We start from the raw sequence: 72,089 nt of genomic DNA on the forward strand, positions 1-72,089 counted from the left end.
GTGCTTTCACTTTAGATATGACGGAACATTTTGTATAACGTTAATATATTTTGCTGTCTCATCTGATTTCATACACCATAAGCGTTTGTTTGCTTATTTATTTCGCAACCTAATATATAAATAGTTTCAGTTGTTCAGAACATCTCTTCAGCTGTTAAATGACTCCAGAGTTGATTTTGTGTTTGTGAAGATCCATATTACTCATAGGACTTGCATAGTCATTCTTTACAGATGATACCAAGACCATATGTCTACTTTTATTTTAAAAAAGGAATCTTATCCCTGCTGAAAAAAACAGCATATGCTGGTTAGGTAGGTTTTGGTGCTGGGATGCTGGTTTTAGCTGGTTTATGCTGGTCCTTTGCTGGTTTATGCTGGTCATGTTGCTGGTCAAGGACCAGCATAAACCAGCAAAGGACCAGCATAAACCAGCAAATGGCCAGCATAAACCAGCTAAAACCAGCATCCCAGCACCAAAACCTACCTAACCAGCATATGCTGTTTTTTCCAGCAGGGAACAAGTCGTATCTGACTAAAAATGACTAAAATGTTTTAAAAATGGATTATGGCACAGAAGTTATGTAAATAATATACATTACCTAATAATATAGAACTATCGAATACGTGAGGCAAAGATAGGCTAATAATCAGGCAGGCTATGCCACAAAACACATCCAGCTAGTTAACATGTCAATTAGTTACATTACACTATCATTAATTCGTATTATTGGCAACACTAACATTACACAAAGTCGTTTATGAAAGTTTATGAAACGAATTAGAAGAATAAACACCCACCTGTGTAAAGTGTTCGCAGCCTCAAAAAGAATCAGCTGCGGTTTTTCTCAGATTATTTTCGTCCACAGCTAAACATGTAAAACGTATCAGAGCTGAGTTTTAGAAGTTCACTCGCAGTTCGCTCTTAGTACACGAGAGTAAAGTGTGTGAACTTGTAGTGGGAGGATCTCAGTGGGAGCGTGAGTGGGAGAAGTTATGAGCGTCATAGGAAAGGGAATCAAAAACAACAAGTTTATTCGTACGAAAATCTCGACTATTTTAGGATAATGTCGATATTTTCATGCGTACAGTAAATTCATTACAAGACGAGAGCTCAGTAAGTAGGAAGAATGTGATTTATACAGGTCTTGTCAGCGTTGACTGGAGATATCAGTATGGATTTAACGTTAGATTAACTCTTATAAGTGATGAGAATAGGCAACTACAGTCATATTACTAGATGGAAGCATTATCGTATCAGACAAAATATGCAAAAAACAAACAGTCAAGGGAGGGGGACTTTATACAATGACTGTTCAGTGGAAAGCAACGAGCCCTTTCTGTGGAATTCCTTCCCGGGTCTGCGTTGGCAACTTTTTTCAACGGAAAGGGTTCTAATTTGAAAAAAATAAAATCTTCAAGAAATACCAAACAACTTGAGAAATGCGTCAAGGAAATTGAGGTTTATTTTATCACGTAGGCATCCCTTTCATTAGATTCTCAAGGCCCATAGCTAATGCCCCCAAAACACATTAAATTATACATTTTAAAGAAACATTATAAGTATGTACAACAGTTTTAGACGTTTTTCCCTTCAGGAAAAATATAAATAACACTTCTTGCAACAGTCTCTGCAATTTCATTATTAAATGGTGCTTACATTTCATACAGTGCCCTGCAAAATCATGAGTGCACTTTAAGAAGAAGAAGAAGGAAAAAAAAAAATCACTGAAAGGTGCAGTTAGTTTTAGTTCGATGAACATATGTACATTTCAAATATACGCATTTCCTTTACACTCTTAGCAATAATGGTGATGGAGAAAACAACCCCTTTAAAATACTTGGAACTTGTTCCACAACTCTGCAATAATTGCCGCTTGTTATCATTTCTAAAACTTCATAAAAACACCAGTACATTTTTTATTAAATCCAAAATTCTTTTAAAAACAACTTGACAATGGCTTCCGGTTATGAGTTGCACACAACCCCTAGTGAAAAAAAAATGAAGCAAGAAAATGATAAAACATGATTTAACACTCTGGCATTCTGGGATATTTTCACAACACAACACTCTGAAGCTGAAATAATTTTTAAACGCTTCAGAAAATATTAGAGGTGGATTCCAGATTTATTTTGTTTAGAAAATGTCCAGCTAGTATATTATGCAATAAAAAAGGACCATATTTCTTTCTTTTTTTCTATTCATTATACTGCAGATAGGGGTTAGAATGCACATGCACTTAAAAGTTTCCCCAGAAACCTAAAAGGAAATACTGTAACAACAATTAGTATTATTGCTGGCCATATTAGACTCAGTTTTTAGATTAGAATAATAATGGAAGTTGAAACCTGATGCTTAATTTAAAAGCCAAGGCAGGCAAAGGCAGATTTATTAGTTTCTATAATAAATAAAAAAAAAATTAAAAAGAAAAAAGGGCAAAATTCATTAATTCTTAAAGTTAGGGTTAAAGCTAATACAAATAAGGCAAAAAATAAAGCTGCCTAAATCTTCAATAACAAGTCATTTGTGCATACAGAATTATCAGGCACATTGCATAGAAATAATTCATCAAATCTCAAACTTATACTTACAAAGTGGGGGTGTAACTATTAGTATTTTTTCCTTTTTATGCAATGTTAACTAGATTTATCCTAACCCTGAAGACATTTTATTAATCTCTTATTAAACCAAAATGGGTATGCGCAATACTAAGAATTGCTGTTATAAATATTGACAATGATTAAGCATAGTAGTTTATGGATGCCAGGCAGTTAAATTTGAGCAGAACATGTCAAAAGTTTACATACACCTTGCAGAATCTGCAAAATGTTAATTATTTTACCAAAATAAGAGGGATCATACAAAATGCATGTTATTAAGAGACGTTTATATATAGTCCAAAAGAGAATAGTTGAATTTATAAAAATGACCCCCTTCAAAAGTTTACATACACTTGATTCTTAAAACTGTTGCTACCTGAATGATTCACAGCTGTGTGTGTTTTTTTTAGTGGTATTCTTTTGTTTTCCAGCAATTTTGTGTATTTAAACCCTTTCCAACAATGATTTTGATCATATGCAACTATTACAGTGAGTTTAAACACTCACTGATGCTTCAAAAAGAAAAACAATGCATTAAGAGCCAGGGGTGTAAACTTTTGAACAGAATGAGGATGTGTATTTTTCTCATTTTGCCTAAATATCTTTTTCTTTTTTTTTTTTCATTTAGTACTTACATTTGAAAGCTACAAAATATACTAACATGTTTCCCAGAGGACAAAATAAGTTGAATTTACCCTGATCTTCAAATTCCAAAAGTCTTCAACCCCCGGCTCTGATGCATCAGGGAATGTTTGAAACCTTCTGTAATAGTTGCATATGAGTCCCTCAGCCTCAATGTGAAAAGATGGATCTCAAAATCATACAGTCATTGTTAGAAAGAAAAAAAAAAAATTCTGAAAAAAAGCAAGCAGCTTAACTGTTCAGGACAACCATCTCATGTCCAACTTTCACGAAACAACAACTAAAAAATTCAGGCAACAACAGTATTAAGAAACAACTGTATGTAAACTTTTGAACAGGGTCATTTTTATAAAATCAACTATTATTTTCTCTCGTGGAATATGTAAACATCTTTTATGTAAATATTCTGGTCCGTACTAAATAAAAAATAGCACGCATTTTGTATGATCTCTCTTATTTTGATAAAATGATTAAACAATTTGCAGATTCTGCAAGGTCAGAAAGCTCTCGGATTTCATTAAAATATCTTAATTTGTGTTCTAAAGATCAACAAAGGTCTTACGGGTTTGAAACGACATGAGAATGAGTAATTAATGACAGAATTTCATTAATTTTTGTGATGAACTCTTTAAGGATCAGTCTCAATCATGTCTTGTCAGTTTAACCTTAACTTCTGAGTCTGACCCAATATGTTCTTGTCAGTTTTTTGCACATCCAGGTTAAGAAAGGCATTATTAGCAATCCGAAAGAGAGAATAAAGTAAAGTACAAAGGTGTTTCTCATACACAAATATTGTTAAACATGTTTGGCGAGTTTTGTTTTTTATTAATGCTTCAATAATTAATGGTTTTCTCAATGGGTTCACTAAAATTACCTAAATGACTAAAAACAGAAAAGAGCTTAAAACTGCAAAACAGCAGTGATGAAATGCACTTTAACTTCCTCTTTTGAAGCCCACTGTCTACACGTACACCAAACATAAATAACACACAGCCAGTTTTATCCTGACTAATGGGCTAAAATAAAGTGAAAGGGACAGAGGAGCTGCTTGGACCAAACAATAAATAAGTGAATAAATAAATAAATATCTTACTGATGCTTTTTTTGGATGACGTTTCACATGTCAGTTAACAAAGTTACACAATAATACAATACAGTCACTATTGCATGATTGTGTAACAACATCATCGAATACACGTACATACATTTACTCAGGGATCGCTATGTGCTACGTCAAGATAAAAATCAATTCGATTAAGCAGAAAAGATTTATGACTCAGGTACAAAAAGAAACTAAAAACTGGCAGTTGCTAATTATTATTATTACTTAATGATGATTGTCTTACAAAGCAAATCACACCTGGACTAAGAGTGTTTGCTCAGCCTGGTTGCGAAAGCCATTTCATGCTTAAACAGAGTCATCCAAAAAAAAAAAAACAGCTGGAATGTTGTAGTGTTGAGGGATCTGCTCAGGAAAAAAAATGCTTTTGTTACGTGCAATCATACGCCAAGGCCCTTACAAAAGGACAAAATTGACTGAACGGAACTGACAGAAGTTTAACTCCCTTGAATGATTTTGCTCACTTGTATTTGAAATACAATTTGCATTGACTCACTGTTCAAATATTTGGATGTTTCACTTTCCGTTCAATGCGTTACAGTTGACATTTGACATTTACAAGCATTTGGTTGCAACATCCACCGTAGATGTCTACAGAGCGTCTGTGTAGAGTATATTTGTTCAGGTAAAAAGAGTTTGTTCTCTTAACGTACCGCTTCTCCTTCTTCCAGGTGACTTTCTCAATCCTCCCACGTCTGTTCCATAGATCTAGTCTCTTATTCTCTTATTGCGTTCATCTTAGGCCAAGAAAAAGATGAACAACTTCAGCAAGGAAGAGAATAGTCAGGAAAACACCTAGAGGATCACGACTCCGATGGAAGATCTACTGTGGTAGATTTCTTGGGCATTGACAGAATGCTCTCAGCCTCCTCATACATCTACAAATAAAAAAATATTATGACATGTATGCTTAGTAATGAAATGAAAGTGTTAAAAACAATCATTATTGTGCAATTCTGTTCATTTATACAAGTGGCATAGAAATTTAAACTCTTAAACCAGAATAAACATCAATATCACCAATGAAAAAGTATTTTTACACAGAAAATCTGGGTTTTGGAACCTTTTCCCCTTACTTGTGCAAATCACAAAACACAGTTTAGTTGTAGAAAAACTAGGGTTGCACAAAATGTTCGGCAACCGTAATTATTCAGCCGAAAGTAGCAAAGAAAAAACATATTTCTAAAATTTCGCAAGCGAAAAGGCTGAATAAATTACACCGAACAATGACGTGACGCGATCAAATAGAAGCGCGCACAAATGCAGCAAACATGTCAGCAGTGTAGAAGCATTTAAAACACCCTGAGAAAGACGCAAAAATCATTACAAGCACCGACAGCACGAGACTGTTTAGTATCACATCGCCTGTCTTCCATGAGAAGAGAAAGGGGTGGTTGTTTGCTGGTTACTGTATGATAACTGAAATCCCGAAATAGCCTTAAACCATAGTAAATAAACTGCAGATTTATGTTGTCTAATAAATTCTGACAGTGCTGCACAAGCTTGTTAGCAAGGGTTCAAAGTCCAAAGCGTGAGGGAAATCTGCGCTGAAACAACGTAATGAGAATCATTCATAAATCGGCTGCTGTCAGCAAAAAGTAGTACTGAGGTCTTCTTGCGGGTTTCCGCCAAAATAAGAGTCTACATTCATAAATGTTAGTATTGTAATTTTACTGTTCTGTAAAATAAAATAAAATAAAAAAAGACAAAAATAATGATAACAATCATTACAACAGCTCTATTAATACATTTATTATTATTCTCCTTTGCTCAGCAAGGCTGCATTTATTTGTTCATTAAAAACACGTGCCTGATTTAAGAAGGGGGTCTTAAAAATGGCCAAAGAATATTATTTAACTTATTAATTTTAAGTTAAATTGTGCTTTGTTGGTAGGCTATAATGTCTACTAGAGTGTTAAATTGTTGTTTTGTAATTTATTTTTTTCTTTGAAAAGCAAGACAAAACTGTAAAAAGCAAATATTGGCTATTTATTTTATGCAATGGTTAGAAAAACTGGCAAAACACATGGCGGAAAAACACAAAAAAAACATGTTTGGTAATCGGCCTTCGGCTCAGTGCGGAATTTTGTTCGACTTTGGCCAAGAATTTTCATTTCAGTGCATCCCTGAGAAAAACAGTTCTGTTTGGACTGTTTGGCTAATGTGAGAAAAGTTTCATATTACCGGAATGAACTGAACATCTTGAAAGAGCTCCTGAATGAAGCGTCGTGAAGCCAGTCTGAACATGCAGTGAGCCAACAGGTATGAAACTTCGGAATACAGGCAGATGTCATCAAATGCATAAGGAAACTTTTCCTTGATTCTGCAAGGCAACAAGTTACAATAAAAGAAAACTGAAAGACAAAACCTCTCTCTACTAAGCTTCATTTCCCCAGAAAGATTTCACTTTATACTGCCTCCAAAAAATCTAATTAAATTAATTTTCAGCTTACAGTTACAGCAATATTTAGTGAAACCTTAGTTGAGAAATTATTACTGAGATATTTCACCCAAAAATGAAAATTCTGTCATTAATTACTCACTCTCATATCGTTCCAAATCTTTAAGACCTTTGTTCATCTTCGGAACACAAATAAAGATATTTTTGATGAAGTCCAAGAGTTGTGTTGCATTAACAGCAAAGCAACTGACACATTCAAGGACCAGAAAGGTAGTAAGGACATTTTTAATATAGTCCATGTGACATCAGTGGTTCAACCTTGATGTTATGAAACTACTGTTTTTTCTTCCCTGTCAGTTCCGAAGCTGAACGAAGGTCTTACAGGTTTGGAACAACATGAGGGTGAGTAATTAATGACAGATTTGTCATTTTTGGGTAAACTATCTCTTTAAATTGAAACTGTTGTGAATGAATTATCTCTTTACGTGAGGAGTCCAGTTTCATTCCCTTTTGTTCCCACTGAGGAACTCAGGTTGATGACAAGCCGGAGCACCTCCTTCCTCAGAAGAACACGGCAGGCTGGAGCATCCTCTGGAATGTTTTTCACCCCTGGCAGAAAGACAGCATGCACAGTCAAACGATTAACAATTAACCTGCTTGAGATTTACCTGAATTTTTCAATCAGAGGAATTCCTCACCAAGAACAAGCTCTGTGCTGCGTGTGCTGCCACCAGAGCCCTGAGAGACAGCGTCACTGCAGCCAGACACTCCTGAGTACTTCGACTGAGGCATAACTTCCAGGTTGTGTAAGGACTGATTGCACCATTCTGAGAATGGAGCTTCGGGATAGTCTAAAACAGGGTTGCAAGTGCATAAGAACATGAGGAAACTCAAATTAACTTATGATGTTCTAACAGTGCCTTGCGAAAGTATTCATACTCCTTCATTTTTATTTTTTACATTTTGTTATGTTGCTGCCTTATGTTAAACTGCTTTAAATTACTTTTTTACACTCCATACACCATAATGACAAAGCAAAAACAGAATTGTCACAACAAAAAATAAAAAAGTACATTGCAGTACTTGGCTGAAGCGTCTTTACAGCCTCAAGTCTTTTTGGGTTTGATGCAACAAGCTTTGCACATCTGCATTTGGCAATAATCTGCCATTCTTCGCCTCACCTCTTCACCTCTCAAGCTCTGTCAGGTTGGATGAGGGCAGATGCGCATTTTTAGGTTTCTCCAGAAATGTTTAATTGGGTTCAAGCCTAGGCTCTGTCTGGGCCACTCAAGGACATTCACAGAGTTGTCTATAAGCCATTCTTGCTGTGTGCTTAGGGCCATTGTCCTGTTGGAATGTAAACCTTCTGCCCAGTGTGAGGTTCTGAATGCTCTGGACTGGGTTTTCATTAAGGCTATCTCAAAATGTTGTTGCATTGAGCTTTATTTTTTACTCTGATGAGTCCCTCAGTTCCTCCCACTGAAAAACAACCTCAGAGCATGAGGCTGCTCCAAGCACACTTTACTTCTGGAATGGTACTCTGTAGGTGATAAACAGTACCTGCTTTCCTTCAAACATGATGCTTGGAATTAAGGTTCATCAGACCACAGAATCTTGTTTCTCACAGTCTGAGGGTCCTTTAGGTGCTTCTTTGCATATGATTCCAAATTCCTAGTGTGTTTTCATGTCTTCACTGAGGAGAAGATTTTTCACCTCAGGGCTTGGTTTTGAAGAAGTATTTTATTCATCAAAATATGTATTTATCAAGTATAATCAATATGACTTTAACCATTTAAGTATCAAGTCATTCTACCATTTTAATCATGTATTGCCTGGGTGTAAAGAAGCCTACAAAAGCATTGCATAAAACCCGGGAAAGTGCAGACATGCACTGTATGCTGAAGCTGCACATCCTGTTTTGACACTAGATAATGAATATAAAGGAAAGAAAAGGAAAGGACGTGTGGCCAAGTATGGTAACCCATACTCGGAATTTGTGCTCAGCATTTAATTAGGAAATGTATTGAACATGCCTTGAGGAAAAACTGTATAAAATAGGGTGCAAACACGGATTCGGGAGTTTGCTCTGCAGAGTTCTCTCGGCCCTGTTGTCTCTGACAACAAAGTCTAGCTTTTGGCATCCAAACCCAAGACCCAAGAATGTTTCTTCAAATGGGAAAGAGGGAAAGCACTACAGTTTTTGTTCTGATATGCATTTCCAGCTGTTAGTTAGACCTTTTATTTCAAAATCATACCCATTCAATTAAATTTGCCAAATGTTAACTTCACTCGAAGCATAGGTACATCTACAAGCAATATGAATGCTCCTGAGCTAAATATCAACTGTCTCAGATAAGGGTATGAATACTTATGCTATGGAATCATTCAAGTTTTTTATTTGTAATAAATTTGCAAAGATGTTAAAAACTTGCTTTTGCAGGTTTGAGTAAAATATTGCATGCATTCTTACAGGTTTTTAGGGACATCTGGTCAAAGTGATACCCAGTATTGATTTAGATAAACTAACAGCTTACCTGTGCGGTTTTGTGTGGGAGTGTTTAAATTGCAGCCAAGCACGTATAGCCCTGCACAGTAAAGGCAGTTCTCCTCATTGTGCTCCTGTAGGCCGGTCTCTTCCGTGCCTAGCTGCTGGTGCTGGTCTAACCGGCTCACTGCAATCAGCTCTGTGATACTGAGCTGAGATCGCAGAACGGAATGCCTGGATCCGTCACTGGAACCTGAGAAAAGAAAAGCACTCAGTTACTGAAACAGTAGCGAGAACCTAATGCTATGGCAATAGTATACAAAGCTGATTAAACAACATAACCATTCCCATTTTTACCATCCGAATCTCCTGAGAAGAACTTTGCTGATCGGTCCTCAGACGGTGGACTTGTCCTCTTCTGGAAGTAAGGTATGTCTTTAATCTAGATAGCAAACAAATACAATAAAGTCAAGTTTAATATTTCAAATTTAGAAGGTATTTTTGTAATGTCCGTTTACACTTGGTACTGACATGCTTTTTGGTTGAACCACTGATGTCACATGGACTATTTAAACAATGTCCTTAATACCTTTCTTGGCCTTGAACATGGTAGTTGCATTGCTGTCTATTCAAGGTCAGAAAGCTCTCGGATTTCATCAAATATCTTAAGTTGTGTTCCAAAGATGAACAAAGGTCTTACGGGTTTGACATGAGTGTGAGTAATTAATAACAGAAATATCATTTTTGGGTGAACTATTCTGAACTGGGATCAGATCACCAGAGATGGATGTTAGGACCAGGTATAAACAGGATAATTGAGTAGTTAGTAACCTGGAACATGCTGTTGATGTTCATTGGCAGTGCAAGGCCAATGTAGTCATCAGAGTTGCCATATGTGGCGCAGGACACCATAGAACGCACTGAGGAGGAACGCTGCAGGGAGGTTTGGCTGATTGGGCTCAGAAGATCCTCCTTATCCAGAGATGCAAAACTCAAAGCTTTGAGGAACCTGTATTCATAGAGAAAGGGAAAAAAAATCAGAGAGAAGAATTTGGAAGGAGGACAACATTGGGAAGGAGAGAAAATGGGAGGTTTGGATATTTTGAAAACTACTTGTGCTGATATTGGATTACTGTTTTGCTAGCAGATGATTGGTGGGTTTGTCAATGTGGGAACAGGCTGGTGAAGCTTTTTCACATTTCAGAATGAGCAGCTTTGTCATTAGCTGCATCATGCAAGTACTGTAGGTCAAAAACCTCTACATGCTTACTGGATCAAATGCGGGAATCAGTTGGTTCACATCAGCAAACTACTTGAAGGAATTCTGTGACGATGGAGACGGGGCGCAGGTTAGAAAGTCTTATTTAGAACTACATACAATCAATGAGGAATGAGGAGAGTTTACTTTGTCCTACTGTGGGGAGGTCATTTGAAGGGCTGAGGAGTCATGGTTGTAGAGAATCAGGTTAAGGTATGGGCTGTGGGAGCGCTAATGAGAAATGAAAAAGGGGGGGTTCGAAGTACGACGAAATAGAAGCCAAGGAGGCCAGGGTTTTTGAATTGTAAAAATGTACTGAAGTGGATGTTCGAATTGAAAGAGGGGATTGTAAGCCCTAGGGACGGTCCACGCACCGTGGCAGCAAAGATCTGCGATGGGGCCTGCTCGAACCTTGGCCCAGACATCTGAAGCGCTTTTTAGTATACCTGAGAGGGACCATCAGAAACAGACCACATTATTTCCAAAGGGAGCAGTGCTTCCCAAATGGCTTTTGGGGTAACACTAATGGGGAACTCTAGTGCTCATTTCTTGTCTGATTAACATTGATATTTCTAGAATTTATGGTTTTATGATCTTTTCAGGCTGACACACATCACAAAAAGGAACAATACCAAAGGAAGTCTAAAGAAGAATGACTTCCTCTATATTGTCTTAACTCCTAATGACTCCTCTGAGAAATTTTTATTGAGTCAAGACATCTTGAAACCTTCGGAGCCAAACAATAATGGTGGTGGGGCCCTATGATTTCCACGATGTGGAAAACACAGATGGAGTCATGGAATCAAGTCATAAAAATGGAATTTACTGTATAATGCGGAATGTCACGGTATTAGCTAAGTTTTATGTCTGTGAATGTTAAGCCGCAAAAATACTAACTAAATATGAATCCTATTTGTTCTGCATGTCACTGTGTGAATGAATGGCCGCTGTTTCGATGCGGAAAACGCAGACGGAATCAAGTCATAAAAACGGAATTTACTGTATAACACTGAATGTCATGGATTTTGCTGAATTTTGGATAAATAAATGATGTCTGTGAATATTAATCACAATGTTCTGCATGTTTAGTTTGGTTTGCTACACAAATACTGAAACGTGTGTGATGCTCGCTGTGTTTTCAGCTTCTGTCGCCTCAATATATGAGTACATAAACACATAAGTATAATCTCTAGAACTGTTCCAAGAGTCTGTACCATTTCTTGTGAGAAACACTATCGTCATAAGATATACAAACAGAAACTTAAAGGTCTTCACAGCAACTGTCAAAATAAAAGTTCAGTTTAACTTGAATAAATTTTGACAGAATTATATTACTTAATGATGGTGCTACTACTACTACTAATAAAATTATTATTAAAACATTATTTTTAAGGAATATTTGCCGAAAAAAAATTATTTGAAAAATGTATTTCTAACAAAATAAATAAATAAATAAATAAAATCAATTAATTATATAGTTTTTATATATTATTAAAAATCTAACTAAACCAATATGTATTTCAAAAAATGAATGGAAAACAGAATTTAGAAAAAATAAAACTGAGAACTGAGAAAACTGAGAACTGAAAATTAAAACGTATTTCAGGGCCTTAACTATTTTTGTTAAACCTTTAAAAAAAACTGCTGTTAAATTGTGTACGTTTCATGATTTCAATTAATTAGACATGCTTTTTGATTCATTTTTCTTAATTTAACCATTAAAACAGAGTCTAGAAAAATTAAAACAGAAAAAACGGAATTCAGAAAAATTCAAATGGAAAAAAAATAAAATTGAATTTGGAAAAAATAAAACAGATTTCATAGGGCCCTACTGTGGATGCATTCTGTGAATGGTGTGTGATATAACTGGTGTAAAGTGTACAATGTTGCTATGAAAGAAAGTAAAAAAAGGGTGGCGTAATGACAGAAAAAGGAAAGAGTTTTGCACCATCTGCTGGTCCATCTGCTTTACCTGCGTGGTGTGAGTCTGGAGTCCAGGCTGCCAGTTTTCATAGTGATGGCATCAGTGAAGAGCACGTCTTTAGCAGGCGAGGCGAGTGCCTCGCTATGGGAAAGGGAAGGATGAATGCGTTGCTGCTGCAGTCGTTTGAGGGTAGCGTATCCCAATGCGTCCCGAGGGCTGGTATACATGAAGCTACAGTCCGTCAGGCTTGAAATGGTCGTGACAGAGGGCGATTTAAGGGACTGAGCCCTGCGTGGCAAAGTATGAGAGGAACCTGGTGGCATCAGCAGTACGGAGTTAGATTTGGACAGGGGCAGGTGGTTGGACTGGGGCGTGAGAGAATTAAGTGTTTTGACAGTTTGAGTGCTAATAACCGTATTGAGACTAACACAGTCTGTGTCGATGGTGGAAGAATCCACACCTCCCACCGTCTCTCGGGATGGGCTGGAGCTCATAGAGCTGATGCCACTGGTGGTTGTGTCTGTGTTAAAACTCTGGCTGCGACTTTTAAACTGAGCCCCGGACCCAGAGGTTGAGCCATCACCGGCTAGTCTTTCCCGACTGGTCTGCTCTCGTTGGGTGTCTCCAACCCCTGAGCTCCGTTCGGCAGCTTTGTTCTCTCCAATACTAGATGTGCTGCCTTGAGTTTCGGAAGTCTTGCTGCCTACAAAAGAGGTATCTAGACTAACGCTTGGGCTTTTCGGCAGATGTCCGTCAGTAAATACTGGACTGAAGACATCTCCCTGAACTGGAGAGAATATAGAGGGCTCTGTAACTGTGCGTATCCGCCTTAGGCCTCCTAACGTAGGCTCACCATGGAGTTTACTGCTGCTACCAGTGCCTTTGGGATCACTAGTACTGCGGAGTTTCTTTCCAGAGAGAGAAATGAGGAAGCGGTTTCGGACAAGTCGACTGGAGGCCAATATGGTGAAGGGACTGCGGTCCTTTAGGAGTTTAGGTCTGAAGTACAGTGGCTGGTCCTCTGAAAGCTCAGGGCTTTCTAACTTGTCATCATCCATGATGTACATGCCTGAAAAGGAATGCATTTTAGGCAATTTTATTTATAGATTTACCACAAGATGAAATGTACATAGTATCTGCATTAGTACAGTGTGTGGTTTGTTTTAAAAGGGTCATGAACTGAGAACCCTAAATTCCCAAGAGGTCATTGTACTATAAAAACATCCTTTAAGTTTCTAAAAACAGCTTATATTAAAGCCAGTCCAGAAGATAAAACAATAGTTGAATTTATAAAAATGACTCTTTTCAAAAGTTTACGTACACTTGATTCTTAATACTATGTTATCTAAATGATCCACAGTGTTTTTTTGTTTAGTGTTTAGTTGTTCATGAGTCTTTTGTTTGCCCGCTGTTGTTCAGAAAAATCCTTCAGGTCCCACAAAGTCTTTGGCTTTTAGCATTTTTGTGTATTTGAGCCCTTTCCAACAATGACTATATGATTTAGAGATCCATCTTTTCACACTGAGGGACTCATATGCAACTATTACAGAAGGTTCAAATGCTCACTAATGTTCCAGAAGAAGCACTTAAAGCTGGGGGGTGTTAACTTTTGAACAGAATAAAGATATGTACATTTTTCTTATTTTGCCTAAATATACTGCCATTCAGAAGCCACAAAGGATACTTGCATGTTTCCCAGAAGACAAAATAAGTTCAAGTAAACTTCAAAAGTAAACTTTTGACCTCAACTGTAAGAGAGGCGAAGGTCTATGCAAAAACCAAACAAATAAGATTGTTCTGAATACAACAACGCACTGTGCAGTGCATAGTAGTGGAAAAACTGGTCTTTGCATTGCCTCCCTTCTGATTCCAGTGCTAGTAAAGAGTGGATGAACTTTATTTTTATTAAAGTTCCAGGCCGCATCAGTGAGAACTTGGACCTTTGTTTACTTAATTTTACCACTGATTCGTTTACAATCAAGGCACAGTTCGACGTGGGATTTTCAGAAAGACTGAAACTAAAAGAAGATGTTGTGCCAGCTATGAATCCAACAGTAATGCCGCACACTAAAACTTGTGAGTAACTGTTTTTATTATGTGGTCACTATTAGTCTATTACAGATCGTTTGATATGTATTAATTATTCATACGTTTTCAGAGAAGTTCATAGTTTACTCACCACTTTGTCAAAGATGGTCTTTCTTTCTACAGTTGTAAAGAAATTTTGTTTCTTTTTTAGGAAAATATTTCAGGATTCCTCTCCATACAGTGGACTTCAGTGGTGCCAGTGAGTTTGAACTTACAAAATGTCATTAAAATGCAGCTTCAAAGAGCTCTAAACTATCCCAGCAGAGGAAGAAGAGTCTTATTTAGCGAAACAATTGGTTATTTTCTAAAAAAAAAAAAAAAAAAAAAAAAGACAATTTATATACTTTTTAACCTCAAATGCTCATCTTGTCTAGCTCTGCGTGAACTTCTGGTCTAAGACAATTCGCCACGTCTATTCGAACAGAGCGTTCTGATGAGTTGAGATAAAAACAGGACAGAAAATAGCCTGTTAGTTCTAAATTATAATTTTTGTTGACATAATAATCTTGATAACAATATAATGGGAACTCAGAGAACAGTACAAAATAATAAAAAAAGGCAGTTCATGACCTTTTTAAAGTCTGTGCCAAGAACAACTCAACCTTTTCCCCTTTCCCAGATTCTAACACCAGTCAGGATTACTGACTGCTTAGTCATCTAAAACCAGTCAGTGGGTTGATGATGACACATTACTTTAAGTCATGTCTAAAGCACAACTCTGTATAAATGTAAACCCAACTATTGCATTAACCAAGAAAGATACCCTTTATAGCTAAATTTGGCTCGTCAAGAAGTGCAATTGAAAACAAAGTTCTAATTTGTTGACACTTATAAGTCTGGAAATGGCTTTAAACATAACTATTTGAAGTGAATCACTTCAACATTCAAAGGACCATTTCTAAATAGATAACATTTCACATCACTCACATTCAGTCTAGGCCAGATAAATTCTGACTAAAAGAGTCTACAAGAGTCTCGTCTTATTCGATATCAAATGCATGTGAAAGAAATTACACAACGCAGTTACACAACCCTAATACAAAAACAGGAAGGAAAAAGCATCTCTAAATTTCGTAGAAACAAAGATCGCAAAGCATTTGTGCTATATGCCATACTGTTTTAATACATTAAAGGATCAGTTCACTTCCAAAATAAACTATTTCTGATAATTTACTCATCCCCATGTCACCCAAGATGTTCATGTCTTTCTTTCTTCAGTCAAAAAGAAAGGTTTTTGAGGGAAACATTCCAGGATTTTTCTCCATTATAATGGACTTCAATGGTGACCAATAAGTTGAAGGTCCAAATTGCCATTTCAAAGCAGCTTCAAAAAGCTCTACATGATCCCAGACAAGGAAAAGGGTCTTATCTAGCAAAACGATTGATAATTTTCTAAAAAGTATAAAAATGTATATATTTTTAACCACAAATGTTCATCTTGCACTGGCTCTGCGAAGCACGACTTAACGCCTTAAGTAATCACATTGGAAACGTCACATGCAGTTAGTTCTTCGTCTGTGTTCCTTCTCAAAAAGGAAGGGTAGGGTGAAAAACTCTCCTTATTTTCCTAACTTATTTTCTCCTCCAACTTCAAAATCGTCCGACATTGTTTTACCTTTTTTTGTAAAGAGCGTTTGACTTTCTATGGACATTCACTTTGACTACGTAATGCATGAGGTTGAGCTAGTGCCAGATGATCATTTGTGATTAAAGTATATCATTATGTAATTTTTTTGGGAAGTTAAGACCCTTATTCCTTGGCTGGGATCGTGTAGAGGCCTTTGAAGCTGCATTGAAACTGCAATTTGGACTTTCAAACCATTGGCTTCCATTGATGTTCACTATATGGAGACAAAAACAAAACAATTTCCTGAAAAAAAAAAACTGAAAAAAGAAAGACATGAAAATCTTGGATGACACAGGGATGAGTAAAAATGAAACTAATCCTTTAAATAAATAATCTTAATATACAGTAGTTGAAATAAAGACTGAATATTTAAAAATGAAACACCTTCACAGCATTAAAAGCCCATCTTCTAAGATAATAATATAAGCAAATAGGAAGCCCATCTGAAAATTGGTAAGACCTCCACCCTAAACCACAGTGTTATATTAAGGGCCATTAGTCATGAATGAGTGGATGGGAGCGGCACTCACTAGGTTGAGTGGAGTCACTCTCGCTGTTGTGTCGGGAGCTGGTGGATTCAGAGTTCAGGCTGAGGGTGCTGGGCACTGAGGACAGGTGGATGAGGGGTTGCTGTTGTTGTCGCTGCTGCTGCTGCTGGTTCTGGTTCTGCTCCACCTCATCTGGCACCACAGGCCAAAGCTGTCTGCGATTGTGCTTAACTGCATCCCAACCATGCAGTTTGAGAAGCTCACAACCCTGCTTAGTTTTAGAAATGAGTCCCAGAACATAAAGACATGTCCTGAGAGTGGGGGAAGGAAAGGAAAAAAATTGATTAAGCCAACACAAAGACTAGAATGTGTAAAAACGAAAGAATGCAAGATTGCCAAATAGTCAGGGAGGAGGTATGACACAATTCAGAGTGATGCAAACCCAGAAAAAAATGTTTTCTGAGAAAATCATTTTGAAACTGCGGAAGTGTCAGGAGAGGGGTTCACCGTTAACTTTCCATTTACCTCATGTCTAGTCACCCAGTTGGGTAAGCTGTGCAATATCTCTGCGCAATGGTGACCAGTCTTATTTTTGTTATTTTACAACTGGAACCATGCATTTTCTTAAAAAGAAAAAAGAAGCATTGGCTATTTTCATATGGCCCTATGAAAATCTGTTTTATTTTTTTTTTCCAAATTCCAATTTTCCGGATTCCTTTTTTTTTTTTTCAGTTTTAATTTTTCTAGACTGTTTTAATGGTTAATTTAAAAAATACTAAACAAAACATTACTAAATAATTGAAAATCATAAAATTTACACAATTTAACAACAATTTATTAAAAGTTTAACAAAAATTTAATTAAGGCCCTATGAAATAAGTTTCATTTTATTCATTTTTTCTCAAATTCAGTTTCTGGATTTTATTTTAATGGTTTTATTACATTTCACCTAACATTTTAGAAAACTTGTAATACAATTTTTTACTCAATTTACTCAATTTTGTAATCAATGGATGGATGGATGGATAATTGGGTAAGGTAAAAACTATTAGTTAATTTTTTACCCTATTCACCTGCAGTGTTTCGCCTTAAGTAATATTTTATGAAATCGGTTTTATTTTTTCCCAAATTCTGTTTTATTTCTTCCAAATTCCTTTTTAAGTTTTCTGGAATCCTTTTTTATTTTTTATTTTTTTTTTCAGTTTTAATTTTTCTAGACAGTTATAATGTTTAATTAAAAAAATACCAAACAAAACATTTCTAAACAATTGAAAATCATGAAAATTTAACAACAACTTATTAAAAGTTTAACAAAAATTTAATTAAGGCCCTATGAAATAAGTTTCATTTTATTCAAATTCAGTTTCTGGATTCTATTTTAATGGTTTCATTAAAATCAAAAGCATATCTAATTAGTTTATAAGAATTTTAATTATTAAAAAAAAAAATATTTATTCTTTTTTCCCCAGAAATACTGGGTTTTTACATTTTTCTGGTAAATAAATTCTGGTAAATATTTTATTCCTTACAAAATTATGTTTTAGGAATAATTTCATTGGCAGTAGTACTATCAATACATTGAGTAATATTTTCTGTCACAATTTATTCAAGTTAAATCAAACTTTTATTTTGACAGGTTGCTAAAAAGACCTTAAAGTTCCTGTTTGTATATAATATGATGATAGTTTCTCTCAAAAGAAACTGTAAAAGTGACTCTCGTCGCATTTTGATCTATGTGAACTGACCTACTTTTGATTTATTTATCCAAATTTTTGCAAATTCCGTGACGTTTTGCATTATACAATAAATTCCATTTTCATGACTGGATTCTTCGATTCCATCTGCGTTTTCTGCTTTGTGGAAATCATAGGGCCCTACATTATAATTTCAGATATCTTTTCTTTACTGTTATTTTTCTGAGCAATTAGTTACAGTAAACAAAATGAATTTCTTTTAAGGTATTTTGAGCTTTTTGAAAGCACCCATGTCAGAACTAACCCACTACCCACCTGAATCCTAATTTGTGCATTTGATTTAAATGGCATATCTAAATTTTGCCATTATATGCAGCCAAGTTGAACCTGTAATCAAGAGCACATACCCCCTAATAGACAGAACCTCACAGTCATGGGCAAGAGCGACGATATCTGGAATTACATTCTCTTCCTGTAGCAAGTTCAGTCCCCAGTTAGATGTGCCAATGTTTCCCTTGAAGCAAGCAGAGTAATGAGTTTATACTTTCAATAATATTACTAATGCTACAGATAATTATTACCACAAAGGCAGCAGAGAAAGACTACATGTCTCACAAGACAAATTCTAAAATTAGGAAGTGGTTGACACAGGAAGTGTCCTCATAAACCATGCTCATATTGTAATACCTATGCCATTATATACATTTGTGTCCTCATAAACCATGAACCCACAAACATGCAGCAGCTCACCAGGGCCCAAAGAGCAGCTTTAAGCTGTTTAATGCCATCCCATTTGTCCAACACTGGGCAGCGCACCGTGTAGCTCAGGTCTGAAACTACATTCTACAAAAAAAAAATAAAATAAATAAAGGCATTATATGAAGAAATGCAGAAATGCATCACCATCAGGATCTGCCATTAATGCCTGGACCACAAAACCAGTCTTAAGTAGCACAGGTATATTTGTAGCAATAGCCAAAAATACATTGTATGGGTCAAAATTATAGATTTTTCTCTTATATTAAGTAAAGATCATGTTCCATGAAGACATTTTGTAAATTTCCTACCATAAATATATAAAAACTTAATTTTTGATAAGTAATGCGCATTGCTAAGAACTTCATTTGGACAATTTTAAATGCAATTTTCTTAATATTTTGACTTTTTTGCAGCCTCAGATTCCAGATTTTCAAACAATTGTATCTCGGCCAAATATTGTCCTATCCTGACAAACCATACATCAATGGAACATTTACTTATTCAGCTTTTTTCATATATAAATCTAAAATAAAAAAAATGACCCCTATGACTGCTTTGGTGATCCAGGGTCACAAATGATTTTAAAACATACCTGAGCTTCCAGCAAATGACAGCCTGTCTTATCATGTACAAGTTGCCCATACAAATGCACAGGAAGAAAAACATTTGGTCTTTGTAACCTGTAGGAACAGATTTTAGATGCTGAAAAAGTTCTGGATGACTTTCTTCCAAATCATAATACAGGCATAATACAAAGTTTCCAAAGAAAACCTTTGGTTGCTCCGTCGCACGTAGTTATCCCCATCCACTGGTTTACGGTAAGTAGTGAGCGCTTCATTTAGCTGTTCCTCTATGAGGTCCACATACTTGAGATTGTATTCCTACAAGGAAACAAAGATAATTGGACAGAAAGGGTATGGTAAGCCCAAGTTTGCAAACTTTATACTAGTTCATGTACTACAGCCAAATGTGACCCTGGACCACAAAACCAGTCATAAGTAGCACAAGTATATTTGTAGCAATAGCCAACAATACAATTTCTTTTAAGCCAAAATTCATCCATGAAGATATTTTGTACATTTCCTACCATAAATATATCAAAACTTAATTTTTGATTTGTAATATGTCAATGGAATCAATGGAAAGCTTATTTATTCAGCTTTCAGATGTATAAATCACAATTATTTATTTTTTTTTAATTGAGCCTTATGACTGGTTTTGTGGTCCGGGGTCACAAATAATAAATACAAACATGTGCAGAACATCTTTTATTATAAAACAATTGAACACACTTTTAACAGTGCAGAATAACAATAAACATAAATTACCTTCTGCCACTTCTCTAGTTGTTTAGTGACGTATCCCCTTTCATTTAGATAGGAGAACCCCTTTGGAATGGACAAAAACCTGGAAATGGATGCCACATTATCAGATGAAAATGAGATGTTTCTTATGCAAAACAGACTCTTTTTAAATTCACTGTTAGTCAGTTAAACACAATTCATAGACAAGATGTTCATGTTCAGGTCTTTCGTTTTTCAGTCGAAAAGAAATTAAGGTTTTTGAGGAAAACATTCCAGGATTTTTCTCCATATAGTGGACTTTTAAGGTGGCCAATGGGTTGAAGGTCCTAATTGCAGTTTCAATGCAGCTTCAAAGAGCTCTACACAATCCTAGCCGAGGAATAAGGGTCTTACCTAGTGAAATAATTGGTCATTTTAAAAAAGCAAAAAACAAAAACAAATGTATATACTTTTATCTGCAATTTGGACCTTCAACCCTGTTGGCTCCCATTGAAGTCCACTATATGGAGAAAAATCCTGGAATGTTTTCCTCAAAAACCTAAACTTCTTTTTATTTGACTGAAGAAAGAAACACATGAGCATCTTGGGTGACATGGGGTGAGTAAATTATTAGGAAATCTTTATTCTGGAAGTGAACTTCTACTTTAATCTCAAATATTAACTAAACTTTTCAGGCAATTTTTTCAAAAAGTCTGCTTGTGTGATCTCAATGCTCAGTCATTGCGCTTACAATGTTACAAAATATTTCTATTTCAAACAAATGCTGTTCTTTTAAATGCTACATGTATCAAGGAATCCTGTTTTGATAATAAGAAATCGAGCACAAAATCAGCATATTAGAATGATTTCTGAAGGATCACATGACACTGAAGACGTAATGCCTGCTGAATATTTTGCCTCTGTGGAAGAAATATGTACAGTAGTGCACCTTCAAACGGAGTAGCTATATAGGGAATATCTGAACTTTACCTCAGCAGCAACATCACACCCTTGTCTCCCAGATGAGTTAGTGCTGGCTTCATCTGAATCAGAGCATGTAAATTTGCCTAAGATGACATGATCATAAAAAAAAAGCAGTCATGTAATTAGACATGTATTCACAAGCAACGATATAACTGTCAAATATTAGTACTCTGAGAAGGATTTTGCCCTAGATGCTAGTGGTTTACAGATCATCATAACAGATTCCTGGAACACAGCTACCCTGGAACAGCACAGTTAATTCACAGATGCCTCCAAAATCAACACAACTTTCTGCCAAGTTAAACTCTTCAGTGTCAATAACACCCCCCCCCCCCCCCCCCCTTTTGCCCTTATGTGTTAATTAACTTCACCTTATCTTCACAGGCCTCATCCAGTATGTCCAAAGCCTCCACTGAGACAGCCTTGTTGCGGTCGTGTAGCTGAGTCACCAGCAGTTCAATACCCCAGTTGCTAAAGAACTCCACATTAGCTCGAAGTAGCACCCGCAGATGCTTGGTGGCATACAGCCTGCAGTTCTGTGCCAAAATAACATTTGAGAATTACATTACAGATCTATTCATAGGGGAATGCTTTTACTTGTATGGCACCAAGGTAAACACACTCAAAGGGTCAAGGGCTAGTAGGTCTGTTTCTTACGTCAGTGGCAGCAGTGAGGATCTTCGAGAGGATGACTCGTGCTAAGCCATCCCGGCTGTAGTCCAGTGTGGAAACGATCAGCTTCAGAATATGGTCCTGGTTCTTCAGGGAGCACAGGTTCAGCAGGCTGTCGAAACAATGAGGAAAAAAGAATAATATTGGAAGATACTAATATATTGTGTATCTCTATATCTTCCTAGACTAACCATTGGAAGACGCTGCACTTCTCAAGCATCTTAACACCCTGCGGGTGGGCAGAGAGAGTGCCGAGGAAGAGGAAGTAGTGCTGGCTGAGAGTGGTGAGGAGGCCGTTGCTCTGTAGACTACGGTCTGGTTTCAGGCCAGAGGATGAAGACAGCCACTGGACAATGTCCTTCACTAGGTCCTCTAGATACACCTGTCCATCCTGAAAAGACAGGAAAATAGCTCAAAATTAAAAATTCTATCATCTATCATGTCATTCTGTTGAAACTCAGACGGAGAACTTGGAAGGAAGAAAGGTATATCCAACTTTTTATTCCCGTAAGAGCGGATGCAGCCATTTGTACACTTTATGGGTTTGGCTTCCGATTTTATTCGCATCCAGCCTTTTTAGTTGTACACAACGGCTCATTTTGCTGCTTGATATTGTAAACTGGTGTCTTACCATGTGACCAAGGGCCACAAAACCAGTCATAAAGGTTTTTTTTTTAATTAAGATTTATACATTAAATAAATCTAAATAGGCGTTGCATTGTTGTATGGTTTGTTAGGATAGGACAATATTTGGATAGAAGATAGAACTATTACAAAAACATGGAATCTAATGTGGCCTTTAAAGAAAATCGCCTTTAAAGTTGTCCAAATACTAATTAAAAATTAAGTTTTGATATGTTTATAGTAGAAAACATACAAAATATCTTAATGGAACATGATCTTTACTTAATATCCTAATGGTTTTTGGCATAAAAGGAATAATTTTGACCCATACAATGTATTTTTGGCTGTTGCTACAAATATACCCATGCTACTTAAGACTGGTTTTGTGGTCCAGGGTCACATATTATTTTAATGTATTATCTTAATTATGAACATACTTTTTTGTAGTGCAAACATTTTTATCATTTACTGCATTTACTGGTTGTTATTCTTCTCGTTATTTTCCTATAGCGGAAAATGAACCGGAAGTCTCACCCATAGGCTTACTTTCGAGTTGAAGAAAAATGTTTATAGGTTTGGAGCAACATGACAGTGAGTATATAATAGGCGATAAATAAAAGGCTTAGTTTTTTGACATCTTTTCTTCTCACCTCATCTGACTCCAGCAGGAACTCAATGAACTGACAGCCCACCACCGTTAATTGCCTAGCCTTGCTGTGGTCCAGCTCCAGGCTAGCGTACAGCTTGCTGCTAGGCTTGTAGAAGAACAGCAGCCTTCGCACAAACCTGAGAAAGAAAGTGTAGGATTTACAGCAATGAATGGGTGACAAAAAGTATTATGAAGATTTCTAAGAATAGGGAACCGAACTCTGCTTACTTATGCATCTGTTCCTCTTTGTTGTTCCGAAGGCTGGAATTTGGCCACTGAAACACAATTAATAAAATCAATTAGAGAAGATACCACATTGCACATTACAAAAATGTGATTGGTTTGGAATTTCATTTCAGTGTAAAAAAAGTTTTCTATGTTTTAAAATGTAATTTATTCCTGTGATCAAAGCTCAGTCAAAGTAAAGTCTTCAGTGTCATGTGATCTTTCAGAAATCATTCTAATATGTCTACCGGTATATCGCCCACCCCTAATTGACACAAGGAAGAAAATGGTGCTTCTCAAGCTATTTTTCTTTTAAAAAAAACACAATAATTGAATCCAAAATCTCATACCTTGAGTATGGTACTGATCAGAACCCAGTTCCATTCCAAATTCTGTTTATGATTGAGAATCTGACTGTCTCTGAGGTTCATCATCAGGGCGTCCTCAGTGTCCTAAATAAAAAAAACAACGAAAATGCAGATCACATCCAAGCTGAGACATCCAAGAAATGCTTTCCTCCAGTTACCAACACGTACCTTAATGACAAAAATGTCCCTCTGGGGCCTTAGGTGCTGATCCCGACAGTAATGAGCAGCCAGCGATTTGCGAATAATGAGGTCCAAGTAAAGACTATTGGGTTTGGGGCCTTGTTTCTTCTTCTCATGAAATCGCTTTAAGTAATTGACCGCAGCACTTGCCCGTCTACGAAAGACAATCGAACACAGCTCCATCAAATCACAGAAATAATAATCACATAGCTTTGACACTGGGCTATTTGTGTTGCCGGCTATGTAGGACAAGACAGAAACTCACAGTCTTTTCTCCTGAGGAATGTCAAAAGAAGCAGCCATGTTCATAAGAGTGGGCAGGCAGTGCAGATGGTGACTATGGGAGTGGGGAAGAATGGTGTTGGCCTTGAAATAAAACAAAGATCATTTACAGTCATATGAGATATAGTACGAGATTAAGATGTATTTTCTGTAGCAGTAATCCGAGTATAATACCATATGCAGGAGTTCTCCTAAGAGGATGGTTGCACGCACTGAAACACTATCATCACTGCTAGTGATCACTTCAACCAAGCCCTGAAAATAAACAAGATTACAGCTTCAGAAGTCTTGTTATATAAAGTCACATAGACTACTTTCAGGATATTTTGCCCCTTTTAGAGCTTGACAGTCTTTTATTGAATGGAAAAGAGCAGTATGAACTTCAAAATCCTTTTGTGGGCCATGTAAGAATGATATAAGTTTGAAACAACACAAAGATGACTACAAAATCACTATATTACCTCTAAAAGTCCACTGTGGATGAACACACAAAGTAGCAAGGCGAGATAGTTATCCATCAAATCTGGTCTGGGTGGACAAAGAACACAAACACGTCATGACTTTGAAGCTTTGAAGGCTGATCTGCCAAGGCTTCATTACTTAGCTCAGTTTCAGGGCTAATTAAACCCAGCAAATTCTCTTACCTGGACCGTGCCCTATGTGGAAGAATTATTTTGGCTTCTGAGGCTACAAAGCCATCTGACAATCTCCAGCTGTCCTGAAACCTACTAGGGTCTGGAAAGGAGACACAGGAAATTGTTCCTGTCAATGTGAGTTGACTTCTGATGTGGTGGATGTCTGGAAATGAATATGTTAATCAGTGCAAGCAGACAGCGGTCGCACTCACCCACACTTAGAAGAGCTTCTATAAAATCTTGTGTCACCACGGGAACAGGGAGTCTGAATATATCATACATCACCTCCAGCAGACCTCGCTGAGAAGAGAGTGACAAAGTGTGATGAAGTACCTCATAATGAGTCTTGAGCACTGAGTCAGTAATCACTGCAGTTAATATGTACATCTCATTGTATATTAGTTGTTTATATATAAAATCTCATTATTTTGTATTTAGTTCTAAAAATACTAAAGCTTTTTTGTAAATATTAGGTTAAAGGGATAGTTAAAGGTTCAAATGCTCAATGATGCTTCAGAAGGAAACAATGCATTAGGAGCCGGGGGTGAAAACTTTTGGAATTTGAAGATCATGGTAAATTTAACTTATTTTGTCTTCTGGGAAACATGTAAGTATCTTCTGTAGCTTCTGAAGGACAGTACTAAATGAAAAAAATATGATGTTTAGGCAAAATAAGAAAAAAAATCATTCCGTTCAAAAGTATTCACCCCCGGCTATTAATGCATATAGATTTTTATTTTTTTTTTTCCCTTCTGGAGCATCAGTGAGCATTTGAACCTTCTGTAATAGTTGCATATGTGTCCCTCAGTTGTCCTCAGTGTGAAAAGATGGATCTCAAAATCATACAGTCATTGTTGGAAACAGTTCAAATACACAAAAATGCTGAAAAACCAAAGAATTTGTGGGAGTTTAACTGTTCAGGACAAACAAGGGACTTATGAACAACTATCACTAAAAGAACAGCTGTGGATCATTCAGGTAACAACAGTATTATGAGTCAAGTGTATGTAAACTTTTGAACAGGGTCATTTTCATAAATTCAACTATTATTTTTTCTTATGGGCTATATGTAAATGTTTTTTATGTGAAATATTTCATTCAGGTCAGTACTAAATAGAAAATAACATGCATTTTGTATGATCCCTCTTATTTTGGTCAAATAATTTACATTTTTGACCTCAAATCTGCAGTAATTCAATAATAAAACTGTAAAACTTGCATCATACCCTCACTTCCATATTTGGTATACACAGCAGACCAATGAGAGACTGAATTCCAGAGTTGCCTGATTTGCAGAGATTAATGATGCCTGGAGGTAGAGTGGGACAAAACAACAGGTTCGGTCTGAGCAACAATAATCACCTACTGCAATGAAGTGCAGTCATGTGGAAATTCCATTAAAAAGACGCATGATGAATTACAATATTCATGCACACAAACAAATGCATCATCTTAAGATATGCAGTTACACAATCAACCTTAATAAAGTATTGATTGAAATCTGGGCCTACAAGGGTTCCAAAGAAATCCTCAGTTTTCCACAGAATTTAAGAGGCATTGAGTGTTAGAAAATGTGAAAAGACACTCAAATACACTGAGATATGCTTACCTGACCAAGAGCGAAGGGAAGCAACAATTGACATCTTACTGGCCAGAAATCGAGCCTCCCTGTCTTCTCTGCGGAGAGAAATACCACACATCTATACATGCAGCCAATAAAAGTTGCATGCTTGTGTCACCAATGGCAAATTCTACTTTGAAAGACTTTAAAGCAGCACACTCACTTGAGCTGACCCTCTGCTGTATCTGGATTGTGTCTGTAGTGAAAGTCTGTGTAAGGTGCCAGGATTTGCTGAAAAAAGGGTAAGCTTTACTAAACGCCTTGTAAAACAGCTTTTAACAAATGTACAAAAACATATAGATGTCATTTAATAATATAAAACGTAAGATTAAATTAAAGACAAACTAACAAGTAACATAACTACTAAAGGAATAATAAAATAAAATAGCAGTAATATTATTCAATACACAATAATATCAATAATAAAATAAAAAAAAACATTTTTGAAGTTTTGAGTTTTTGTTCACGCTTTATAGGCTTTTGGGTATATTTGGACAGGCCTGTTTTCTAAACGACCCTGTTACAGCTTCACAAAACGTAAATTTCACCATTTTTTCATAATTATTGACCTAGAGAGTCCAGAGAATTGTACTACAGTGGTTTTTTCCAGACCGAGCGAAAAACCTAGGACTAGTTCGCCAAAGTAGGTTTCACACAACATGCAATCATTTACTTTACGCCCGTGCGATACAATATCACCCTCCAGTGGCCGATTTCTTTCAAAATTCTCACAGACCATTAGGGCCTTGAGTAAAACAGGCCCACGGAGTTTTGTTCCAATCGGCCTCCGTTAACCTTGTTGCAAATGTCCAAATGTACTTTGGACCAAGACGTGCGTACTGATTTTCATGTTGATACGGCAAGCGGTTGGACATTTTTGTGTTTTTTCCCTCCTGTAGCACCACCAAGTGGCCAGCCTCTGCAACTTTTTTCATGTGACCTCAGATTCAGTTCTTACATACAAGGTGCAAGTTTGACACATTTCTCATTTCGTTCAAAAGTTATAGCCGTTTTAGTAAGAGCAGCCCTGCTCCTTTCGAAAGTTTTGGCATCCCTTTGCCACAGAGAGTCAAAAGTTCACCTGCTTTTTGGATAATTATTGATATTCACTCTCCAGAGAATCTTTCTACACTGGTTTGGTCCCAAAAATTTAGCCGGGTGATGGACAAATCCAAGGCTTATTTTGTCCGGTGTGAGCCAAGGATTCAGACAACATAAGACACTTGAGCCTGCAATGAACGGTTTAGGAGTTTAGGAGTACTTTTGATTGCTGTAGTGCCTCCATCAGGCCGACTGGGACAAGACTTGGTGACATTGTGGACAGTGTGAATACTACCATCACTCCAAGTTTCAAGTCTCTACGGTTTCTCTACAGTTTTATGTGGAGATTGCTGATCCTTGGCCACTCTAACAATAACAATAGGGTTTCTGTGCTACACTCTTGAAACCCTCACAACTGTGGAAAAACGAAAAAATATCCATACCTCAAGCTCTACATCACAGCGAACGTACTGCCGTGTATGTGGGTGATTGAGCAGGTGCAGGATGGTGGTCATCAGAGCCTCATTGATGCGACTGAGCTGACAGTCGATTACATTCTTCAGGATGGTGCTGAGACCACCCCTCTTGGCCACAATCTCAGGGTTCTCCAGTGCTGGTTAGGGTTAGGGTTCATGGACATTCATGAGCTCAACATACACATTCACGGTTTGATATGTTACTGTTCTCTGATCAATGTGCAAACTTACCAAGTTCACAGATAATGGCGATGCAGGCACGAACCATACGGTCCCGCTCCTGCGGTCCATCTTTGCCCACAGCAATGAGGGAGTTTGTGATTGAGCTTGGGAAGAGCAGGGCGTTCACAGTGATCATCTGGAAAATCAGTGTGAAAAAGTTAAGACATTTCCATTCAAGACAATAAAAACACTAAACATTCTTAAAGGGGACATTGGATACCCATTTTCCACAGTCGGTATGATTTCTTTACAGTGCTCATGAAATGTCTGCAAAATACTTGATTATAAATTCCTTAATGGTTGTGTACAGTAGTTAACATTTGAACTAGATCAAAAAAGATCATCAAAGTTGTTCTATAACAAGAATGGGTATTGTTTTGGTTTTAGGACAACTTTGATGAAAGGTTTTGATCCACTTCAAATGTTGACTACTGTAAATCAACAGCCTTGTTAACTCGTCAAAAACAGCTCTGTTTAAGATATCAAACGACTAAAAATTGAGACTGTTTACGTTTTTTGGGGAATTTTTATCATTGTAGGGAGGTTGTGTACACACACTGCTAAGACACATTTATATGCAAACACTGTGTAAATACGAATTTTGCATCCAATGTCCCCTTTAAAGAAACAGGCCAATGTAGATTGTAAGAATATAATGGTTTATTGTTTAGTTCATATTTTTTTGGGTGCAACATGTAATAGAATGAGATTCTACTAAGCAGCGCAGATACATGCAAAATAAACTATAACATTAAATTAAATTAAAGCTAGAGGTATAAAGAATAAATTAAAAATAATAATTATTTATCATACTTTATGATAATGAAATGAAATAGTGTCCAAGACAAAATAAAATAAATTAAAATAAAATCTATTAAATTAAATTAAAAAGTAATAATTCTGGGGCCAACTTTTATCATACTTTTTGTTCAAAGTACATAGGTTGGTAAATGGAATATTGTGTCCATGACAAATTAAATTAAATTATGTAGGTTGGTAAATGGATTATTGTGTGCAAAATAAAATAAAACAATTAAATTAAATTTTAAATTATATTTAGAAATATAAAGATTAAATTTATGTTTGTTTTTTAACAACACTTCTGTCCTTCTTTCATTATATATCGAACAAAACAAAACAGCAGGAAGTGTTCACATCTCACCTTTCTCACCAGTCTGAGTGCTTGTGTGCGTTCCACCTCATTACTCTGCTGGATGTCAATGCACCTACAGGTCAAAAGGTCACATTAGACAACATTATTTAGACCAGTCAACATTAGCAGTCAATTAAGTTGAGTGTTACCTAAATGCATTCTGATTTATTAATTTTCCATTTCGAGATCTGACTTGCTGGGTGTTTAGACAGGACAGAGAGTTAGAGAAAAATCTACAGGCTAAGAATAAGAAAAACAGCTCCAGGATGATACAGAGGAAGTAGTACATCCTTACAGTACCACCACTTTAAAATGACCTTAACTTAACTTGACTATCTTTTCACATCTCTCTCTCTCACTCTCTCTCTCTCACTCTCTCTCTCTCACTCTCACACACACACACACACACACACGACACACACACACACACGACACACACACACACACACACACGACACACACACACACGACACACACACACACACACACACACACACACACACACACACACACACACACAGAATGAGATACTAACAAGAGATGATCCACAACTCACCATGAATTAACATCAAGTTTTGTTTCTGATGGAAACAGTTAGTCCTTATCAGGGGCGTCGCTGGGAAATCTGGGCCCTGTGCACTGACTTAGCTAAGGGACCCACCGATTCGCGACCGCGTTACTACGTTTCCCTTGGGGGTGTTCGCGATCGCTATCAGTGATGCGCGGGTCACTGTATAAACAATCTGAACCCGACCGACATTTTGAACTACCCTGCAACTTGGACCGCAAAAAAGAATATTGCTTCCTGAACCGCATGTTTAATATTTGCGACTGACACCAGCGATATGCGGCTATGCGGTGGAGATGCGTTCACTGTCAAACATCATTCGGCATTAATTAGGTAATTTTGTCAAAAGAAATGTTCTTGATTACAAGAAAAATACAGATTGTTCTTCTTGTGATTTATTTAGTCTTTCCTTTATACAGATTTAAATAGTTTCGTTTTCGAAGTACTCTAAATTATGTCAGTGATTCTCCGATGTTAAATATGATCAAGAATTATTTTATTTCGACCTACAGTGTAATAAAAGTTATGAAAAAGATTAGCCTATAACGCTAATTATATATAGACTACAAGCTAATTCCTTTTTTCTTAACTTTTAACTTCTAAAAATGATCAAGAATATTAAATCAACTTAATAGGCTAGGTTAACAAATTTTCTTATACATACATAACAAATGCACTTCAAAACAAAGTTTTCATTTATAAATTCAGGAATCACGAATATGACAAAATAATATTATTTTATGTATATTAATTGTATAGCTAGTTGTATGAAATGAATAAGGAAATAATAGTGCCTTGAATTTATTAAGTAATGTTTAATTTCGTTCGTTTAGCTCTCTGGAAATGTAAAGAAAAAAATACAGTTTTTACTTGGAATTTGTTTTTAATCCCTGGTTTTAAACAAGAATATACGTGAGATCATTTATATGTTATTGCTTGAATAAAAATTAAAAATAGTGCTAGAAATTTTATAATTAAGGAAATTAAACAGACCTAGGCATTTGAAAAGACACAGTGAACACATTTATTAGGAATACCATTTTCTTAACAATTAAGATGCTGCATGTGTTTATCCAGTCTAATCGAAGTGTGCATCTCTCCCCTGACTTTCCAAACAAAAAATCCCACCCCCTTTCAGAAAATACATGAAACTGACATTACTGAGTTATATGCGTTTAAAAGTAGCCTATTAAAATGGTACAATGGCATTGCTCGGTTCAACGTGTTGGGAAATCGGCCATTTTGACCCCCGCATCAGCATTTATTCAACAGTTAATAACGCTCAACATTCAAAAGGTAAATATTATTCAGCCAATAAAGTGTAGGTCTATGTATTTCATAGAAAACTGTGTCTAGTACTATATAAATTACAAAGGTTTAATTACTCGTAACCTTACCCGCGGGTGACCGCAGGCTCCCGCTCATTTTGGATCAACCCGCGCATCATTGATCGCTATACTACGTTAGGGGGCCTCGCCAGGCATTTACATTAGTTAACAACATTTATTGTGATCTTAAAATTTTATTTAAAGGAAAATAAAATTTCACTCCTCAGGGGCCCTCCCCCCACTTGGGGCCCTGGTAATTTAGTCCCCCTTTTCAGCCAACTACGACGCCCCTGGTCCTTATCCCACAATCCCTAGCTCTGACTTGAACTAAACTATTGAAATGACTGGCCTGCCTACAGAGCTATGAAAAATGTCATACAGACCTGGAAATCAGGTAATCCACCTGGAGCCGCAGCACTTTCTGAAGGATATTACTGTCCCGGATGAGGTAGCGGAGAGCACGCAAACCAGCGGCCCGCACCTCCTTAGCCTCATTGAGCAGCGCCAACCTAAGGCTGTGAAAGAAACAGAAAAGACAACTTGAGACTGCATTTAAATATCATTTAAGTAATAACACATATTTAAGAGTAAGACAAGGTCATTCACTGAGAAATAATGTTACATATATTTTTCCGCTCAGGAAGAAGACAAGATAAGTCATATCAGAAGTGGACAAAGTCAATTCATTTAAATAAAAAAATTATGACAACAAATCTAATCATTTTTAAATAAAATCATTTTGTACAAATGATAATATTTCGAAACACTTTTACAATTTAAACTCTTAATTCTTTTCTAATAAAATATCTTTTTAAAACATTATGCAAACATTAAGCTGAATTTTTAGCACTGCGGTGTCACATGAGCCTTCAGAAATCTTTCTAATATGCTGATTTGGTACTTAAACATTTCTTACTACCAATGTTGAAAACAGCTGTGCTGCTTAATATTTTTGTAAAAACTGTGATGGATTTTTTTTTTTTCAGGATTTTTTTGATAAATATAAAAGCATCTACAAAAATGTACGCATCTTTACTAATAGTAGTAATTTCTTTCAAAAAAATAAAAAAAAAAATTCCATCTTTTCACACTGACAGTTGAGGGACTATTACAGAAGGTCCAAACGCTCACTGATGCTCCAGAAGGAAAAAACATCCATTAAGAGCTAGGGGATGAAAACTTTTGGAATTTGAAGATCAGGGTAAATTATTTTGTCTTCTGGGAAACGTAACATCTTCTGTAGCCTCTGAAGGGCAGTACTAAATTAAACAAAGATGATATTTAGGAAAAATAAGAAAAACGTACACATTCTGTTCACTCCATTCTGTTCAAAAGTTTTCACCCCTGGCTCTAAATCAGAGAGCATCAGTGAGCGTTTGTACCTTCTGTAATAGCTGCATATGACTCCCTCAGTTGTCCTCAGTGTGAAAAGATGGATCGCAAAAATACAGTCGTTGGAAAGGGTTCAAATAGACAAATGCTGAAAAACCAAAGAATTGGTGGGACCTGAAGGATTTTTCTAAAGAACAGCAGGTAGTTTAACTGTTCAGGACAAACAAGGCACTCATGAACAACTATCACTAAAAAAACAGCTGTGGATCATTTAGGTAACACCACAGTGTATGTAACATCTTTTATGTGAAATATCTTATTCAGGTCAGTGCCTGAATAAAAAACAAAAACAACATGAATTTTACATGATCTCTCTTATTTTGGTAAAATAATTAACATTTTGCAGATTCTAAAATGGAGAAATTAACTTTTGACCTCAACTGTAGAAGCTCAAAACACCTCTGATTCAACTTTAATGTAATGCTTTTTTTTTGCTCTATGACTCACCATATGATAATTTCTTCATAGGTAAAGCCGAACTTTTCCTCGGAGTGCCCGACACTGCAGAGCAGCTGTGTTGGAGACATAAACAAGCACTTATTTATTTTACTTGGCAACAAATAGAGACATTGATGACTCTACTTGTATTCAAATACTCAAAGTATTGCTGGAACACTGCAGGGTATTTCACACAGAGCAAAAACACGCCCAAGTTGAATGAGTTAGAGGGTATATTTTCTCATCCTCAGGTGATTCACAGCATGGTTGGCTTGACGAAACCTGTTAGACTGAAAGGGCTCATGATCGTCGACTGAAATATGACAATATGCCGTGAGCTGAAGCAGTAAACTTGAACAGAGATTTCTAATAAATGATATCAAAAATGTTGAGAAAATTGGACTCTACAAAATAATATCCTCAACGTCACACTTTCAGTCTTGAATTGGTTCTGTGGCAGCTGCTTGCAAGACCATAAAAAGATCACATTTGTGCTGAACTGCAAAACTGATCCAGATACAGCATTTCAGTACTTTGAGAACATCAGAGCTTGGGTTAATTCCTCTGCTCAGATGCTTTTATTTTAGGCCAGATTCTGTAAGTGTGGGGCAGAAAAGCCCTCAGGCATCGACTGACGGAAACCATAAAGTACTCTGTTTACTCCATTTTACCAAACACCGGTAAGTAATCACATGCAGGACTCCCGTGTTGCAATACCAAACAGATGTACCAGATTGAGCAGGCTGCTGTGCATTAGGGATTTTCAACTAGTTTTTTCCAACAACCGACATTGGATGGAAGTTAAATATGTATATATTAAAATGCTTTGATATTTTCAGCAGCTTTTTTTGTACATAAAAATGTTGTGTCTGAACCTAATTAATCAGGGGACTTCGACTTCACCTAAAAATGAAAAATCTGTTATCATTTACTCACCCTTATGTCGTTCCAAACATCTATACTACCAGTCAAAAGTTTTTGAACTGTAAGATTTTTTATATTGTTTAAAGTCGTCTCTTCTGCTTACCAAACCTTAATTTATTTGGTCCAAAGTACAGCAAAAACAGGAAAATTATGAAATATATTTACTATTTAAAACAAGTGCTTTCTATTTGAATATATTTTAAAATGTAATTTATTCCAGTGATTTCAAAGCTAATTTTTTTGCATCATTACTCCAGTCACATGCTCCTTCAGAAATCATTCTAATATTTTCATTTGCTGCTCAAAAAAGTATTATTATTATTATTATTACGTTTAAAACAGCTGAGTATACTTTTTTCAAGTTTCGTTGATGAATAGAAAGTTCAGAACAACAGCTTTTATCTGAAATAGAATCAATTTGATTTGATCAATTTAAAGCATCCTTACTAAATAAAAGTATAAATTATACTGACTTTAAGCTTTATATTTCAGATAAATGCTGATCTTTGGATCTTTCTGTTCATCAAAGTATCCTAAAAAGTACTCAACTGTTTTAAACACTGATAATAATACTAACAAATGTTTCTTAAACAGCAAATCAGCATAGTAGAATGATTTCTGAAGGATCATGTGACACTGGAGACTGAAGTAATGATGCTGAAAATTCAGCTTTGATCACAGGAATAAATTACATTTTAAAATATTCAAATAGAAAGCAGTTATTTATATATTAAATAGTACAAATATTTCACAATATTACTATTTCTGCTGTATTTTGGATCAAATAAATACAGGCTTGATGAGCAGAAGGGACTTCTAAACCATTAAAAACCTTACTGTTCAAAAACTTTTGTCTGGTAGCGAACAAGTTTCTTTTTTCTGTGTAAAATAAAAGAAGATTTTTTTTAAAGAATGTTGTTAACTAAATAGTTTCGGTTTCCATTGATTCCCACTGTATTGTCTATACTAGGCAAGTCAATGGAAGGCAAAATTGTTTAGTTACCAACATTCTTCTTTCGTGTTCCACACAACTCTCTTACGGGTTTGGAACAATATGAGGTTCAGTAAATGACGACAGATCCCTTATCCCTTACTGAAAGTGCACAAAACATTTAGACGACCTCAAAACTAGTCATATGTGTATCCCTTCAGGGCTTGTCCTACAATATCAAAATAAGACAACGTTCTGACAAGTTGGGATTTAGGCAGCTAACAACAATGATCCCAGCATTCACTCTTGAGATGACAAACCTTGATAAAGTTGTTCAGGTGGCCAAGTTTGCGCATATTTGAGACACCCTGCTGTTTGGCCACATTCTGGAGAATCTCTCGCATGTTCTCGGTGGGGTCTGGAAGAAAAGATGATTGAAGAGTTGAAAATGGATGAGAACATAGAGACATTATGTTCTGCCTGTAACAGCGTGACATAAGTTACCGCACCACTTTCATTATTGGTGTGCTAGCTACAACCACAAGATGTAGAGAAGTGCTTTATGGGATAAAATCATCAACGCAGATCATTAAAATTAGTAAGCACACAAAAGCAGAGTGTTTTTACTAGACGCAGTGGGACTTCATGACATCATCTCACTTAACAAATTCTCATAAATAACACCCTGGGCTCAGTTTGGTAAGGACGTCTTAGCAGGCATCAAACCAGTGATAAATGTCTAACAGTGAATCATCAACAGCACAGAGATGACATCTCAACACAAATATGTACAAAATTTATGGAAAACCAGTTCCAGCTCAGACTAAATTACAGGCAAACCATAGTAACAATTTGGATATATATCATATTCCAGTAATGTAATATAATCATTTTAATGAAATTGTCAAATGTCTAAATAGAAACCCTGGAAACCATTCAGTGCAAGTCTGTGAGAATAAAATATTATTTTCAACCAAGATAAAATAAAATAAAGGCTGGGGAAGTGGTCTTTGCTCCAGCAGTTGATGTCCTCTCATATTAATAAAGTAGTACAATAAAACAAACATTAGTGTTTTATATTGTGCAAAATCAGCTTACATTAAATACAGACACTCAAAGACACTACAAACACTGCACTCTTTATGAGTTATTTTGCCCAGCAGTTAGACAGGATACATGTTCAGTCACCTGTACCAAGACAAAACAAAATCCCCATATATTCCACAGACTCCCTGTTGCCTTATATACTGGAACCAAAACAGTGAAACTCAGATCTTGTCTAAATACAGGTAGTCTGCCATTTAAAGGTTTGGGTCAATACGATTTTTTAAACTGTAACACTGAACACTGGAGAAATGGCTACTGAAGAATCAAAAGTACTTGTAAGTTGTAATAATATTTCACAATATTATCGTTTTGCTGTATTTTGTATCACTTAGTTGAGGTCAAAGGTTTACAGAATCTGCAAAATGTTAATTATTTGACCAAAATAAGAGGGATCATACAAAATGCATGTTATTTTTTACTTAGTACTGACCTGAGTAAGACTTTTCACATAAAAGATGTTTACATATAGTCCACAAAAGAAAATAATAGTTAAATTTACAAAAATTACCCTGTTCAAAAGTTTACATACACTTGATTCTTAATACTGTGTTCTTACCTGAATGATCCACAGCTGTGTTTTTGGTTTTGGTTCTGGTTCATGAGTCCCTTGTTTGTCCTGAACAGTTAAACTGCCTGCTGTTCTTCAGAAAAATCCTTAAGGTCCCACAAATTCTGTTATTATTTTTTTCTAGCATTTTTGTGTATTTGAACTCTTTCCAACAATGACTGTGTCATTCTGAGATCCATCTTTTCACACTGAGGACAACTCATGTGCAACTATTACATAAGGTTCAAAAGCTCACTGATGTTTTAGAACAGCGGTTCTCAATTCCAGTCCTTGCGCCCCACCGCTCTGCATATTTTTTGTGTTTCACGTATCGCTTCAGACGTTTGTTCTATTCCAACGTTACTGCCCTTCCAAGTGGACATCACAGGATATTCCGCCATAATTCATTAGTTTGAAGCGAGAGTATGTGTTCCATTTGAAGGTCATTAAAGCGTTCAAGACGTAAATTTTAAATGTATTTATTTACAGATGCATTTATGTCACACTTCTCTAGTAAGTTTCCTCTGTGTGTGAAGACGCTGCATGCGGTGGCGTAGCGCAAATATGTGAATCAATGAAGAGTATTAAACAGATTTCCCCCACTCAGGGAGTAGGGAGCAATGAACACTGTGCAGGGACCATGTCAATCGGAACACAGTTCCTGCACGGAGTTCACTTCTAACGAGCTGCTTATTTGAATCAGGTGTGTTAACTAAGAGAGACATGCAAAATATGCAGAGCGGTGGGGCGCGAGGACTGGAATTGAGAACCGCTGCTTTAGAAGGAAAAACAAAGCATTAAGAGCCAGGGGTGAAAACTTTTGAACAGAGTGAAGATGTGTACATTTTTCTTATTTTGCCTAAATATCATATTTTTTCATGTAGCACTGCCCTTTAGAAGCTATCTGTAGCAGCTGGCAGTTTAACCGTTCAAGACAAACAAAAGACGCATGCACAACTATCACTAAACAAAAAAAATATATAAATAAATAAAGTTCAACAATTATTTTCTCTTGCAGACTATAAGTAAACGTATTTTATGTAAAATATCTGCTTCAGGTCAGTACTAAATAAACAATAACATGCATTTGTACAAGCTTTTATTTTGGTAAAATAATTAACATTTTACAGATTCTGCAAAGTGTATGTAAACTTTTGACCCCAACTGTAAATGCAGAGTTAATCAGCATAAGAGATTTATTTAAAATCAAAAAAAAAAAAAAAAAAAATCTTACATTTTGTTTATCAACAGGAATTCATGACGGGAATACAAGTAGTGGATTAATTCTACTTGAGCTCAGGAAATCAAGGCAAACTTTTCTAACCCAAGTTACAAAAAACAGCCGGTTTAGCACTAAAGACTTCCAGAAAAGGCCATCCACACAGAGGTCGTATGGGAAAAACAGCCTCAAGGTTAACCTATCAGCAAAGACAGCACACTATCATGACCCTGCAACAGCTAATGAGCTACTTTTCCCCAACAAAGACTCTAAATAACAAACAACACCAAAGCTATACTTAGCATATTTTGGTGTATTAGTAATACTCCTAATAATACATTTAAATAAATCCATTACAATTTGAAACAAAACGAATCAGCAAAAAAAAGCAAGTAAAACCCTTAACCATGTTTGTAACCATGTTTATGCATTAACTATACATTTAGTTACAGTATTTATTAATCTTTGTTTGTTACTAAACAAATGTATTACATCATATAAACATGAAACATTAACAGATACTTTTTCAAAATAATGTACTAATGAAAATTAAAATATGCATTAATTAAGAATAATAAATGCTTTAGAAGTATTTTGCATTGCTGGAATGGAACAAATGGAAAGCCTTGTCCCAAAAAAAAGAAGAATTACTGCATTAACTTGAACATCTGCTGACATATCATTAAAAAATAAATAAAGTTGCATGGTTTCTTGCTGCAGCAGACTTGTTTTGGTCCCTACACCCTTTGGACCCTACAGTCCTGCAAGGCAGGACATGAATAAGAGATACATACACCATGCAACTATTATATAATAAAAAGCATTCGACGCCTCTATCACTGTGTTTTTATACTACTTGACTACTTACATAAAAGAGCATATACTGTATATGGATGTATATTACGCATGTTGACTTGTACTAAGGCTGTGTCTCAATACCTAGTGCAGCAAGCATTTTAGGGCATCGTAGGTGGGTTTGGTACCCGCGAGGCTAACATTCCAAACAAGCCTATGAAGCCCAAAAATGCTGTCTAGGTAGGGAGTTCACTAGGTTCATCTGACTTACCTCTTGTGAGATCGAGCGGTACATTTTCCTCCCCACTGTCATTCCGACCTGAATATGTAAGACAAAATAAGACATTAAGAAATTGACGCTTGGGGCAGGTGTAGCTGATGAAGACTGCATTATATTATCCTGACGGATCTGTTAATCGGCCGAGCAGAGTAAACTTAATCTCACCTCGCATCCGTATACTTCGGATAGGACGGCCTCGGATGCTGACCGCCATCTTTACCAGGCACATTCACAACACCGGAAACTTCGAGGAATATCGCGAGAGCCGGGGCTTGAGCAGACTGTTGTGTCTGCACTTCTACATGGCTGTCTGACTGGATCGAAAATAAAACTGCGAAGTAATAAATTATTTAATTCATTTTTTTTATATACAATAAACGAGCTAAACGAGGTGATATGGTCTCCTCATTTGATGTTTTTCGATCATTTTTGATCGTTTCGCATTTGTTTGTGTGAATGTCCCCTTAGGTTTAGCTGTACAGTTTAGCTGTACATTAACCTACCCAGCGACACTGTTGATATTGGCGGAACATTTATGAAAAACATAAATAAACAGTATAGTTTTACTTTGTATTTTGTATTTGCACAGCATACAGTATCTGTCTAAACGGATGTACCAACATTATATGCACACATATAAATATATTTACAAATGTAAAATATGTACATAGTGCGTGTTTAAATAACATGCACAAATAAATACAAAATGTACATACAAAAATGTAGATGAAGTTTCGCACTTTCCACGTTGCTCTTAATTTGGTATTGTACATATGAATATGAATACATGCACTTTCGTTCAGTTGCAAACATATAAGTAAATTAAATAAACAAACAAAATAAATAAAAAATAGTCAGTGAAGACGAAATAAAATACATAAATGATAAGCATGTATGCCAAAAATACGTTTTAAAAACAGAATATGTTCATCAAATTTGTGTAAAAAAAAATCTCACATTACAATATAATTGAAAATATTCAGTTTTTAAGACCTCTCTCATTCTCTTAAAATTTATTTTTGCGGTTTTACTTATTATTATTTATTTATTTTATTTTGCGTTCACTGATTATTATTTATTTATTTTATTTTGGTTTTCACTTATTTATTATTTATTTATTTAATTTTCTCATATTTTTGCAACTGAAGGAAAGTGTAGGTGTAATGTTAACGTTTATTAAATTAAAAAAGTGATATCTACACTACCAGTCAAAAGTTTTCGAACAGTAAGATTTTTATTTAATTTTTTAATTCTCTTCTGCTCACCTGCATTTATTTGATCTAAAACACAGCAAAAGCAGTAAGCAGTCTATTTGAATATATTTTAAAATGTCATTTATTCCTGTAATCCAGTGGTTCTCAAAGTTTTTTGGTCGCGCCCCCCTTTAAACCTTTAAAACAGGGGTGCCCAACCCTGTTCCTGGAGATCTACTATCCTACAGAGTTCAGCTCCAACCCTAAACAAATACACCTGAACCAGCTAATCAACCTCTTAAGTAGCACTTGATAATTACAGACAGCTGTGTTGGAGCAGGGCTGGAACAAAAGTCTGCAGGTAGGTAGATCTCCAGGAGCAGGGTTGAGCAACCCTGCTTTAAAAAAATCTAAAAAAAAAACCCTCCCAAAAATACCTATCCCACCTAAGACTAATAAATGATTTTACTAAACTTAATGAAAAATTAATGCTTTCTTAGTTAAAAAAAAAAAAAAAGCTACAGGAGAAAAACACATGCAACACTTGAAATATTAAAAAATAGCACAGGGAGAATAACCGTTATTATTATAATTCTCTATGTTATTTATTTATTTATATATTTTTTGTAGGTTGCATGCTGTCCTAAGGCATAGCAGGGCTTGAAATGTAAAAAAGTTTGAGCACAAAAAATATATAGGAGCACCCAATTTATTTTTAGTAATGTGCCGATCTTGATTCTTCATGGCTGATTCTGATTGCAGATGTTTTACAAGCAAATGGGCTGATTCTGAAAGCCTTTTATATATATTTATTTTGCGCCTTAAGCAAGGGACAGGAATTAATATGAGTACATGAACAAGATGTTTATTTTCTCTATTATAAGTACAGCCATTTAAATTAGAGGCAGCCACTGCATTTTTAAAGAATCTACAGTATAAATAACAAAAAATAAACGACACAGTTCTTTCTTAGTCATGTAGACAATAAATGCAGCCATAATCAAAGTAGGCTACTCTTTCAATATTCAAAGTGCAAATTGACCGAATTTTACCACCATGATACAGAGTTATAGACAACTGTACAACTTATAGCCCACATACTAATAACAGCTTCGATATTTTATGTAGCCTAATTTGCGCGCATTGGGAGTCGCTCTGTAAACGTGGGGTATTAAAATTGCTTTTGAATGCAATGGCGCGTTTTACTTTCGGTTTCATTTTAACGATCGCGCGAATCAGCGGCGCTGAGCGTGCATTCTACAATACAAGACATTACTTTTACAAAACCATTTGAAAGTGGAAGGACACAAACAGGATTTTGAAAAGCCCCAAGTGGAAATTACGCACCTGCATGAGCTGAACTCTGCCGCTGAGTTATCATTTGTGAATGTATGCCGATTTGTACAGTACGAGACTGAGGCGCCAGAATGCCGCAGTTCAGCGGAGCGCAGTGTCAGTGACATCTCTGCTGGACGCGACAAAGTTGCAAATAATTTTAACTTTGAAGCCCTGCATTGAGCTTTTGTATGACCAGCACCTGCCTGGGTCTGTGCGAATTCATCTATGGTTTTCTCTTCTCTTTCACACACCGATCCATCTCCCGTTCGTTGCGTCCTTCGGCTGTTTACGTTTTTATATTTATTTTTCTGCTGATGCCCCCCCCCCCCCCCCTGCAATACTCGTGCGCCCCCCACTTTGAGAACCACTGCTGTAATCAAAGCTAAATTTTCAGCATTATTACCTGTCACGTGATCCTTCAGAAATCATTCTAATATTCCGATTTGCTGTGCAAGAAACATTTGTATTATTATTATCAATATTTAAAATAGTTAAGTAATTTTTTGCAGGATTCTGAAAAAAAATTCTACTCAGCTGTTTTCAGAATAATAATAATAAATGTTTTTTTTGAGCAGCAAATTAGAATATTACAATGATTTCTGAAGGATCATGTGACTGGAGTAATGATGCTAAAAGGTTAGCTTTGAAATCACAAGAATAAATTACATTCAAATAGAAAACAGTTATTTTTAAATAGTAAAAATATTTCAACATTTTACTGTTTTTGCTGTACTTTGGATAAATGCCGATTTGGTTAGCAGAAAAGACGTCTTTAAAAACGTCTGGGTCTTGTGCTCTACAATTACTGTAGTATAATATTTATAATGGACGTTAGATGCGTAATGTTCTTAAGCAAACTCGTAATCATACGATGATCATATACATACAAGCATCATGTGTAATACCACCTGATCTCCAGTGGGTGTCAGTGTTCGCCTCTGTTTCTCTGACTGCAACAGAGTAAGAAGAAGAAGAAGAAGTGTCACGTTGCGGTGAAAACATTTATCGTTCATTCAGCTGCAGTCCCAAGTAGGTATTTTTTACGGAATTACAATTTACATTTTGTTTGTAGATATTATGATTATGTGATTAACCAATAGAGTTAATATTTATTACTAACATTAGGAACCGCAGGCTGAGAGTTCATTTTAAATAAGATTAATGTGGTAACGTTAATAAAGAATGTTTTCTCAATCATATTCAAAGTATCCGCCCTACTGTGAGGTAAAATGTTAATACCGTTATGAAACATATTCGTTATTAATTTGGTTGGTTTAAAACTGTGTCACTATTTGTCAACAGAATAAGGTAGTGAAGGCAAAATGGGGCGTTCATCCAAAGACAAACGAGATATATACTACAGGCTGGCGAAGGAGGAAGGCTGGAGAGCGAGAAGTGCCTTCAAACTACTGCAGCTGGATGAAGAGTTCAACCTTTTTAAAGGTTAGAGCTTCATTGTGCTTCAGTCTACATGGGATAGTGGATTGGTCATCATGGGATATGTCTCGAAAGCTTGTGAACTGCCTACATATATGGCATCAAAGCAGACTTTTATGTTCAAACGACTGTTCATGTCCTACATACAGGTGTTAGTCGTGCTGTGGACCTGTGTGCGGCACCTGGCAGCTGGAGTCAAGTCCTGAGCCGCAAACTCCGGTTGGTTAAATGCAAAATGCACTTGATCTGTTGTGCCCCAAACTGCACATACAGATACTGTTAAGTAAAATATGGTTGATTTAATTGCCATTCACCTTTTCTCTGTCCTGTTTCAGTGGCAAAGACAAGAGTGAAGAGGTCAAGATTGTGGCAGTTGACCTGCAAGCAATGGCCCCTTTGCCAGGGGTCACACAAATTCAAGGAGACATCACCAAGGTGCAGTGCTTTTTTTTAGCAAGTCATAATAGCATTCCGTATTGTGTTATTACAGCATTAATCTACACATTTTTAAAGCTCCAGGTTTGAATCTCCGGGTGAATAGGATAAACCCAAAAAATTCTGTATTAGATTTTCTTAAATGTTATTTAAATAGACAAATTAGGCATTAAATATGCAGTTTTGCATACATATCCAGAACAAAAACAAAACCTGTTGAAAGAAGCATGGGTATATTTGTAGCAATAGCCAACAATACATTGTATGGGTCAGTTTTTTATTTTATGCCAAAAATCATTAGGATATTGTTGTGTTCCATGAAGATATTTTGTAAATTTCCTACTATAAATATATCAAAACTTAATTTTTGATTAGTAATATGCGTTGCTTAGAACTTCATTTGGACAACTTTAAAGTTTAAACTTTTTTTCACACTTTCAGATTTCAAATAGTTGTATCTCTGTCAAATAGTGTCATACCATACATCAATGGAATTTTATTTAACTTTCAGATGATGTATAAATCTCAATTTTAAAAAAAGGACCCTTATGACTGTTTTTGTGGTCCAGGGTCACATATTAAAGTAGGTTTTTGCAGAGGGGAGTTTGAAAAATATCCAGAATAGTATCCAGAAAAAAAGCTACATTTTTGTTTTTAGAAATAAAATAACAGGCAAATGATATATGAACAAACCCCTCTGTAACAACATTGAGAATAACTGTATGAATAAAACTGTAAAGTTTGTCGGGTGCAGGTTACTACTAATGTGAGGATTTCTGGTTTAATGCATGAAAGAAACTAATTTTGAGGAAACAGCTTTTAAAGAAATGTGACCCTGGACCACAAAACCAGTCTTATTCATTGTAGTGCAGGTATATTTGTAGCAATAGCCAAAAATACATTGTATGGGTCAAATTGATAAATTTTTCTTCTGTGTCAAAAATTATTAGGATATTAAGTAAAGAAAGAAATTTCCTGGCATAAATATATCAAGAATTAATTTTTGATTAGTAATATGCATTGCTAATAACTTGATTAGTCAACTCTAAAGGTTGATTTTTCTCAATATTTAGATTTTTTTATTTGCACCCTCAGATTTTAAATAGTTGTATCTCATCCAAATATTGTCATACCCAAACATACATCAGTAGAAAGCTCATTTATTCAGGTTATTTATTCAGCTAATTAAAAAAACACTTATGACTGGTTTTGTGGTCCAGGGTCAGATATGTATTGCAATACTTAAATCTACAGATGCAAATAGATGAAGTGCAAAAAAACGAACACTTCAGTGTTTGTTTAGGATGTTTTCTTTCCACTAGTCTGAAATAAGATGTCATGAATAATTTCTTAATCAGTGCATGAAAAAAATGTTTTTGTCTGCAGTCTCTTTACTTAAACATGTTAAATTGCTAAGGTATTACTAAAAGCAATAAAAATGTTCACTCACATACAAACATGAATATTTTATTTGCTTTTGAATATTTTCATTGCTTTTAGTAATTAATTTTGAGTCGAGCAACAATGTATATTCCAGTAATACATATCTATGCAATACACAGATATTGCACCATATAACAAATATATGATTGTGCCATAGATTTCTACAGCACAGGAGATTATTCGACATTTTGAAGGACAGTCTGCAGATTTGGTCGTATGTGATGGTGCCCCTGATGGTGAGAAATAATCTTTTGTTTTTTAACATTTGATGTTCATTTCTAGCTACTTTAGACTATTTGTGATTTAGCAAATTCTTGAATTAAAGTTTTTTTTTTTTTTTTTCTGTTTCTCTGTATAGTTACAGGCCTTCATGATGTAGACGAGTACATTCAGGCACAGCTCCTGCTAGCGGTATGTATTGCTATTTTCCTTTAATCTTATCATTTTGGTAACATTTGAAGGTCCCATAAGTCAATTTTAGTTAATGCACTGACTCACAATAAATAACAGTGAGAAAAACATTTGTCACATAATGTATTAGTGCTGTCAAAATTTGTGTGTTAATGCAGGTGATACATTTTTTTTATTCAATGGCATTAAAAATATGTAACGCAGTTAACACAGGGACGGGGCTAGGTTTGGTCACCCACTCAACTACAACTACTGCTTCTGTTTTTTTTTTTCTTGACATGAAGTGCGTTTATTTAAATGCAGAACATCGCAAACGGGAGACAAATGTTGTGTACATAATGTGTGTGTACTGTGTATATTTATTATGTATATGTAAATACACACACATGCATATATATGTTTAAGAAAAATGTTATGTTTATATTAGGGCCGGGACTTTAACGCGTTAATTAAGATTAATTAATTACACAAAAATAACGCGTTAAATTTTTTTAACGCATTTTAATCGCACTTAATTTTGCACCGCGGAACGTTTCTCACTGGATGAGTTTCAGCGGACCGATTATACTGGAGCACCAACTAGCGTTTATGCGCATATCACCGCAGCACATCGAGCCTCAAGTATCACCTCAATGCTTTTACAGAAGGTCTACCTACCTATAGGGTACCTGAATTTCTGAAATGTAGGCTAGTATATTTCTAAATATCCCAGTGTTCCCCCTACTATTATCTTAGGAGGGCGCGTTTACAATGTCTCCTCCAAGAAAACACGGACTGGATCGCGGACTCCATTCATAAAAACCGAATTTACTATAGCGCGGAATGCCACGTAAATTCGTCGATTTTTTATTGATAAATCAAAAGTTGGTCTGTCACTTAATTCAAATCGCGATATGGACTAGTGTCTGTGAAAACTGAAATGCAAAAAGATATGAATCCTGCATGTACGGTTTGCCTCTGTCAGTGTCACTTTTACCGTTTCATTTGAGAAAACTAGCATCATATCATACTTTACACACAGAAACTTCACGGCAACCTGTCAAAATAAAATACTGTTTAACATGAAACAGAACAATATTCCTATTTAAATAATTGACAAAAAACAATATATATGATAAAAAATAAATATAACAACAAGATTAACCACTTAATTGTAGAAAAAAATACTACGATTATTATTTAAATGTTAAATTATTATTATTTATTGATTTTAACAGCAAACCTCTTGTTTGTTTGCCAAAAAATAAAAAGGTTTATTTTTCATTTGATTAAAAATAAATAAATGTTTATGCTTTCATTTGATTATGAGAAAAATTAAAACAAGAATTTCTTTAAAAAAAAATAGCAAAAGATTGTAAATCCCTATTGTTCAAAATGTTAAAATAGAGAGTTTTGGATTTATTTTTTCACTGAAATAAATGTTTTATGTTAAATAAACGTTATTACACAAAGTAGGGTAAAGTACCGAGAAAAAAAGTATGGAAACCTCGGGGAAACACTGTATCCTATTGCTACACTTAATGGCAATATTGCACTGGTCTGTTGGACTTGGTTGAACAAAAATAAACAATATTTTGTTGCTTAAGCTTATGTATTCAGTCATTATTTAATGGTATACTAAAAATCCATATGAAAAAATTTACTTCTCACTGTTCTCAGGTCAAATATTTATATGCGATTAAAATGCGATTAATTTCGATTAATTAATTACAAAGCCTCTGATTAATTAGATTAATTTTTTTAATCGAGTCCCGGCCCTAGTTTATATATATATATATATATATATATATATATATATATATATATATATATATATATATATATATATATATATAATGTATTGTAGATCATTTTTATATATGTAAATATTTTCAAAATATATGCTGTATGTGTGAGTCTTTATCTATACGTAATAAATATAAACAGTACACGCATATGCACTATTTATTTATTTATTTATTATTATAGTCTAATAAATGTTAAAATCGATAGCTCTCAATTATACTGTAATGTTGAATGGCAATAGTCAACGGTTAAATATTAGGACAAAAAAGAACAATATCCTAGAGTCATCAGTAATATTGCTGTCAGTGATACTCACCTTCTATTTGTTAAATATATTTAACAAATATTAAAATATACAATCTTTGTTGATCATACATTAATTTGAAAATTTAATATGAAATTATGGCAATATAAAAGAATATTTTAAAACTTTAATGTTAGGTGGGATTAATTGCAATTAATCATCATTAATTTGAGAATAAAAAGTGTGATTAATTAGTTACTTTTTTAATCAACTGACAGCATTAGTATTTATTAATTTTTTGTTAATTAGTTAAAAATACAGAATAAAAATATATATATAATTTAATCTATCATTTTGTTTAGTACTTCATGTTAGTTCTATTAAATAATATAAACCAATAAACTTTTGTTCTTAATGCAGAATTAGTTCCAGAAACTTTCCATAAATCCCAGGAAGATTTTAAAAAAATCCTGGAAAGTTTTTAAAATTTCTGGAATGTTTCCCAAATTTCCTGGAAATGTTCCACCTTTTTGCAACCCTAGCTAAAATTAATAAATGCATCAGAAGTTTTTATTTGTTCTTAGTTTATGTTGAGCATGTGAGCACAATGGCCAATCAGAAAACATAGATTATAATGTTTTAATGTGTTATTTACTTAAATAATAATGATTAAAAGCATTAATAATAATGTCTTTATTAATCATTAATAATATTAGTAATGACTTGTTTAATTATTATTTTATATAGTTAAATACTACTTTCAAAAGGTTTTGCTGTGGTAGGCTACCAAAACTGTAAACTTGTTCTGGTACTGGTAACAACTACTTCAATCATGACAACACTAACAGCAAATATAATTGTGTGATTGTATAATTGTTGTTTGGTTTTTGAAGCGTTTATGTTTTCATATTGACAGGCTCTAAATATCACCACACATGTTCTCAAACCAGGTGGCAACTTTGTTGCAAAAGTAAGCTGTCCTATTCTCATTCTTACTCTTAATTGCGTTATCAAGTTGTTAGTGTGAGATTATGAGCTCTATAAAATGTTTAAGGTGAAAAAATGTATATTCAGTCTCAGCTAAACTTTATAATCCTGCTTCTGTATAGATCTTCAGGGGAAAAGATGTGACCTTGTTGTACTCTCAGCTCAAGATCTTCTTCAGCTCTGTAACCTGTGCCAAACCACGCAGCAGTCGCAACTCTAGCATAGGTGAGAGGAGAATTTCGTATAAAGAGGAAATGTAAAACTGTATTGGAAATATTATACTTTTTCATAGATGAATCAATGTGTGTTTTTGCCTTTCAGAGGCGTTTGTGGTATGTCAGAATTACTCTCCACCTGAAGGTTACGTCCCCAACATGTCCAACCCTTTACTAGATCACTCTTATGGTAACTTGCTTCAAAAAAGTGCTTTAAAAATGTGCTTGTGCTTATCCTTATATGACATTTGTCTGTGTATATGCGCATGTCTTTCTCCTCACAATATAAATGCAATTTTTTTCCCATCCAGATGTCGACTTCAACCAGCTAGAGGGGCCAAACCGAATAATAGTTCCTTTCCTTGCTTGTGGAGATCTTAGTGCCTTTGATTCAGACAGAACTTACCCACTTCAGGTGCTAATCAGTTTCCTTCGAATCACACACACACACACACGTCTATAAATGAGTAGTCTGACCTAATGCATGTTTTGCTTTATTCTCCAACAGCTCGATTCTAGTAAAGAGTACCAGTATTTACCACCAACCCAACCTCCAATTCGGCCACCATACCAGCAAGCCTGTCAGCTCCGCAAGAATAACTTGTTGGCCAAAGAGGACTCACCTTCTGGTGCGCTTGATGATTCCTTATCTGCTTTAGATCTTAACAAGAGTACGGACACAAACACAGCCCCACCAGGAACCTCAGTCTAATGGACATTTCTGATTTGTACAGCTTCTGTTAAAACCATTTCATTGTTTTATCGTGATTCGTGATTGATAAACATTTATTTTTAGAGTTTTAAGATAGTCTCTGAAAAAAATGTGTTGTGTTAGGTTAATAATAGTACTTTAAAGGAGCATATTATTGCTTCAAGTTGTTAATATGCAGCTTTAAGGGATAGAGAAGATGCAAAGTTGTCCCTTTTAAAGGAGAAGTTCACTTACAGAACAAAAATTTACAGATAATTTACTTCCCCCTTGTCAACCAAGATGTTCATGTCTTTCTTCAGTTGATAAGAAATTGTTTTTTGAGGAAAACTTTTCAGGATTTCTCTCCAAATAGTGGACTTCCATTGTTTAAATGCGGTTTAAATGCAGCTTCAAAGCGCCTCTAAACAATCCCAGCTGAGGAAGAACGGTCTTATTTAGTGAAACATTTTTTTTTTTTAAATGACCATTTATATACATTTTAACTTTAAACTTCAAAGGTCGAAAAACTCCCATCTCATTTTCTCCAACATTAAAATGATAAAAAAAGGTAAAACAGCTAAGTAGGGCAATTTTAAAGTTGGAGGAGAAAATAAGATGGGAGTTTTTTGACATACCCTAACTGTATTTAGGCAGATTACACAGATACACAGAGTATTTATTTATTTATTTTAGAAGATAACCAATCGTTTCGCTAGATAACACCCATCTTCCTCGGCTGGGGTCGTTTAGAGCCCTTTGAAGCTGCATTTAGTGTTTTGGAAGGTCAAAATGCACCATAGAAGTTCAGTTTTCCTCAAAAAAAAATGTTTTTTACGACTTTAGAAAGAAAGACATGAACATCTTGGATGACAAGGGGGTGAGCAAATTATCTGCATTTTCGTTCTGGAAGTAAACTTCTCCTTTAAGGGTACTGTCCCAGTGACAAGCTGTTGTACCCATAAAAGCACAATTTCCGCACATTTTTTGACAGTGTAGGTTGATTCTAATATAATTTATCTTTTATGTATTTAATTGTTTCTGCAATTTTTATTACACTCAGAATTCCCAAAGAGTCTTCTCTGTGATTGCTCCTTCGTATAAGTCACAGAAACTGACTGAATTTAAACTTTTAACTGCAGCCTTTTCATGTTAATAAAACACATTTACCATGACAGAGTTTGTTGGTTTTATTTGTAGATGCAGTGATTCAAATGAAGTTTGAATCTATTCTTGTATTTTTAAGGCTTTAAAAGCAGTGTTTAATTTCATTGTACTAGGCAAATGTATGAATACAGAATTAATACAGGCGTATTTTAAAATATCAGAATGACTTTGCTCAAACCTCAAAGACTGGTTGGGTGTAGTTTGAAATACGTTCTCAAGTGAAAAGATCTGCCATCTGTTTCCCTTTGCTTGCTCAATGGTCCATGCATATACTGGACAGTTTCGTAACTAGTATTTGTGACTGTGTAAGTATATAGCATAACCCACCAGCATTTTATCTTTTCCTGCATTCTGCTCAAGTCCAATGATGTCTGTTCTAAATTATGCTTATAAATAATTTATATAATGTCAAAGTTTATGTGTTGGTCATTGACGAAAGGCTAAGAAAATCAGTCATGCAAAGAACCTTTACAGGTTTTGGCAGGAAAATAGAAACCTGTATGCAAAAATTACAACCGTGTATCCGGTTTGTGTGTGAACTTTTATTAAACTATGACATTGCCGTGCCCTAACTGGTGTTACTGTTTCAGCTTGAGCACATGAAATTATGATCCAGCTGTTGAACCTGTGTATATTCTGTAAGTACTATATTTAAATTTTTTAGTTTGTTTGACTGATCTGTGTTGACTCACCTTTAACACTCGGTGCTTATTTTACAGTGAGTCTTTTTGCCAAATCAGCAAATGCAGGTATGTGGTTAATGTTTTTTTCATGAATTATGTGTTTTTTTAGTAAATTGTTGGTTTTCATACTAAAGTTATGTATTTTATTAAGGATGATTAAGAAGATATTAACTTTTGCATTAACATTCAGAAACTCGCTGCAAAATGACAACTTAAATAAATAAATATACAGTTGGGGTCAAAAGTTTGCATCCCCCTTTCGGAATCGGCAAAATGTTAATTATTTTAACAAATGTAGTTTTATTTAGTACTGACCTGAATAAGATATTTCACATAAAAGATGTTTACATATACTATGCAAGAAAAAAATATAGTTGAATTTTTGTGTATTTGAACCCTTTCCAACAAAGACTGTATGATTTTGAGATCCATCTTTTCACACTGAGGACAACTGAGGGACTCATATGCAACTATTACAGAAGGTTCAAACGCTCACTTATGCTTCAGAAGGAAACACAATTTATTAAGACCCAGGGGGTGAAAACTTTTGAATTTGAAGATCAGTGTAAATTTTATGAAAGAATGAAAAATGAAAGAATATGATTTAGTCAAAATAGGAAAAATGTATCTCCATTCTGTTCAAAGGTTTTCACCCCCAGCTCTTAATGCATAGTTTTTCCTTCTGTTGCATCAGGCAGTTGGCCAAAGAGCTAATGAACAACTATCACTAAACAAAAAACACAGCTGTAGACCATTTAGGTAACAACACATTATTAGGAATCTAGGGGATGTAAACTTTTAAACAGGTTAATTTTTATAAATTCAACTACAATTTTCTCTTGTGGACTATATGTAAACATATTTTATGTGAAATATCTTATTCAGTTCATTACTAAATAAAAAATAACATGCATTTTGTATGATCCCTCTTATTTTGGTAAACTTAACATTTTGCAGATTCTGAAAGGGGGGGGGGGTGTAATCTTTTGACCTCAACTGTATTTATCAATGCTCTTGTTCCTGAGGGTTAATTATTTTGTAAGGTTGTGTATTTTTTTTTACTTTTTCAATCCCTAATTCAATTTGTAACCCCTATATACAGAATTCAATGTTAGTCTTGGGGTGATGACTCTCAGTGACCGGACGGATCTGACATGCTGTCACCAGAACCAAACTACGTGTATTTTCTACGCTAATTTAAGAAACATTGGCCGACAAAATTCCTCTGACAATTGCTGTAAGCTAACTGTCAGCGGAGAGCAACTGTTACAGGGAAAATCTGGAGAGGAGCTTCAAAAAACAGTTATCATCCAGTGTGAAGGCGAAGCTGACCACAAAATCCGAAATGTCACCATTACAGTGTGGAGGCTGTGTAATTATTTTTTTCATGTTGTAATGCAATAAAAAAGTAAAACATTTATCTAGATACAGATACCTGCAGATTTCACATTTTAAACTGCTTTTCCTTTTTGTTTTGATAGCTCTTTCTGGTAAATACACTCTTGTTTTTATGGTTATCCTGGGGACAGTGATTCTGCTCTCTTTGCTCATCTCCATCATCATTTGCATTGTCTATGTGATCAAAAAGCAAGGTAAGAAACCGCATTTTCTTATGTAACTGGTTATGTACCAATCAAAAGTTTTTGGACGGTAAGATTTTTAATATTTTGAAGTCTCTTCTGCTCACTAAGCCTTTATTTGATCCAAAATACAGAAAAGGTAGTAATATTTAAAACAAGTACTTTTTTTCAGATTTATATGATGAATGGAAAGATCCAAAGATCAGCATGTGTTCTGAAATAAAAAGCTTATTGGAAAAGAAATGATAGAAATTAACACTTTTATTTAGCAAGGATGCTTTAAATTGATCAAAAGTTATAATAAAGACATTTATAATGTAGCAAAAGATTTCTATTTCAGATAAATGCAAATGCAAAGAAACCTGAAATAAATCTGCTCATGTTTTCAAAACAACAATAATAATAATAATAATAATAAATGTTTTTGAGCAGCAAGTCAGAATAATTTCTGAAGGATTTTGTGAACGGAGTAGTAATGCTAAAAATTCAGCTGGGAATTCACAGAAATAAATTAGATTTGAAAATATATTGAAATAGAAAACAGTTTTTTTAAATAGTAAAAATATTTGACAATTTTTTGCTGCACTTTGGAACAAATAAAAGCAGACTCGGTGAGCAGAAGAGAGTTTTTACTGCACCTGTGCAAAAACTTTTGACTGGTAGTGTATGCTAAAGAAAGACTTTACACTTAATATCCTAGATGTTTAGATGTTTTATAACCACCAACCAGAAAATAATTTACACAGTATACACTATTTTTACCCAGTGTCTTCAGGAGTATACAAAATGGATTCATTCATTTTTGTGTGTGTTTGTTTTTAAGGTGATAAACGAAAGTTTTATCCAGTGAGGTCAGTGCATATTATGACATTCAGCTAAAATATTTGGTATAAATGTGAGGTCCTATAAATGTTATGTTTTGTTTTCAGTTACAGAGCTGAAGTAATAGACACTGGTAAGTGAGTTTGGATATTTTTATCAGTAGAAATCTGTAGTACAGGTACAAACTTGCATTGCACCTCTCTGTTTTAATTAGTAAATAGGTCATTCTGAGCTCATGATTGGTATGTTTAGGTGTGATTTATTTTTAAAAGAAAATATAGAATTCATGACAAATTCACAACAAATTCATTTTGTTGTTGTTGTTTTTAGACAACCAAGATGCAAATTCTGCTACTGTTGAAGTGCAGGACGAGAAAACAGAGGTACTTTTTATTTTTTTTATTTTTTATTTTATTTTAGTACTTCAAATGAAAATCAAAACAACACAGCATCATACAAGTTCGACATTGAATGTTTACATTTAGCTACATACCAGTCAAAATCTGCATTTTTCTGCTGTTATGAATGTTGTAATGAAAAAGATTTTGAAAAATACAAATTTTTATTGTAACAATTTTCTATGTTTTTGACAGACAGTAGAGGATGAGCTGTTATATGCCAGTGTGAATCATTCAAGTGCTGGTGAAAACTCTGCTCCTGCAGTGAAGTTTGAATCAGGATCTGACTACGCTACAGTGGTCATACGCTAAAGTCTAACACTGTAACAATGAATGGATTTAAGTCAACAAAGATGAAATAAAATTGTATGTTTTTTGGTTTTGAGGAAACGTCTCGTTTTCATGAATTGATTTTATATATATATATAATTTTTTTCTGAGATTAAATCCCCACAAAATCATTCTGTAGGTTATAGGATAGGTTAGCGCAAGTATGCTCATTTGTTTGTTAAATAACTTACATACAATATCGGGGGGGAAAGTCTCTGTTTTATCATATTATTTAAGCCGATGAAATATGAATAATGAAATATAAATAATAATTTTGAAATATGTAACTAATATATAAATAATTTTGAAATATGTAATCGCTGAAATACAAGGAGGGGGGCGGAGTGTGGGGAGTGAGTTTTCGAGGAGGAACATTGTTTCAGTTTCATCTAGGTTTACTTTTACTTAATTGTAATTGTAACTAGTAAAAATGGATTTAAAGAGCTCTCTAATTGGCATTGTTACTAGTAGGAACTGAATTATAGAGCTCTCTAATTGAATTTTTACTAGTAAAAATGCTATTACGACGAGTAATGCTTAGTATATTTGAGGCTAAAACGGCTTGCCATACACGTCCTGCTCCTCAGCACAGATCGTAAAAAGTAGACTGCAGTTTTTGAATTTCATTATAACGAACAAAGTGTAGAAACGATGTAAATAATATATTCAGTATATGCAGTGCAGAGAGCTTCATTAATTAAAATGCAAGTTTGTGAGATCATGATGGACAAGTGACAGTTTTTAATGATTATAAAGGGAGTTTGCAAAAGTGAAATTGAATTTATACAACAGTTTTATACATTTTTGATTTTATACAAAAGTTAATATTAAGTGGCTTATATTTTTGAAACACTGTAGTCTGATTGTGTTATATTTCCTCAACAAAAATAGTTCCAAACAAAGCCACAGCTGAGCCATTGCGCATCTATAGAGACAGAGCGCATTTAGGCCACGCCCACACCGGGAGGGAAAACAAACCAGCGCTCTCCACTGACTTTGTATTGCGGGAAGCGGCCTCCTTGTCATTTCTGACTTATAACAAAAAACATGTCTAAAAGCTGCTATGAGACAAGGTGAACAATAAATTTATTTATTTATTTTTCTGGGCTAAGCCGATATCTACTCACTCTAGAACTGCCCCTGCCTTTGGCCTTTTGTGTTATTTATTAGATTTTTTTTGGCTAGTCGAAGTTATGAATGGCCGGTAACTTAAAAATTTAGTAGCCAAATTGGCTGGTGAGTGAAAAAGTTCATTTCAAACCCTGGTGGCAGATGTCAAATCCCTGTTGCCAGTGTTATCTGTTAACAAATCCACCATGTCAGTGCAGCTGAATACTGGCAACAGTTGCTACGGGTTTGGACGAACTTCAGCATAGTTTTTAGGTACATTAGTGAAACGAATTATTTTTATTTGGGCTGCACTGGTATTGATGTCCCGCCACATATATTCAGGAGAGAGCAGTTTACAAGGTTTGTTCAAAAGGAAATACTTGTTCAAGTGAGACTCCTCTTGCCACACCGCCTCAATAGAGTTTGCAGCATCAATGTTCAGCTGCTCCCTGCAGGTTTTGGTGAGATGATGTACATCCTCCAATGAGCCACCAAATGCACCACCAGCATAATAATAATCACCTTCCCCAGCTGGAATGTATGCTTTGGACTCTGGTCTACGCTCATATGTGAATTGATCCCTTGGAACATCAAATAACCAAGGATGTATCACGCCTACCAGATGACCCAAAGACTCCGCACCCCAACGGGCATAGAACTTTGTATCTACGTCAAGACAGAAAATAAAGTCGGCATCATTGGCTAGTTCATTCTCTATTAGTTTTTCCAGTTTTTCCATCCTGTTCATAGTAATGTCCTGCCATCTGTTCAAACTTTGAACCTTTTGAACTGTCAAACTACGGTGTTCACCCATCTTCACTACAGGAACTGATTCTGGTTTATCTGTAAACAAGTAGTAATGCACTCGAAATCCAACAAAGTAATGCTCCTCTGCTGACTCCAGAAAATCTTTGACAAAACATGTGTATCTAACAAACAGAGAAAACAAATACAGGGATATTATGGTTAATTTATGCTTCAATCATTACTATTTCCAGAAACAAGGAAAAACAGAGGAGAGGAAACAAAGGAGAATTAACACAAGATGAGGGGTATCATAGGCCACGTTCACACAGCAGCAGAATACGGTTGTCATTCCTGTATTTTAGTCCTTAAAGGAATACTCCACTTTTTTTTGGAAATAGGCTCATTCTCCATCTCCCCCCGAGTTAATATGTTGAGCTTTACCGTTTTGAAATCAATTCACTCGTTCTCCTGTTCTGGCGATATCACTTTTAGCATAACTTAGCATAGATCATTGAATCCTATTAGACCAATGCAGTTATATCAAGTACTAATACCGGCGGAAAATGTAAAGATGCGATTTTCTAGGCCGATAAGATTAGGAACTACACTCCCATTCTGGTGTATTTGTCAAGGAAGTTTGCTGCTGTAATATGGACGCAGCAGGCACAGTAATATCACGCAGCGCCTGAAATTATTTCCCAGCTAGGTAACTTCCAACGAGGAACGCTCCCTGTGCATGCAGTTGGTCACGTTCGAGTGTGCCGCACAAGTCCCGAAAAGTGAAGCCAAAAGTTTTCGATCGCCCCCCGGTGGCCGGCTGCAGTAAAGGTCATAAACCCTGCCCTCTCCATGTAATCTAATGGGACGTGAGCCAAACTAAATAATCAAATTACACTTCAAATAATTTTTTTACAAAGATGGTTTCCATCGTGTGAGGTAGTTCTTATAATGCTGATTCATGTTCAAGTGTTCATTTTTCTAATAAGTTGTTTTTTATTTAGTTATTTTATGCTATAAAAACGGGGTGTGGTGTCATGATTGTGATCTTGTGATTGGGTCTGCGGGAGTTTGGGCGGGACTTTGATTCTGCGGCTCCGTCTCACGACACTACTGCGCAGACTCTGGCTCCAAACTAATCTCTACTGCTCAGACTCTGGCTCCAAACGAATCTCTACTGCGCAGACTCTGGCTCCAAACGAATCTCTACTGCGCAGACTGGCTCCAAACGAATCTCTACTGCGCAGACTCTGGCTCCAAACGAATCTCTACTGCTCAGACTCTGGCTCCAAACGAATCTCTACTGCGCAGACTGGCTCCAAACGAATCTCTACTGCGCAGATTCTGGCTCCAAACGAATCTCTACTGGACAGACTCTGGCTCCAAACGAATCTCTACTGCTCAGACTCTGGCTCCAAACGAATCTCTACTGCGCAGACTCTGGCTCCAAACGAATCTCTACTGCGCAGACTGGCTCCAAACGAATCTCTACTGCGCAGACTCTGGCTCCAAACGAATCTCTACTGCTCAGACTCTGGCTCCAAACGAATCTCTACTGCGCAGACTGGCTCCAAACGAATCTCTACTGCGCAGATTCTGGCTCCAAACGAATCTCTACTGGACAGACTCTGGCTCCAAACGAATCTCTACTGCTCAGACTCTGGCTCCAAACGAATCTCTACTGCGCAGACTCTGGCTCCAAACGAATCTCTACTGCTCAGACTCTGGCTCCAAACGAATCTCTACTGCGCAGACTCTGGCTCCAAACGAATCTCTACTGCTCAGACTCTGGCTCCAAACGAATCTCTACTGCTCAGACTCTGGCTCCAAACGAATCTCTACTGCGCAGACTCTGGCTCCAAACGAATCTCTACTGCTCAGACTCTGGCTCCAAACGAATCTCTACTGCGCAGACTCTGGCTCCAAACGAATCTCTACTGCTCAGACTCTGGCTCCAAACGAATCTCTACTGCTCAGACTCTGGCTCCAAACGAATCTCTACTGCGCAGACTCTGGCTCCAAACGAATCTCTACTGCTCAGACTCTGGCTCCAAACGAATCTCTACTGCGCAGACTCTGGCTCCAAACGAATCTCTACTGCGCAGATTCTGGCTCCAAACGAATCTCTACTGGACAGACTCTGGCTCCAAACGAATCTCTACTGCGCAGACTCTGGCTCCAAACGAATCTCTACTGCGCAGACTGGCTCCAAACGAATCTCTACTGGACAGACTCTGGCTCCAAACGAATCTCTACTGCGCAGACTCTGGCTCCAAACGAATCTCTACTGCTCAGACTCTGGCTCCAAACGAATCTCTACTGCTCAGACTCTGGCTCCAAACGAATCTCTACTGCGCAGACTCTGGCTCCAAACGAATCTCTACTGCGCAGACTCTGGCTCCAAACGAATCTCTACTGCTCAGACTCTGGCTCCAAACGAATCTCTACTGCGCAGACTCTGGCTCCAAACGAATCTCTACTGCGCAGATTCTGGCTCCAAACGAATCTCTACTGCGCAGACTCTGGCTCCAAACGAATCTCTACTGCGCAGACTCTGGCTCCAAACGAATCTCTACTGCGCAGACTCTGGCTCCAAACGAATCTCTACTGCGCAGACTCTGGCTCCAAACGAATCTCTACTGCGCAGACTCTGGCTCCAAACGAATCTCTACTGCGCAGACTGGCTCCAAACGAATCTCTACTGCGCAGATTCTGGCTCCAAACGAATCTCTACTGGACAGACTCTGGCTCCAAACGAATCTCTACCGTGCAGACTCTGGCTCGTAATTTCCCCCAAAGATGGCAGCGGCCATATTGAGACGCTTTGGCTTCACTTTTCTATAGTGGAATGAAGCAGAGATGCGTTGTCCATCTTTTTTTTTACAGTCTATGGTCGCGTTGTGCTGCGTGATATTACTGCGCCTGCTTCGGCCATGTTATGGCAGCAAACTTCCTTGACTATTACGCCAGAATGGGAGTGTAGTTCCTAATCTTATCGGCCTAGAAAATCGCATCTTTACATTTTCCGCTGGTCTTAGTACACGATATAACTGCAGAAGAGTCAAGTTTTAAATAGGACAAATACCGAAACTCGTTGGTCATTTTTGAACGCGATGCTATTAGTCTAATAGGATTCAATGATCTATGCTAAAAGTGATATCACCAGAATAGGAGAATGGCTGAATGGATTTCAAAACAATAAAGGGATTAGTTCAAATTACAGATAATTTACTCACCCCCTTGTCATCCAAGATGTTTATGTCTTTCTTTCTTCAGTCGATAAGAAATTATGTTTCTTGAGGATAACATTTCAGGGTTTTTTCTCCATACTTCAATGGTGCCCCCAAGTATGAACTTCTAAAATACAGTTTAAATGCAGCTTCAAAAGGCTCTAAACGATCCCAGCTTAGGAAAAAGGGTCTTATCTAGCGAAACGATCAATCATTTTTAAAACAAAATGACAATTTATATACTTTTAACCTCAAACGCTTGTCTTGTTTATGTCTGCCTGCACTCAGTTTTTTACGGTTCAAGACGGTTAGGGTATGTTGAAAAGCTCTCATCACTGAAGAAGTACTGACCCAGTGTTTACAAAGTGAACATGCAAAGAAGATCAAACGCCCTTTACCAAAAAAAAAAAAAAAAAAGGTAAAACAGCGATGTAGGACAATTTTGAAGTTGGAGGAGAAAATTTGATCATAAGCTGCTGTGTGAACTGGACATTTCAAGTCTCACACCTGTAAGTAAATGCATTGTCAGTCCCAAAAATGGACAGTGTGAAAGTAGACTTACTTTCCCAAAGCGAAGACAGTAGTTGCTATGGTGAGATTTTGTGATTGGTAGATAGAGTCGATCAGTGCGGAGTCAAAGGTTCCCTCCCAAATGATTGGCGCTGACCATGATGTCACAGTAGCAACATCTGTCCGACTTCATTAAAAACACAAATACAGCACTGTAATCATTCCAGTCATGAGTGGATATGGGCTATTACAGGTTGATACTAAAAACATAATACTCACCCTGCGAACACACTCGACTGTTTGTACAACAACCTTTAATAAAAATTAATAAACAGAAAGAACAACAGACATTTTATTGGTCCATAAAGTTGATACACATTTAAAACATGGGTTTCCAATTTTGTTTTTTCTTTTTTAATTTTCATCTATGAACTGAAGACATCATCATTTAACTCTCACTGGTCATCTGATCACAACCACAAAAACAACCATGAACCAAGAATCTTTTTTGTCTTGAGAAGATGAAATTTTACACACCCTGGTGATGAGTGCAATCCAAAGGTCTTTTGCTTCCATTTTGGCCTGATAATAAGAGTCAAACTTTTACTCATTTGAAATTGATTATGTTGTGTGTGTTTCATTGTGCTTGTTTATGAGGACACAAATGTGTGTAATGACATGGGTATGACATAGGTATTTGAAGGTGATTTATGAGGACACTTGGTTAAAGGCTTATAAATCCATCTGGTCTCATGACAAAAATGTACCTGGGGGCACTTTTTCATGAGACGAGAAATACGTACCAAAAAATATCACTGCAGTTAGCAAAAAACAAAAACAAAAACAAAAAAACACTAGAGGCAGTAAAACTCCGACACCTTTTATTCCCTTTTACACAAAGTATCATTAACAGGGTTTTTTTAAAGCGTAATTTTCACACAATTGCTTGAAGAATGTTATATTATGACTTAAAAACAAATTTAAAATGCTGGGAGATTTGAAAACTGATGCTTTTGAATGTTAACATATTCATATCATATCTATGGGTTTTCATAAGCAGTAGGTTTGTTTGGTAGTGTGGGATTACAAATTTAAGAAATGTTGATCCTATGTTCTGACATAGCATCACAGGAAAATCTAAAGTGAACTACACTGTATTTAGCTTCTAGAGGTACAGATGATTACATTCTAAGAAGATCAAATCAGGCAGCCCCGGTGTCTGAGACATTAACCTTTTTGTTCTCAAGGTACAGCTATCCCTTTGTCTCTATGATAATGTGAAGGTATGGGCAATACTGTAGCACATATGCCTTTGAATGTGAAGGTGTGGGCAAGACTGATTGGATTAGCACATATGCCTTTGAATGATGCCATTGTCTCTATGATAATGAGATCAGGGCTGAGACTCCGGTAACGGGCTGATTCCTGTATTGCATTTGCATGCTTTGTTTAAATTGTCTCCACCTCTACGTACCCCTCCCCTTGGAAATGTATATAAACTGTAATTTATCTGACTTAGTCAGACGAATTTTGAAGATCTGCAGCGACGAGCAGCTAGGATCTCAATAAAGAGAAACTTATGCTTCAAAACGTCCAAAACTTATAACTTATATCCAAAACGTCTCCTGGTCTCTGAGAAAAATTCACAACAGTAGCACGCATTACGAATATGTTTTTGAGGGGTGAAGAGCTCCGGTTATGGCAAGCTGTTTTAGCCTAAAATATACTAAGTGTTACTCGTCGTAGGCTAATTGCATTTTTACTAGTAACAATTCAATTAGAGAGCTCTATAATTTAATTCTTACTAGTAACAATATTAATTAAAGAGCTATCTAATTTAATTCTTACTAGTAACAATTCCAATTACAGAGCTCTCTAATTCAATTCTTACTAGTAACAATTCCAATTAGAGAGCTCTACAAATTAATTTTTACTAGTCATATGTCTCCATTGACTTCCATTCAATTTTAATTACAGAGCTCTACAACAGAATTTTTACTAGTAGGAAATTCAATTAGAGAGCTCTACTATTGAATTCTTACTAGTAACAATTCCAATTAGAGAGCTCTCTAAATAAATTTTTACTAGTAATAATTCCAATTAAAGAGCTCTCTAATTCAGTTTTTACTAGTAACACTAGTAAACGTTTTGTAGAGTCCGCATCAGAAAAATAATACTTCGCGAGGGCCTGTTTGGCATGGCCCTCCTTAAATGGCTGCCAAACAGGAAGTAACCATAGAAGCAGCAGAGGGAGCAGTAACAGTCAGTGTTGAGCAAGGGCTCCCTCTGCTGGCCTGGCGTTACAGATCCCCCCTCTATGAGCGACTCCTGGTGCTCAACAAACAAAACAAAATCAACAGGTCTAGGAGGGTGGAAAAGCAGGGGGTGGGATGGTGGGCCAGGTCCATGCAGGGGAACAGGTACAGAGTCAGGGCTTGGACCTTGGAGCAGAGGCAGACAGTGAAGCACTGGGGGACCTGGGCCATGGAGCAGTGGCAGACCTGGATCATGGAGCAGAGGTAGGCCTGGACTGTGGAGCAGTGGAAGACAGTGGAACAATGGAGGACCTAGGCCGTGAAGCAGTGGCAGACTGTGGATCAATGGAGGTCCTGGACCGTGGAGCAATGGCAGACAGTGAGACAATTAGGGTTGGGCATCGAGAACCGGTTCCAACTTGGAACCATTAAAAAAATAACGATGCCATTGGAATTGTTTATAAAATTTGTTTTCGATTCCGATCATTGGTTCCAAACACACAAGTTTTGGTTTCCATTGTGGCCACCGTATTTCCGGAAGTGCTTGCCGCGTGCTTGTTCAGTTGCAGCTATGGAGCACGGTAAGCTGCGCTCAAAAGTGTGGCTTTATTTCACACTAAAAAAGCCTGGGTCGGCACAGTGCAACACATGTGACAAAATGATATCTTGCACGGGAGGATGCACTACGAATATGACAAAACACCTACGCCTGCATGATGTACAAATTAAGGAGTGTAGCGTGTTTGACGTGCTGCGCAGGTCCATTGTCTCGTCCTCCTCGGGCAACCCTGCGCTAACCAACGTTAGTAACGTTACCTCGTCACAACAATCAGGTAAGTGATCCAACAATAGGTAAGAGTTTAACAATAAAGCGCTTGACCAAATTTGGTGAACAACAACGTTACTGAAATATTTTTTTCCCTCGTAGATGAATGTAGCGTTATGCAAATTGCCCACGCTAGTAGCAGTCCTAATATTACTGCTGCTAATGCTAAACCGGTGGAGACTCGTTGTGAAACTCCATTCACATTGGCTCCAAAGCAGGGGAAAATGCCAGTGGAGAAAGTGGAAGAGTGCCACAGAAAAGTTACCGCATGTGTGGTGAAAAGACTGCATCCCTTCTCTGATGTAGAATCCCCGACGTTCAGGTAACTGTTAATGTTAATCAAAGAGTTAAGATAGAAATCTTGCTTCCCAACCGATGTTAGGTCCTATCATTATGCGTTTTTATGTTCACAGGGATATGATCCATTCTATCATCCCCAAGTACACCCCCCCTACCAGAGACTATTTGGCAAACCAGTTAATCCCAATTTGGTACAAGATAGAAAAATCTAATGTAATCTCTGAGCTTGCTGATGTCCACTCTGTTGCCCTCACTTGTGACTCTTGGACTAGCATTGCTCAAGACCACTACCTAACTGTCACAGCACACTATTAAGTGGAGGGCAAAATGAAGCTGTCTACACAGCCCAGACCGGACATGCCGTGGCAGAGGAGATCGGTGACATCCTGAAAGAATATGGCATTTTTGACAAAGTAGTGGCTGCTACTGTGGATAATGCAGCAAATATGGACATAGCCATAAAAAGACTACAGTTTGTGAAACTTGGCTGCTTTGCTCATACACTCAATCTTGCAGCACAGAGTCTCTACTCCCTGTCTGCAGTGACTCAGTGGACTGCAAAGATCCGTACCATCATTGTGTGGATGAAGAGGTCCTCGATGGCAAAGATTGTTCTGCGAGAGAAGCAAGATCTCCTCAGTAAGAATCACTAAATTTGTTTCATTTGACCACAATGAATGCTATATAATTAAAATGCCTTTTTTAGTAACATAAATTTTGCATGCATTTATTTTTTTCAAATAGTACAACAATAGCTGATGTCTGAATGTAACTAAATCACATAAATGTTGTATGGTGATGTTATATACTATCATTTGTTTCTTTGTATTTGTGATTTTATTGTGTGTGTCAGAGCTGCCGCAACACTTACTCACACTTGTTGTGAGAACTCGATGGAACTCTCTCTACCTTATGATGGAGAGATTCCTAGAGCAATACCCTGCAATTCAAGCAGCCAGCTTGGATCAATGGCTGAGAAAGAATATGGAGAGGGACAGGTAGAGCTAGATAGGATAGATGGAAATCTGGGTATCCTACTCAATGTATTTATACAGCACAGCACCAATACACAAGATGAATAAAGCACTAAGCAGCTCAAGATTCAGTTAACTTCAAGTGAGAGTCTAATGTTAGATAATTAGTAAAAGTGTAGTAAAACAAAGTGATAAATAGATAAACGTGTAAGCAAAAATAACTATAAATTTTATATTATAAAATGTATCCTAATTGTCACACACAGACTTGCCCGGCTGAGTGATGAAGACTTCAGGAAGGCAGAGGACTTCATCAACTTGATGAGAGTTCTTTACACTTCCACACTTTGCGTTTCAACGGAAAAGAACCCCACATGTGGTCAGATCCTGCCAATTCTCAAAAAGCTAGAGATGCACTTTACTGTTGTTGAGGGAGACACAGTATTTGTATCCAATCTCAAGAAGCAAGTTTGGGCAAACTTGTCCAAGCGATATCAGGTAAAAATTAGGTGAACTTTCATTAAAGAACAATACATTAAATAATTCTATTACTGTGACCTTATTGTTTATTTAAATAACATTTTTATTTTACAGAGCGAGGACATCAGGAACTTTCTTGAAGTGGCAACAGCATTAGACCCCCGCTTCAAACTAAATACGGATTGTGATGATGACTCTGTCGGTGTCTGGGACCGAATCAAGAGACAGATGATGACAGATTCTGAGCACAAGCAGGTTATATAATGTCATTGAAGCTCAAACATTTGATGTCTCCAATTCAGCCATTAAAATATTTGGTCTATAAATACCAATTATGTTATTTATTATGTTATTAGTTACAGAGGATGATTGTGGAGAAGGTAGTGATGTCAGAACAATGTGGTCAGAGAAAAGGCATGATAATGATGAAGTGGAGGAGGAAGATGAGAATGTAAGCACAAAAATGCTGAAATATTATATTTAGGATCTTAGCCTCTGCCTTAAGTAGATGTTTTTCTTTTAGTGAATAAGTCTATTCTTTGTTTTTGCAGCAACAACCTCCAAGAAAACATCCAAGAAAGTCTCCATTGGAGGAGCTTTTTGCCGATGACGATGCAGAAAAGAGGTCATCACAGAGGAGGACCATGTCCATCCAGGACCATGCAGAGAAGGAGATGCAGATGTATAAGGAGACACCACCAACCTTTACGTCTGATGACCCTGCTGCCTGGTGGTGGAACCAGCGCATGACTTATCCTTTAATGTCAAACATAGCCTTTTCGTATTTGTGTGTTCAGGCCTCCTCTACACCTAGTGAACGGGTTTTCTCAACTGCCGGTGACACAATCTGTGCTGAACGTTCACGGATACAGCCTGAGAAGGCAGACATGCTCATATTTCTGAACAAGAACTGTTTTTAATGAATTAAGTTTATACATGTACAGAGAGTCCAGACCAGGGTGCAAGTTCTGCATATATAAATCTGTTTTTTGGTCTGGTGCAGAGGCATTCCTAATTTTCTCCTACATGGGCTGCAGCTCCTAAATCTAAAACTCATATTGAATCAAAATAAAATTATCCTCTGTGAAATCAAATGAGCCTGTGACATGTTTTGACTCCAGCCCACAAAGAATCGGAATTGAGAATCGAAAAGAACCGAAATCGAAAGGAAGAATCGGAATCGGAATCAGAATCGTTCAAATCAAAACGATGCCCAACCCTAGAGACAATGGAGGACCTGGGCCGTGGAGCAGTGACAGACAGTGAGACAATGGAGGTCCTGGGTTCTGGAGCAATGGCAGACAGTGATGCTCTGGAGGGCCTGGGCCATGGAGCAGTGGCAGACCATGGAGCAGTGAAAGCCAGGGCAGGGCAGGCAGAGCAGGGAGCCTTGGTGCTGCAGGCAGAGCAGGGAGCCATGGCAGTGCAGGCAGAGCAGGGAGCCATGGTGGAGCAGGCAGAGCAGGAAGCCTTGGCAGTGCAGGAAGCCATGGCGGAGCAGGCAGAGCAGGAACCTGTGGCAGTGCAGGCAGAGCAGGAAGTTCATAAAAGGGTGCCACCCTCTTGGGAGGTTCTGCTGTGTATGCCGCCTCCTTGGGAGGTTCTGCAGCTTGTGCTGCCACCTCTGGAGGCACTGGTGCAGCAGACTCATGGACAGACAAGGCCTCTGTAGCAGACTCGTGGACAGACGAGGCTTCTGGAGCAGACGAGGCCTCTGGAGCACATTGTGCAGCCCACACACTCAAAATGGCGATGGCCATCATTAGCAGCGCAGTGGATAGAGGGAGGCCCACCGGGCTAGTGGATGTAGGGACCACTGGGATGCCAGCAGCCCTCACTGACATCAGTGGTGGGTCCATCACACTGGCAATCATGACATGACGAGGCTCTGAAGGATAAGGTGATGCATGGCATGGCTTTAGCTGATCAGATGAGGCATGGCGTGGCTCTGGCAGATCAGACGAGGCACGGTGTGGCTCTGGTATAGGGACCGTGGTTTGGCTTGACTTTGGCATGGCGGCCATCTTGGCCGGAGACTCTGGCATGGCGGCCATCTTGGCCGGGGACTCTGGCGTGGTGGCCATCTTGGCAACAGGCTTAGGGATGGCGGCAATCTTGTGAACTGACTCTGGAAGGGCGGCCATCTTGTGAGATGACTCTGGAAGGGCGGCCATCTTGTGAGATGACTCTGGAAGGGCGGCCATTTTGTGAGCAGACTCTGGAAGGGCGGCCATAATGGGTGCAGACTCTGGAAGGGTGGCCATCTTGTGAACAGGCTCTGGGGTGGCGGCCATCTTGTGAACAGGCTCTGGGATGGTGGCCATCTTGTGAATAGGCTCTGGGATGGCGGCCATCTTGTGAACAGGCTCTGGGATGGCGGCCATGATGGGTACAGGCGTGGCGTGAGCAGGCCTCGGAGCGGCAGGCATGGCGTGAGCAGGCCCCGGAGCAGGCCTTGAAGCAGCAGGCATGACGTGAGCAGGCTGTGGCTTGGCAGATATGATGTGAGTAGGCCTTGCAGCAGCAGACGTGATGTGAGCAGGCTCTGAAGCAGCAGGCTTGACGTAATCAGGGCTTGTGACTTGAGGGGGCTTCGTAGCAGCAGGCTTGATGTAAGCAGGCCTTGGAGCAGCAGACATGACGTGAGCAGGTTTTGGAGCAGCAGACATGACGTGAGCAGGTTTTGGAACAGCAGACATGACGTGAGCAGGTTTTGGAGCAGCAGACATGACGTGAGCAGGTTTTGGAGCAGCAGACATGACGTGAGCAGGTTTTGGAGCAGCAGACATGACGTGAGCAGGTTTTGGAGCAGCAGACATGACGTGAGCAGGTTTTGGAACAGCAGACATGACGTGAGCAGGTTTTGGAGCAGCAGACATGACGTGAGCAGGTTTTGGAGCAGCAGACATGACGTGAGCAGGTTTTGGAACAGCAGACATGACGTGAGCAGGCTGTGGCTTGGCAGACGTGACGTGAGCAGGCCTTTGTGTGGGGGGTACTGTGAGGTTGTGGGGCTCCTCATCCGCAACTCCCACAGTAAATGCAGATCCACTCAGTAAAAAAGCCAAATCTATATATAGCTATATATAGCAAGATATATAGCAATATATGTTAAACAGATCGTTGTCAAGACAGGCAGGGTCAAGTACCAGCAAACAGAGATATCCAAGGCGAGACAAAACATAATCCAGAAATACAGGTGAGGGTCAAAATCCAGAAGGGCAGTCCAAAGCAACAAATGAAACAAAACAATGAAACAACGTAAAACTATGGCAACGGAAAATAACTAGGAAAACAAAACAATGGCAATGGAAATACAGACAATGACTATGGCAATGGAAAACAAGGAAAAGCTTGGTAGAGTCCGCAACAGCAAAACAATACTTCGCGAGGGCCTGTTTGGCATGGACCTCCTTAAATGGCTGCCAAACAGGAAGTAACCATAGAAGCAGCAGAGGGAGTGGTAACAGTGTTCAGCAAGGGCTCCCTCTGCTGGCCTGGTGTTACACTTACTAGTAACAATTGAATTAGAGAGCTTTCTAATTGGAATTATTACTAGTAAAAATTGATTTAGAGAGCTCTCTAATTGTAATTATTACTAGTAAGAATTCAATTGTAGAGCTCTCTAATTGTAATTCTTACTAGTAAAATTTATGTTGTAGAGCTCTGTAACTAAAATGAATAGTAAAAATTCATTTGTAGAGCTCGCTATTTGGAATTGTTACTAGTAAGAATTGAATTAGAGAGCTCTGTAATTGGAATTGTTACTAGTAGTAATTGAAGTAATTGAGTAATTGAGCTCTCTAACTGTAATTGTATTGTAATTAGTAAAATTTGATTTAGAGAACTCTCTAATTGGCATTGTTACTAGTAGGAACTGAATTATAGAGCTCTCTAACTGAATTGTTACTAGTAAAAATGCAATTACTTCGAGTAACGCTTAGTATATTTTAGGCTAAAATCTACACACAAGGAAGATTCAAATGCGTTTTAATATGGGGTTTGCATTTGTTAACACTATCGGGTAGGTTTAGGGGTTGGGTTTGGTGTAGGGCATATTTCCAACAGATAAAGCATTGACTTTTAGCAACAGTCCCCGGATATTTAAACTCTGAAGTGCCGCAATACGTACCAGAAGCAACGTAATAAAAACAGCAATACTTACCTATATCAACGTTTTTTTTTTTTTTACGTGCTAGGGTTCAGTATTAAACCTGTGTTTTAGCGCCACTCAGTGAACATTTCTTTTGAAACGGTGCTGCTAAAAACTACCCAGAAGTACGTATTTTTATGAGACTGGGTTGTAATCATACAGAATGAGTTTTTTATTCTAAAAATGCACAAAGTTTTCTGTAAGGGGTTGGTTTAGGTGTAGGGTGATATAAAATATAGTTTGTTCGGTTAAAAAAACATTAGACATATGGTGAGTCCTCATAAACCACAAAAACCAACATGTGTTTTTGTGCGTGCATGTGTTTTTGACTATGAGCATGCACATAAATACTAGCATGTGTGTGCACATTATGACTCACTTGATGGTGCCATGTTGTATTATCTGCTGACTGCAGCTTAAAACAGTAAAATAAAGAAATAAACAATTCAGTAATGCAACCTCAAATCAAGAGAACAACACATACACTACATCTGCACCATGTTTTTCTAACTGCACTGAACTCACCTGTTCTGTTTATTGTTCAGGTAAATGAGCCTGTAAAGAAAGACATTATGAGGAAAGATCTCTGTAAATATGAAACTGTTTATCTTCTTCTCAGTGTTTAGAGTTTTCCCTGCTGAAAAAAACAGCTAATACCAGGCTGGTTGGCTGGTCTTAGCTGGTTTAAGCTGGAAGTAGCTGGTTTTAGCTGGTCTCCCAGCCTGGCCAGGCTGGTTTTAGCTGGTGGTCTCCCAGCCTGACCAGCTAAGACCAACCTGACCAGCCTGGGAAAGTGGCCAAAACCCCTCTAAAACCAGCCTGCTGACCAGCTATGACCAGCTAAAACCAGCCAACCAGCCTAGGCTGGTTTTAGCTGTTTTTTCAGCAGGGTTATATCTATGCTTGTCATGTAAACAGAAAATGCAGAGTAATGCATTGCTTTAAATTTTGGTTGAAATCAACCAAGACATTTGCTTTGCTGTCCCAAATATCATTCATACTAATAATATGATACATCTTGAGAATAAAATTCAAATGTACACGTTTTTAAAGTGGTCATAAAATGATTTTGCATCAAAAATAAGGCACATAAGCAGAATAGAGTGGCAATACTATGCTAAATAGGCCTACTTCATGTACTCATCCAGGCCATATGGCAAGCAGTGGTAATGCTAGCAACTTCTGATAAATAATACTGCATTATTGACACATTAATTCACAACTCCAAAACAAAGGCAAATATTTACATTACATACATACCCACTCAATACCATCCCAAAGAACACAAGAATGATGAGAAAATTCTGACGCATCAGCATTGTTAGAGTGCCCGCATTAATATGAAGTCAGAGACTGAAGTATAAGTGAGAGGAATAAATCAAGAGAGATGTATCAAAGAAGGAGGAGTGTGTCCAAATAAAATAGACGCATTAGGGTGGGGCCCTGCATTAGAGAGCAACAAATGAGACTCAAACAGGCCCGGACTGGCTAATTAGGAGCACCGAGAGAATTCAACACCTCATGCCACCGGGTTGAAATAAGGATGCTGTATCTAGGCTGCCTGCACTCACAGCAGCAGCACTCTTTTTATGTATTATTGTCTCACAGCTCCACTTGAAGATATGCAAGCAAAAAATAAGATATTAAAAAATGGATAATAGCAAGTGCAAAGGTGACACTGAAAAGGGCATTATAATTATAAAAAATAATAAAGCTCTAGAAACTGACACGGCTTAATGTACTAAAATGAGTAGGCCCCACCCTTGTCCTTAAAGGCACAATATGTATATTTTGATTAAAATTTCAAAAAACAACTAGAACAGTGTTTTATATTTTGCTGACTTGTGTACTTACATTATCCCAAATGTTTCGAAGAATGTAAAACTAACTTAGACTAAGCAACTAAGCATATCTTCAAACTCATAGAAAATAACCAAAACAATCCAAGGTTTTTATTTAGCACAGTGGCTAGATTAACAAATAACCAGACACCACCTGACCTAAATATTCCCTTACAGTTTAATAAATATGAATTTCTTCACTAATAAAATAGATAACATCCAAAATAAAATAACAAATGTAGATTCTAGAGCATCTAATACTTCAGCTTCATTCATTGCACCTGCAAAACTGCAGTGCTTTACATCTATGGGACAGGAAGAGCTAAAAAAAAAAAAAAAAAACGTATCACTGCGTCTAAACCAACAACATGCCTATTAGATGCTGTACCCACTACAGAAAGAAAGAGCTGTTACCTTTGATTGTTTATTCATGTTTAAGGATTGGATATCTGTGAACAATTTTGCACAGAATATATATTCAGATATTGCAGAAAAGGACACTGTGATGTTTTTAAAGAATAGTGCTGGAGATTTATCCTTTAAGTACTTTTCTCATATTTGTGAAATATATTTGAAGTTGTAAAGCAGCTGTTTTTGTGACTTATTCAAAAAGATTATGTCATTAGTAAAAACAATACATTTTATTTTTTTATTTATTTGATGTTTTTTCATTTCAAGGTTTGGATAATTATGAACACTAATTCTTACAGTAAATAAATTCTGATACTGTTAATATTACATTGTTACATTGTTGTAAATATAGCAGGGATATGTTGTTACACCAGATTATACATTTTATTTAAATACTTTATTTTAGTTGTAATTATTATTTTTTATGAGGGTATTTTATTTTGAAAGAGGGTTGTACCATAGATATTTATGACTTACATGCTCAGGGCAAGTTCTGCAATCTTACTGTATTTGTACACTACAGTATGTACATTGAGCTTGTTTGGGATCAAATTTATTTTTATTTTTTATGTATTTGTATTGTTAAAATATATAAAAACAATTGATTTTATTTGGATGGATTAATTAGATTAACCAGTTGTTATCATTTCTGTTTGTGCTGGTGGTCAGTTATGAACAATAGGTCAAATTGGACTGCTAGCAAAAACTTGAGAGGCTCCTCCTCTAACAGCTGTAATCTCACTCCAAACTTTTGCTAAAAATTTGAGAGCTCTGCAGTACTATTGAAATCGTGTTGTGCTGTATGGAGTCCACTAGATGGTGATATCTGCCGTTGACAAACCAAGATTGCTCTTCACTGACAAAATGCTCTGTTATATTAAGCTTATTGTGGAAAAACAGAATGTTGTAGAGACTGGCTGCGTTATGTGAGTACAATTAAAACTAAAGTATAGGCTAATCACGTTGTCCAATAGACTTGTTATTGATTTGTGAACGTGTTGAAAATGTGACGTTCTATTTCTGGCAATTTCTTTGTACGTTATCACACAATAAATTATCTTTGAATATGTT

At 36.7% G+C, this 72,089-nt stretch overlaps 3 protein-coding genes across 5 annotated transcripts; 1 reads left to right on the forward strand and 2 right to left on the reverse strand.

The window, feature by feature from the left end:
- Positions 1–1,445: 1,445 nt before the first annotated feature.
- Positions 1,446–39,257, reverse strand: rictorb (RPTOR independent companion of MTOR, complex 2b). Of its 3 annotated transcripts, XM_073824317.1 has the most exons (39): positions 39,194–39,257; positions 39,020–39,067; positions 35,401–35,498; positions 33,235–33,299; positions 31,779–31,910; positions 29,509–29,572; positions 28,356–28,482; positions 28,092–28,261; positions 26,771–26,838; positions 26,596–26,663; positions 26,213–26,295; positions 25,199–25,286; positions 24,996–25,086; positions 24,813–24,879; positions 24,526–24,606; positions 24,335–24,435; positions 24,058–24,223; positions 23,872–23,973; positions 23,525–23,571; positions 23,298–23,433; positions 22,215–22,414; positions 22,009–22,135; positions 21,723–21,887; positions 21,358–21,434; positions 20,413–20,491; positions 19,856–19,965; positions 19,677–19,764; positions 19,076–19,168; positions 18,733–18,839; positions 16,674–16,942; positions 12,477–13,497; positions 10,879–10,950; positions 10,078–10,255; positions 9,604–9,688; positions 9,296–9,499; positions 7,460–7,612; positions 7,247–7,370; positions 6,545–6,683; positions 1,446–5,238 (listed from the first exon to the last, which is right to left on the reverse strand). In XM_073824317.1, the coding sequence occupies exons 1-39, from the start codon at positions 39,255–39,257 to the stop codon at positions 5,164–5,166; spliced, it is 5,232 nt and encodes a 1,743-aa protein (XP_073680418.1). In that variant the 3' UTR covers positions 1,446–5,163. The 3 variants fall into 3 exon arrangements, with proteins under 3 accessions (XP_073680418.1, XP_073680419.1, XP_073680420.1); XM_073824318.1 differs by lacking the exon at positions 10,879–10,950 and having other exon boundaries at positions 7,460–7,660; positions 9,329–9,403; positions 9,589–9,688; positions 39,194–39,242; XM_073824319.1 differs by lacking the exons at positions 10,879–10,950; positions 39,020–39,067 and having other exon boundaries at positions 7,460–7,660; positions 9,329–9,403; positions 9,589–9,688; positions 39,194–39,242.
- Positions 39,258–42,521: 3,264 nt separating this feature from the next.
- On the forward strand, positions 42,522–50,836 carry ftsj1 (FtsJ RNA 2'-O-methyltransferase 1). The gene is made up of 11 exons (XM_073824725.1): positions 42,522–42,588; positions 42,862–43,002; positions 43,146–43,215; positions 43,332–43,431; positions 45,032–45,110; positions 45,233–45,285; positions 48,231–48,284; positions 48,424–48,526; positions 48,623–48,706; positions 48,828–48,931; positions 49,025–50,836. The coding sequence occupies exons 2-11, from the start codon at positions 42,882–42,884 to the stop codon at positions 49,226–49,228; spliced, it is 972 nt and encodes a 323-aa protein (XP_073680826.1). The 5' UTR covers positions 42,522–42,588; positions 42,862–42,881; the 3' UTR covers positions 49,229–50,836.
- A 4,696-nt stretch (positions 50,837–55,532) lies between these two features.
- LOC141292037 (globoside alpha-1,3-N-acetylgalactosaminyltransferase 1-like) lies at positions 55,533–60,354 on the reverse strand. Its single transcript, XM_073824008.1, has 5 exons — positions 60,312–60,354; positions 60,238–60,244; positions 60,058–60,090; positions 59,831–59,965; positions 55,533–56,223 (listed from the first exon to the last, which is right to left on the reverse strand). Exons 1-5 carry the CDS (start codon positions 60,352–60,354, stop codon positions 55,533–55,535), a joined length of 909 nt encoding a protein of 302 aa, XP_073680109.1.
- Positions 60,355–72,089: the final 11,735 nt, after the last annotated feature.

The sequence above is a fragment of the Garra rufa genome, chromosome 19, assembly GCF_049309525.1.
Source record: "Garra rufa chromosome 19, GarRuf1.0, whole genome shotgun sequence".
NCBI lineage: Eukaryota > Metazoa > Chordata > Actinopteri > Cypriniformes > Cyprinidae > Garra > Garra rufa.

What these genes read in the sequence shown, in the direction of transcription:
- rictorb (XM_073824317.1), bottom strand. Translation starts at nt 39,257, where the DNA reads ATGTGCCTGGTAAAGATGGCGGTCAGCATCCGAGGCCGTCCTATCCGA. An exon ending in GGTGTGATGTTGCTGCTGAG is followed by an intron (nt 20,492 to 21,357) that starts GTAAAGTTCAGA and finishes ATCCATTTCCAG; the next exon opens with GTTTTTGTCCATTCCAAAGG. An exon ending in CTTCTCAGGAGATTCGGATG is followed by an intron (nt 9,500 to 9,603) that starts GTAAAAATGGGA and finishes TTCTTTTCTCAG; the next exon opens with GTTCCAGTGACGGATCCAGG.
- ftsj1 (XM_073824725.1), top strand. Translation starts at nt 42,882, where the DNA reads ATGGGGCGTTCATCCAAAGACAAACGAGATATATACTACAGGCTGGCG. An exon ending in AGAGTTCAACCTTTTTAAAG is followed by an intron (nt 43,003 to 43,145) that starts GTTAGAGCTTCA and finishes TCCTACATACAG; the next exon opens with GTGTTAGTCGTGCTGTGGAC. An exon ending in GTCCTGAGCCGCAAACTCCG is followed by an intron (nt 43,216 to 43,331) that starts GTTGGTTAAATG and finishes GTCCTGTTTCAG; the next exon opens with TGGCAAAGACAAGAGTGAAG.
- LOC141292037 (XM_073824008.1), bottom strand. Translation starts at nt 60,354, where the DNA reads ATGGAAGCAAAAGACCTTTGGATTGCACTCATCACCAGGGTGT. An exon ending in CAGTCGAGTGTGTTCGCAGG is followed by an intron (nt 59,966 to 60,057) that starts GTGAGTATTATG and finishes TTTTTAATGAAG; the next exon opens with TCGGACAGATGTTGCTACTG. An exon ending in ACTGTCTTCGCTTTGGGAAA is followed by an intron (nt 56,224 to 59,830) that starts GTAAGTCTACTT and finishes TCTGTTTGTTAG; the next exon opens with ATACACATGTTTTGTCAAAG.